The following is a 69,414-nucleotide window of genomic DNA, read 5'->3' as shown; positions in this document are numbered from 1 at the left end:
TTGTCCCTGTTTGCAGATGACATGATTGTATATTTAGAAAACCCCATTGTCTCAGCCCAAAATCTCCTTAAGCTGATAAGCAACTTCAGCAAAGTCTCAGGATTCCTTACTTATCTTTTTGAGAATACTAAACCACATGGTGAGTTACAAATTTTTAAGTATAGGGAGAGTCTTTGGGGGTTTTCTGAGCCTACCTATTCAAATATGAAGAATTGATAACAATTTCCTAAAGTTAATTTATGTTAGTTATTGTGAAAATTATTATAGTTCTTTTTTATATGAGGCACTAGGGAAAAATTTGAGACTTTAAAAGTGATCTTCTTTCTAATGATGGGCAAATAAGATGCTTGAACCTGTTTCTAAATGAATGTAAATTACAAGTTTCAGTAGACTGAAAGTCTACTGAAACTATTTGAGTGGGCTACCTTGGATGTCCAGCCCAACTGAAACTTTAGATCACTGCTTCCCTCAGGTGACCTCTAACCACCACTTCATGAGAGATCCCAAGGAAGAACCACCCAGCTGAGCCCAGTCAGTGCACACATCATGACAGAAATTACTATACTTTATTGAAATTATGGATAGGCATTATAGAAATAAATTATAGTTGGTATATTAAAACCATACTAGTCCATTTTAAAACATTTTATTTCAAAGTTGAGCACCGAAGGTTGAACATAATATAACTTTTTGCTAGACCACAAGTTCTTCCAGGTAAGAAAATGAGCCTATTTAGTGTGGAATTTCCAGTTTTTAACAGAGTGGCTTGTACTTAGCAGGTGTTCAATAAACATTTGTTAAATGAATGAGTCTTCCCTTTTATGCTATATTCAGTCCAATTTTTCTCCTCACTAAAATCTCTATTCTATTACAGAGAGTTATTTTATAAACTGAATTCATCATACTATCCTCTGATTGCCAAAGAATGTGGTTCTGATAAGTGGACAAGTTTCAGCACATTTTTATGAAGTGATTAGTAATGCTGAAGCTTACATAAGGTTTTATCAACATTATACATATGCATATGTGTTTATACAGATGTTTACACACAAAACAGGCTAAAGATTCTTTAGCCTGATCTATTGACCCCACTGATTTAAACAACAATAATACAATTCATTTTTGCATTTGCTATGGACTAGGGGAAAAATTCATTTTTATAATAATTAAACAAGTGTTTGATAAGTAAGATTACAGGAGAAACATTTACATTTTAATGACAGTATTCTCAAATATTTTAGATGCCCTGTTAGCAAACAATTAAAATGGCCATTTTTAGTGTTTATTTATTCATAAAAGGGGGTTAGCTTAATAGGGCTATTTGTTCAGACTTTGTTAGTATTTTATTTCAAGTAGGTACTATATAATTCAATGTAAACCTTATAGCAACAGTAAGACATTATTGGTCAGGATCATGGCTTCATATGGGGAGCATGAGTTTTAGATCCCAAGGAGTCTAAATTCTAATGTAAGCTCCACCCCTCACTGATTGGTGATCACAGTCTAATTACTCAACCACTTTGCTCAGTTTCCTCAAATCTCATAGAGTTTGCAAGGTGCCTGCATTGTGTCTGGACATAGGAGGTGATCAACAGATATTAGATCCCTTTGCTTCCCCTGCACTGGATACAGGATCAGTCTAGTTCTAGAACCAACTCCCTCCCTTCCATACAGCCTCCATTACTGATATTGCTAATAGGCAATTATCAGAAAAAGGGGTTACCATAAGCTTAAAGCCTTTCTGATTATAAAATCACATCTGTCAGCTCACTCTTGACTCCTTCATTTTTTGTTTCTTCTAGCTTCAGTTTTACTTCTTCTCTTGAAGCATTACCAAGTTGAATCCCTCCTTCCCTAACTGCCTCCCTCCCTCCCTTCCTATATTGATTCATAGGGGGCAAAACTGTCTTCTCTGGGCACAAAACAATAAATAGGAAAAATTATCTGCCTTATGGACTTTACATCCTAACGTGGGAGACAAACAGTGAACACATAAACAAGGACTGTAGTAAGATAGTGAAGGAAAACAAAGGAGGGTGCAGGAGTAGAGAGGGAGGGGGTATCATTAGATAGAATGGTCATGATGGGCCTCTCAGAGCCTGAATAAAAGAGAAGGGATTTATGCCTGCAAATATCTAAGGCAGAAAGAGAGCGGATGAGAAGCCCTGAGGCAGAAGCATACCTGTCCTAGAAGAAGCAAAGATGGATGTGGTTAAAGTGAGAAGAAGGGGGTGGGCTGAAAATTTAGACCATGTCAGCCAGCATGGGCTAAGGATTGTTTTTAACTTTTTGGAAAAAAAAATTGAACTTGCAGAAAACTTGTAAAAATAGTACAATTAACTTTTGTGTATGCGTCACCTAAGTTAACTAATTATTAAATTTCTGCCACATTCAGACTATTTATCTAGCTATGTATATTATATACACATACACATTACCATTATCTGCTGAATTATTTGAGAATAATTTGCAGAACTTTTACTTCAAAATATTTCAGTGTATGCCTCTAAGAACAAGGATATTCTCTTTCATAATTCATAAAAATTTAACATTGTATAACACTATAATCTAAGACAGAGTTCATATTCAAATTTTATCCGTTGTCCCAATATTGTCCTTTAAGAACCATTTTTCCCCTCATCAGGGCCCAGTCCAGAATCCTACACAGAATGCATCTAACCGCCATGTCTCTTTAGTCTCCTTTAGTCTGAAACAGATCCTCAGCTTTACTTTGTCTTTTATGACACTGCTCTTTTTGAAGAGTACAAGTCAGTAGTTTGTAGAAAGTCCATCTGTTTGTGTTTGTCTATGGGTTTTGAATTTTACTCTAAATGTGATGAAACCCAGGGCGGAGTTCTGAGCAGGGAGTGATTCTACTTATGTTTTGTAGATTCTATCTGGTTGCCGCTTGGCGAGTTGGAGCCCACAGAGGAGCAAGTGTGGAGGCAGGAAGGCTCGTGAAGAGTGTCTTGCTATCGTCCAGGTTAGAGTCTATGGAGGCATGGGCAGGAGAAAGAGTCAGCAGGGAGACCTTTCGAATGGTCAGATTTGGAATATGTGTAACAGTTTTCTGGTGAATTTAATGTATGGTGTGAGATGAAAAGAGACATGGCCGATTCTCTGAGCTACTATTTAAGCCTGAGCCCTGGTGAAGGGTGGTGCCATCGCTAGAGACAGGAGGAGGCTGTGGGTTGAGCAGCAAGTGTCTGTGTATAGGTGACAGGAATCAAGTGTTTGGCTTTAGATTTGTTTAAATTTGAGATCTTTATGAGACATTAATGTGGAAGTGATATGCAGTCAGTTGGAAATACAAGTCTGGAATTCAGGTGAGAGACTGGGATTAGAAAACCAAACTACCTAAATCTCAGTCCTGATAACAAGAATACCTACCTTTATTAAGCACCACTGATGTGCTAGGTAATTTGGCAGGAGCTTTGTATCTACGTAATACCCTCAAATGTCAAGAAGTACAGTGATATTAGCATTAATAGCACAACTTTCCAAGATTCTTGCCACATCTGCCTCCTATAGATTCCACTCAGATACCTAGGTGTGAGTGCTGCAGGGCTGAATTGCATGGGCTTTTGGATAAGTCTTGCTAACTGGGTGGTGCCTCTGCCCTGTACCTCTTCCTCTGAGTATGCCTGTGTTTCTCCTGCTGTGCCCAGCTGGGCTGCTGCTTTTCCTAAGGTATTTGTCCTGGATGTTGCTGCCCAGCACTGCTGGGCGCTGGTGCTTTGCTTTCTCCTGCTGGGCCACATCACCAATGCCTTAGAGCCCCAGAGTGCCAAAAATTCACAGAGGCCTGTGGTGAAATGAGGGAGATGCCCGCTGCTCTTTTTGTATAATGCTATCTTACCTGACCTAAGCTGAGCCAAAGGGATTCTCCGCTGAGGCTGTGAACTCTCTGTGGGTGGATAAAACTATAACTCTGTGAGGTGGCCATGTTACCATGAGTACCTGCGAGGTAGAGAAGTCAGCTTGCTGAGAGGGAGAGGAGAAAGTGACTTTAGAGTCAGAAGATGAGATCCTAACAGCTTCCCAGGCTCCATTCCTGCCCTTGGGTTCCACAAGGTACCTCTGTGACCATAAAATAAATCCCTCCTTTCTCCCTTCATGCTGGAGATAGTCCAAATTAGATTTTGTTGACAAAATCAGTCTTGGCCAGTTATGCTCTGTAATGCCTGAGGGATCTATAATAAATTTTAAGGTGGGCGTGGTGGTTCATGCCTGTAATCCCAGCACTTTGGGAGGCTGAGGGGGGCGGATTACGAGGTCAGGAGACTGAGACCATCCTGGCCAACATGATGAAACCCATTCTGTACTAAAAATACAAAATTAGCCAGGTGTGGTGGTGGGTGCCTGTAATCCCAGCTACTCAGGAGGCTGACGCAGAAGAGTCACTTGAATTCGGGAGGTGGAGAGTGCAGTGAACCGAGATGGAGCCACTGCACTCCAGCCTGGCAACAGAGTGAGACTCTGTCTCAAAATAAATAAATAAATTAATTAAATAAATTAAAAAATAAATTTTAAAAGTCATGATATGAAAGAATACATGGTTGCTCCCTGTCACTGCTCTTCTCCATAAACACCTCAGGCATTGCCTATAATCAGTGTTTCTATTAACTGTATACAACTTTCTTAATCATCTCTCTTCCACCCTTCTCTGTCACTTGCTCCACGTTCCCTTTCCCATTTCTGTCATTTTTATAGTTTTTTTTTTGACATCTTTTCATTATTTTTTCCCATGTTGCCTTTTTATTGAGCATCTGTGTAAAATTTCTCACAGCTCCTCTCACCTCTCACATTTGAAAACCATTTTAAGATCAGAGAGGAGAAGGGCATTGCTCAGTTGGGCCAATTTAAATCTGTCAGCCTTCATGGCAGGTGGCCTATTCTCTTTCTTTTCTTCATTGTCTATTTCAAGCACTTCTGAGAAGGTAAGAATGCCACCGTTGGCCTAGGCTGAACAACGAGAAGGAATCTGTGGATAAGAGTTATGGTGATGATGTGAGCCCTGGAAGCCCAGTTTCCACACCACTTATATACAACCCCATCTATCAAAACATTTCAGAGTGTCCTTTCCCAAAGTTAGGTGCTCTCTACACTGGGACTGTGATTTGCCAAGCTGTATAATACATGACCAGCAATCACTAGCAATAATTTCTCCATTAGCAGCTTTTCCTCAGAGTTCTTTCTGTCCCCAGTTTATCCCTAATTCCTGAAGTTATGTCCAGGGCAAATGGTTACTCACAAGTCAGGGTTATTTTTTTAGTAGGTGCTTTAAAGAATGTTTGCTGGATTTCCGGGGTAGTTGCAGTGAGGGGTCCAGTAGGAAGCACCTGATATGCACAGGTTTTGCATTTGGTCTCATGCACTCTTCCTAGGAACCATGTGCACAGCACATCTCCCTCATAGATGTGAATGAACTATGCAGAACTGTGGCCGCGTCCTAAATTCTTGGATGTTCACAGGGGCATACATGCAAAATTCATTCTAGGAATAGCTCATAGGTTTGCCAGTTCCCAACGGTGAAATCAATACAACTAACTATCCATCTTAGGTCCATTTCTGAGTAAGGTAGGTTGAGTACTAGGTTTCTATCAGGTCCTAAAAACTTTAAAATGCAACAAATTGAACCTCACAATGAATGTTGGAGGTATGAATTTCTTTTAGAATTCTTATTGTAAAGATGAGGAAACTGAAGCTTAAGTATAGCTTGGCACGTCTAAGGCCACATAACTAGTAAAGTAGGTGGATTTAAACTCAGAACTGTCTACTCTACAGCCCATAATATTGACCACTATGGTATGCTGCCTCAAGGCAGAATATATAAAATAAATGACCATGCACAAATGAACCCTTCATAATGGCCTGCGGCTCAAAATGTAACCAGAATGCATTCCATATTTGTAATTTTGCTTTGTGAACGCTTCCTGTCCTATTGCCACCCTTCCTCCCAGCTCCCCAGGTACACTTTCCTAACCTCCAGATGTCATCCAGATTTCCAGTGTGACAGGATGCTAAGGATCTTGTATTGCAGGCTGCCCCCAATTGTTTCACTCCTTTTTCCTTTTCCTTCCCAAGAAGGAAGATGGACATTCATGAGCTGACTCAGGCCGAGAATCTTTCCCTTGCACTTAGGGTGAACCAATCAATAGCTCTACTCACAGTCCTCACTGTGCTGATGACCAACACTGCATTAATGGCATCGCTATTTAGCAGCGCAAAAGAAGGGCTCACTAGAAAATAAATTTATTGTCCCTCTCCATCTCCCCCTTCATTGAATCCCACCTTACTGCTTCCTGTTAGAAGGCTTTGGAAACCCTCTGGGTTATCAAATAGCATCATTTCCCTTGGTAGTGTTACATTATTGATTGAGATAATGTTCTGAAAATGTCATCTATGGCAGGTGCAATTCCTACTTGGTTAATTCATCTGTGGCTAGGTCTTGTATACTCAATCTGGTAGCAGAATGCTTTTTTTTTTTTTTTTTTTCTTTCTGGAGTTGGAGTTTTCATTACTGAAATAAAAAATGGGTCAGAGAAATATTACCCATGAAGAACTCAGTTAGAAAACATTGCCCTGTTGCTTTCTTCCTGCTGAAGTTTGATAGACCTACTTTATTACATTGCAGTTGGCAGGACCAGTTTACTCAGTTGCTTTAACATCATTCCAAGGAGGCTAAGGGCAGCCATTCTGGCTTTGTAGAATGTTAGCGTATCCTGCTGGGTGCGGGACGCCCTAGTCTTCTTGTAAATCTGTAGCATGATCTTAAGGGAGGTGACACACAAACACATCACCACCCCAAGCACATATTTCACTGGCAGGGAGCCATGACATAACCTTTTGGGTACAAAGGACAGCATATTCTATTATTTAGTTGATAGTATCAAATGGCATGCTTATTAGAGGTACTTGGGGGAAGAAGAGCAGATTTTTTTTTTTTTTTTTTTTAAGTCTCGCTCTGTCACCCAGGCTAGAGTGCAGTAGCATGATCTCAGCTCACCGCAACTTTGCCTCCTAGGTTCAAGCGATTCTCCTACCTCAGCCTCCCGTGTAGCTGGGATTACATGTGTGCGCCGCCACACCTAATTTTTGTATTTTCAGTAGAGATGGTAGTTTCACCATGTTGGCCAGGTTGGTCTCAAACTCCTGACCTCAAGGGATCTGCCTGCCTCAACCTTCCACAGTGCTGGGTTTATAGGCGTGAGCCACTGTGCCCAGCCAAAGAGCAGTAAATTTAAAGGAAAATACCATCTAAATAATAACAATTGTTTGCATGTGACTTGTCCATTTGGAAGACATACAGAAAAGGGATAGAAGCAGAAAGAAACAATATGATGAGTTAGGTAGTGAAATAATAAAGAACTTTGAACTGCTCCTTGAACATCCCGATTACTTTCTCTGTGGGGGAGACATTGTTCACATACAAATAGAACAGGGAGAAAATCTGCAGCAAAGTATCTTTGCTCATAAAGGACAGCAGCAATCCAATACTGTGTGATTCGGGCTAACTCCAGACAATAGAATGCTGCCAATGCTACAAAATTAAGACAAAAAATAAATCAGATAACAGGACTCTTAGGGTTGTGTCACTGTTGGGATTTTGAAGTTTCATTCCCAAAGAGTTGGAGTTCTGGGAATGAAGAGAGAATGGTAAAGAATTATTTTTGACTTTTAAGCATAAAAGTCAAATAGTCTATAGCACATTTCATTGTGCTATAGATTATTTGCATTCATCCAGCACAGAAACATCACTGGGTACTCAGTGATTATGTCACTTCATTTCTATTTTATGTTGTTCAGCTGACATGATTGTCTTTTTTTTTTTTTTGCTCCGAACTACTGCATGTAAATAACCAACTGCAATGATTAAGCTTATTTCTTTAAGAAATGATTATGGCCAGGTGTGGTGGCTCATGCCTGTAATCCCAGCACTTTGGGAGGCTGAAGCAGGCAGATTGCTTGAGTCCAAGAGTTTCAGACCAGCCTGGGCAACATGGTGAAACCCTGTCTTCAGTCTCTACAAAAAATACACAAATTAGCTGGGCACCTGTAGTCCCAGCTACTTGGGGGCATCACTTGAACCCAGGAAGTGGAGGCTGCAGTGAGCTGAGATTGCACCACTGTACTCCGGCCTGGGTACCAGAGTGAGACCCCGTCTCCAAAAACAGAAAGAAAAAAAAAAAAAAAAAAAAGAAGAAGAAATGACGTATGTTTACCCCAATCAGAATTTGATCCATTTAGTATTCTACCTAATACAAGTAACACTGCTTTCCTGTGCCTTTCGTTTATTTTCCTAACTTTTCTACTCTTTGGTGTGTTTCTTGAACAAAGATCAACTTATGATCTCTTGATGTCTCCTTTTAAAGCCCAAGAAGTGAGGATTTACGTTTTCAAAGCCAGAAAATCCTGCCCTCCCAAATCCTCCCCACCAGGAGGAAGTTGCTACGGTTCATATTGCCTTAAAAAGAACTAGAGTGCAGGCTGCATGTCTTCAAGGGACCAAAACTGTTAGTAAAGACAGAACTTTGGGACAATACTAGTGGACAAGTCTTACAGATACTGATTTGTAACTGCTTAAAATTTAAAAAGAAAAAAATGACAGTAGTGCTATGGTTTTGAAAATCAGTGAATTTGTGGGCAGGTGGTATGACTTATCAGCAACCTTTAGGGATTTTATACAATCCCGCCCTCTCCCGACTCCCTTTCTTCTGCAGTTCTCAGTTCTTCCAGCAGGTGTCCCTATAATCACAGAACAGACATTCCACAGCATGGTATGTAACTTTATTTTTCTAGCGTAATAATTTAAAGTATTTACACACTGCACACTCACTGTTTTACACAGATACGTATTCATATATCTATGAACCACATCTAAAGGTTTCTTTGCAAAGACTCGACACACTGTGGGGAGGGGGGGGTTTCCAAGCATAACAAAGAGGACAACAAGTTTTGAGTCTTTTAAAGACAGCCATGTGGAGCATCTGTGAAAACCAGTGTTTCCCCCGGTTTAAGCTCCCCCAGGAGACCTCTGAACAGCTACAGCCTATCTACATGTTGGCATGACCTGAAACTCTTCTAGCTAAGGTTTCAAGAACCAACATGTGCAAGCAGCATTTTATTTCTAGAAATCTCAGGAGAAAATAAACCTGGCCCTTATTTAGAGAAGTACATCTATTTCTGAAAGTAATCTGTGGGGACTGTTTTACAGGGACACCGATTATAAGGGGAGAATAGCAAAATACACTATTACTAGTGATGCAGGGTGCTTTGAAGCGTCACTTCCAGCTACATAGGGCAAAATAACCCAATCTTCGTTTCCCAACTATCAGTAAGGGTGGTTTTGTAATTTTCCCTGTAAAGAGCAAAGGTATATTAATCATATACACTCTAAACCCAGATCCTATAGAAATTTATTCTATTGCTTTTACTTCACTTTCGTATTATTTGCACAAAAATAGTGGTTAAAGTATCCTCTGTATTTTTCCTCACTTGTACTACTCAATTATAAAACAAATTATCAACAATAGCTTCTGAATTTGGTACATGGCTCCACAGGTGAACAAAAAAAGCCACAGTTCAGAGCTGATGGTCAGTCAGTCCCTAGTCCAGCTTCTGTAAAAGGAAGGTGGGTTTAGGTTTCAACTCTCTACAGTTGAATCTCTATAAGAAGCAGATGCCCTCCTTATTTTCCCAAACTGCCCAAGATTATTCCTATAAACACAAGGTAGAGGTTTGCCACCTCTACATGAATTCACAACTCCACTCTGTGACTGGATGGCACATCAGTTCACTAAGAAATAAAACTTCACAAAACGACGTCCTCTTTTTCCTGCCAGTCTGGGCCTCTGGCAGTGTCACTGATCAATAGGACATGGCAAAAGTAACTACCTGGAGAACTAAAACTAAGCATAATCTTGGCATAAACTACTACAGTATTTAAAGTTCGTACCTTTCATTTCTGTTTATGTAAACTTATCAATAAATTATTAAAGCACAAACTGTATCACTTCTTGTTGGAACCAAAGATTTACATCTAGATATAACAATAGAAATCTACCTATCCTGGAGTTAACTTTCTCAGATTACTGTTCCTGCCTTTTGCTGTTCTTTTCCTTTTCCAAAGGGGTGCCAACAATGGAATGGAAAAGGCAAGGAGAGATCATACTTTATAGAAATTTCTCTAAGTTACAATGAGCAACTGACTAAATCATATTCAACTACAGGTGTGAAGAGGGAGAGTACCTGACTTCAGAGACCACCTGGGAAGCAGCACAATGCTTAGTTAACAAGAATATCTGGATTAAGCAGTGCGGAAGTGGCCACACACTGAGTCAGGCCAAGGAAGCTTTTCTGTCATTGCTGCCCCACTGTGTTCCACTTTGCATGCAGACATATCAAAGACTGAGATGAAGATCATGGTGGACAAGGAAGAATGAAAAACGTGGTGATGGGATCTGGGCCTCTACATTAGAGAAAGAACCTAACCCCAGTTCTTTGGATTCCTAAGGTGAGGTTGAGGAGGGCTTAGTGGAGGTGGAGACAGGGAGAACTGTGTGTTTCTGGGTTTGACAGCCAAGAAAAGGTTAAGATCAGGGGCTTGCACCAGTCATATAGATTAAAAAAAGAGCAAGGCATGATAATTAGTAAATGTATAGTTTCATGTTTTAACACAGAAGAGTCAGAGGAAAAACTGACAATTTAAAAAGGGGCATGGGATGAGAAAAAGTCTGGGAGTTTCTGAGGTCTAGTAAGATGCCTGGTACTTATCTACGAAAACTGCCATCACTACACCCTTTTGACCTACAAGAACAGTTGCTATGGTTCGACCTAATACACTGTATGGGCTCAAATATATAAAATATATAACAATTAGAATTGAGAGTAATCAGAATACCAATAATACCCTCCCTTCTGAAAAAGTAACAGCTGTTAGAGAGGAAGAGCGCTTCTGAAAATCAGTGTTTAAGAGTCAAAGCACCTGTAAGGGAGAGTTAACGATCCTTTCAAATCAAGTGAGGGCAGAAGGGTGAGGGCATAGTTCAAAGGAACAAGGCAGCTCCACCGGAAGGTGGTGAGTAAAAGCTGCACACCGTGGCAAATCAGTAGCAATGGGAAAGGGCAGGCGGGTACAGCCAAGAATAGCTACAAACAACTGGTCACTTCAAAGGAAACGCTGCGTATGGGTGTCTGTGTATATGTACTACACATATTAACCAAGCACACACATAAATATTTAATATATAAAAAATAAAGTGCTTTCTAACAGGTCCCTGGGCAGGGACATTATAAAACATTTCACAAAACTGCAAAACAAAATTGATACAATCAAAGAACACTACATCCAACATATGTGAAAACAGCCAAACACAATATGTACAATCTGGTGGGTGTCCCAGGACAAACGTCCTGTCATATACATGGTATATACATATATACTCTTTTACTCAATATATTATGACAATACATATTTTAAAATTTTGTTATAGACAAAAAATAAAAAAACCAAAACAAAAGACAACCCCTACAAAAACACGATAAGGATCAAGCATGTGAGTCCTAGACTGACAGACAATTCACTGCCTCCATGGGGAGTCCCATTGCCACTGCTGGGGAAAATGTGCCAGCGTTCCTTCCTTGGGTGCAGGGCCTCCACGTCCTCCAAGGCACTGTGGGCTGCGGCGGTAAAGTTGGCATCACCAGTGGTGAGCAGGTCGAAGACACAGGACTGGAAATAGATGTCCTTCACTGGCATCTTCTCATGGCATCGAGTGCTGGCAGTCTCCAGTGTGTAGCCAGGCCAGGCCTGCACCAAGGAGGTGCGAGGCAGGCTGTGTCCCAGGATGGCAGACACCTGGCCCTGCCCATCATCGATGCGTTCACTCACGGGGCAGCCATTCATGCACAGCTGCAGGTCCTGGCTCTCCTCGTAAGACATGGCCAGGTCTTCAGGCATACGGATGGCAAGGGTCAGGTAGCGACCCACTTGCCGTACAAACACTGTGGTCCCTATATAGAGGGCGTGCATCTCCACATAGTGGCCACTCTCCCTCTCCACGATACGCAGGCTCTTGGCATCGCCGTCCCCACCACTGGTGGTGCCATCCACAAAGGCGGCTGGCAGGTCATCTGTCACAGCTTGGTAGACTTTCTGATCTGTACACTCATGGTGGGCTTTGAAGATAATAGTGATCTGTGGGAAGGAGCATGTACAAGGTTTAACAGAATGGGAGGGAAGCAGAATGGGGTAACTCTCTGTAGCAAAAGCTCCCATCCATTTTGAAGTTGAATGGCTTAAGGCAGTATCTCCAAAATGGACCCAACTGCTTGTACCTCAAAAATGGGTATCACTTTCAGAAAACATTTTTTAAAGTCCCATATATTTAGAATTAAAATTTAACATAAATCCAGGCAATGTACATCAACACAAAACTTTTTTACTTTCCTAAGAGAAAGAGCGTGAGCGAGCAGTGTTGCTATCAGAATATAGGCTTTCTTTCTTTCTTTCTTTTTGTTATAAGTGACGGGGTCCACTCTCTTGCCCAGGCTACAGTGCGGTGGCATATTCATAGCTCACCGCAACATTCAACTCCTGGGCTCAAAGGGCATTCCCACCTCAGCCTCCAGAGTCCACAGGACTAAGGGCATATGCCACCATGCCTGGCTGATTTAAAGAACTTTGAAGTGATGGGGTTGGTGGGGGGCTGGACGGGGGGGAGGGAGGCGGCAGAGGTCGGGAGTTCCTCGCTATGTTGCCCAGGCTGGTCTTGAACTCCTGGCCTCAAGTAATCCCCCCACCATCATCTCCCAAAGTGCTGGGATTACAGGCATGAGCCACTGTGCCAGGCCAGATTATGGGCAATTTTTATTGATAATTTATATCTTGTCTCCTTCCACAGTGGATGAGTCATGGCATAGTTCTGAGAAAAGAACAAGGTTCGTTTCTAAGTTATGATGCAGAAACTTTAAGGGGCTTAATTAACAATATACCTAACAGAACTTTGCTTCCTACAAAGATTCTTCATAGAACTAAAAAACCATATCCCATGACTCACCACTACAAACTTACTCATTATAAATACAGAGAGAAAGAGTTGAGGAGGGGGCACCCCAGTAACAGCCACCACTCATGTACCCCAGGAAAGATTTCTATTAGTCCCTTAATCAAATGTTTCACATCACTGGCTAATCCCTGTGACAGGGAAATCACCTGGCAAATATAGCTCCTAAGCACTGGCAGAGACTGAATACCCTAAACCTAGTTACAACAAATGTTTTCCCCAACAGCACCAGAGTCCCTTAACTCCTCAGAAATCTTTTCCCAGCCAACTCTCAATTCTCCAAACTAAGCACATAAATTCATCAAATAAAAAAAATTACTAATAATACAAAAGCCTCTCTTTTGTAAACCCATGTTCTTTCCAGCAGAATCCTTTAATTAGAACAGTTATTTAAAAACCTTGCACACCTTCACCTCCAACATATCCAACATCTGTGGTACAGGTGGTGGAGGGAAGGTAACTATGAAGAGACAGGGGCTGCTGTGTCACACAACAAGGAGAACCTATTTCAAAGAAAAAAGACCACATTTTGAGATTTGTATCATTGCTAGTTACTGAGGCAACAGGGTTCTCTCTTCCTTCTTGAAAAAACAAGAACTATCAGGTGATTTCAGTCAGGAGGAAGGGTAGACAGGCCAAACACCCTATGAACTACCCTGGATGGAGGAAACCTACCCCCTGCAAGGAAACTAATCAAAACAATAGACCCTTGTGAAAAAGACCAATAAATGGCCCCCCTGAAGTCCTCACCACCACCCTCAAGTTTATGTCTGAAGTTTTTCTCTAACTCAGCCAGCATTTGCTCACACTGTTTAATTCCACATGTTCCCACTGGTGTTACTTGACTGGAATTTTCCAGCCATTTCATTTTACTTCAGCCAGTTATAAAGCCAGATCTGAACCAGCTGCACTGTAGCAACTGGTTAAATTCATATCTGTTGTTTGCAGCTGCAACTAAAAGCCAGACAATGTACTATGAAAATGCTGGGTTTTCTCCCTTCCTAATTACCCTGAGCCACAACTTGATTTCACTACCAGCCTTCTCACATTTCAACACCTTCTTAACAACCCAAAGGAGGTGCATCAGAGATGATTTCAGGAAATTTGTTGTGCATCCAACCATAGGACTTTTCAGAGTGAGTGGGGGTTTGCAGCTAGATATCTAACGGCGCCATAAAATAGCTTTATTTGGTGACTCTAAAATCAGTTGACAAGTGTTTTTTTTAAGGCATGCTGGGATCCCTTGGAGATGTAAAGATTGAGTCAAGAAAATCTTACACCTGAAAAAACTGAACGTTAACAATACAGACGGCTAAAATAATAGTAATAGACTTTTTATATAATCACTATGATCATTTTCACCTGTAACATCCACTCAACGATTAAATTCTTCAACAATGGCTAATTGGTCTCTCTAGTCTAACAAACCTAAAATGTAAACCAACTTGATATTATGTGCAAGAACTACTTTTTTGTTCACCTTAGGAAAAACAAAGAGGATTTACTTGTGTTGAGCCAACAAAGCAAAAGTAACTGATTCCAAACAAGTTTCCAAAAAGCAAGCAAGGGTCCATATTGAGATGAATGGAATGGTTCCATTCGTTTCACCATGACTGTGTTTTTCATTAAGCACAACAATTCCAACTCAGGAACTCAGGATTCATTTCAAACACCTCCCACATTATTGTCCTCTGCTGTGCCAGTGACATTAACCATAACTCCTACCTATCTAGAAGCTCAAAACTTGTCTTCTGCTCTAGTATCTACACCTACAAAATATTCTAGTTAACCTAACAGATTTGTCTTTCCAATTTGCTAGTAGTGATTTGCTCGGAGACAAGTGGATATTTCTCGTTTCCCTACCGAGCAAGGTAATTTGTACACAGAGCATATGTGTAGAATTATTCCTTGAATCAAAATGCTGAGGGTGATGAATTGATTGTAAAGCATGAGTGGGTTTCCTGAGTAGTCCCTTATAGTTTAAATATGCACTGAACAGGTACCTAGAGATACAATCAATGTAAATTTAGAAAACACGGGGTAATAGTTTCACATGACTTAAGTTTTATAGTGCAATTTCATTCCTCATAACAATTACAACATGAGCTTTTAAAAGGCAAGCACTCAGCCAATGAAGGGCAAGAAATTCCTTTTCAGACTGTCTTCCTCTTCAGAAAAGCAAAATTTATTCATTCTTAACTCTTACTTTAGAAATATGCACAAAAAATTTAATTGGAATTTTAAAAAACACCAAACTTTTAATATTTCCAGCTAGCAGCCACTAGAAAATAAAAATTGAATATTCAAAATTGTATTTCCAAAGCTCACACAACGATAATTTAAAAACACTAGCGATGCTACTTACTTTTCCCCTCTATGAACTAATCTATATGCCGTCATAACTCAATTTGGCACATCTGTTCTATGCCACACCATTTATTATTGATAGATGGCATTTCTGTGCATTTAAAACATCAATGCCTTTTGTTAAACCTCCTCCACCCAGCCCCTCTCAACCCCCACCTTAGACCAACTACTCCAGTTCTCTTCATTCATTTTTAATGTTTCACTCTCCTAGATCTTCACCACCCACAAGGTTTATTAGGAAAAGAAAGACAGCAGCTACAAATCAACCTTTCTACATGAAACAGGCAACAAGAACTTACGAAGGTTTGCTGTGAAATAATTCTAAGAGGCACCTGCCTCTCCTTTCCACCAGGAGAAAAAAAAAAAAAAAAAAAAAAAAAAAAAAATATATATATATATATATATATATATATATATATTAAATGAAAATGAGGTAGGCAACAAGGAGGGAAGTACACAGGTACTGCCTCGCCAAGAGATACAGAGATATCTATCCAAGGCACAGCAGCCTTGCAAAATGCCACAAACAGGTTTTACAATAGCAGACTTCTCAAATGGCTGTGCACCTTGACTATTTGTGCATAACGTATTTTGGAAGAAACATTTATCTGTGTTTAATCAGGCCATTTGGCACTGTGAGTGTAGGACTTTTCTGGAATCCTCAAATATGAGAACCAGACTTTAGGAGCTCTCATCTCTGGACTCTAGCTTGGTCAGTAAACTAAACTGAAGTAGTCACAGAAACTAGCTTGAAACACATGGAAATATAATTTTGATATGCACCTGGTTAAAATTCTGCTGTGTCAAAGAAGTCAATGAATTGTATTTCATATAATTAGCTGATGTGTCTACTCTGCCATATCCTCTGGGTGCAATGATAGGTTGAAAAATAGAAGACGCTAAGGGAGAATAAGAACATGGTGCTCACAGCCCCTTTTACTCTTAACACATGGTAACAGCATGCAGCCTCTACAATCTGTCTTCCCCAGTGAATAAAAAAGAAACCATTCCAACAAGAGCACATACTTCAAAGGAAAAAAAATACACATGCTCTCTCTCCATTCCTAAGAAACCCAAATTTTACTTCCAAGGGTCGATTTTTCTAAATGTTAAGAAGTTAGAGACTAGGATGCTCTGAAGCACCTAAAGGAAGCAGAGGCCTTTGAAAGCACCTTCAATTGTCTTCCCTGGTCCCATTACTCCCTAGCTGCCAGGGTAATTTTGAAGTGTGGATCTTGGCCAGAGCAGAGGAACTCTGTCCAGGAAGGGTGGCAACTGTCCCCTGGTTACATAAAAACTGGGGAGAGCTCTGTCTCTCCCTTGAGCGGGGGAAAGAGGTATATTGATTTAGAATAACTCTTTCTGAACAATTTCTTGCAAAATTCAGGTGAGTTTTTATATATGCCATGTTTAATAAAAAAAATACCGGACTAGAAAATATTTGATGTCATTGATAATTTTTCTGTAAAAATTATGAAAAAAACTGTTAGGAAGCAATGAACTCAATGAACTGGGATGTAATTTTACTATCACCACTCAGCCAATGTATCAAATATCTTATAAAACAAATATCTACCGGAAGCTGAACTTAAGATCCACAAAAATACATTTTGTTAAACAATTTTATTGGACTAGGACAAGATACTAACAGTAAGACAGTACCTGTTGTTTACGAGGTGAATAGCAGATTAAAATTCATACTGTGGACTCCTTTTAGGGCTTGAATGAGACTAAGAAATGGGCTACCTTCAAAAGAGGTATCAGTTTCTCTATCCTCACGTCTCTTTCCACAGAGCTTGGCGCACTTACAGGATCCAGAGAAATGGAATGGACCAAACTTATTCTTCAGTGTTGCCCCAGGTAATAAATACATGCAGAAACAGGGGCTGCCTTGGCTTCAGAAGGGGTACTTGGCAGCAGATAGAGAACGAAGAAACCAAACCAGAGGGGAAAGACACCCAGAGCTGAAGGCAGCTAGGGTGGTCTAGAGAAGCAGCATCAAGCTCAGTGGCTAAAAAGAGAATGAAAGGGAAGCTGGTCCCGGAAAACACATAAAAGGAACAGGCACAAAAATGCTGGCTTCCCAAGAGTAACTTCTGTACAATGCAGACAATGAAGGCTGGAAGCATAAACAGGTGCAGAGATAGGCAAACTGGCCAACTTCCTTGTACAGACCAGAGCAATGCTAGGGTGAGCATGAGGAAAGGCCTTTGTCCTGGAAATCTTGGTCATTCCAAAAACTCCAAATGGAACCTCTCCCTTAGCTTGTCTGTTGTGTTCGGACTCTGCATGGTGCGGAGGCCAGCAAGTGTAGGAACGCACTATGCGCCCAGATATGAAGTCAGGCCTGTGTGGAGAGTATTACAGGCCCAGGATGCCACCTTGCTTAAGACTAGAGGCTAAAAATATTTTGAACGGTGAGAGTCAGGGTTGGTGGCGAATCTGTAACTCTCAGCCGAATCTGTCCTAGCAGGTTTTGCCTTCAGGCATTCCCCCCCACACTGGTGGAGAGAAGCTGCAGAACTACAGACCCGAGGCTCTACTCTGGGCCTAGGTTCAGCACAGCTGTTCTCCAAACCGATGGGATTAGAAAACCACAGCCTCTTGGATCATTTTTCAGCTTTGGGAGGTGAGCAAAAAAAGTAAAAGGGCTTGAAGGTCTTCACAATACACTCACTCTGTCACTTCTAGGTTCAATTTTAAGTTGTGAGGGCTTAAAGAAAAAAAAAAGAAAAGGCCCATGAGAACTCAGGAATGAGGTGGTTAGAAGTGGTCACCATGCATTTCAGGAAGTCAGTTAACTGAAATCCTACAAAACAATATCTTTATGTCTGCATTTTCCTTGGGTAGGGAGAGGGGAAGACCTCAATACCATGTAAAAGCACGTGCACCTACATCTATGCATGCACACACACGTCTTAAATGGAAACTGACCCCCATTTCAGGAGCACACGCAGAGCAGATGAGAAGTGAGTTTTAGACAGTGTCATATCATTCTAACCACAGTATACATGCTATGTCCCAACTGGAAAGAACCCATGTTCTTTTGGCTCCAACTCTTAAAATAACCAGTTAACTGGGGCATAAAAAACTCCTTTCCATAGAACCAGTTTCACCTAAACTTCTTTCTAGACCCAGTAGCACTGTGATTTCACTGCAAGGCTGTCCAGTTCAAGTCTGTAACTTAGATGTATGTTAGCTTTTCTTTTAAGTGATCACTTACTGACAAGTTGGCCAGCTTCCTTGTCAGTATGAAAAAGTCCTTAAGTTACCCCACCCACAAGAACACAAAATTCAAAACAGTGGAAGAGCAAGTTCTACTGCAGTCAAAACAAAAACAAAATGGGTAAGGTAGCAGTTTTCATTGTTCAACACTGTAGGTAACTTTTCACATGCCACATTCCACACGAGCAGAAACTGGTTAGCATTAATTGAAGCCAACAAAAAAAGGACCAACCACTCAATGTTTCCTTCTCGCCCCCTCCCCTCAAAATGTTGACTCAAAGAAAATTTAACCAGGCAGAGAGACATTTGGAAATGTGACAAAAAAACAAGTTCTAACTCTCAGCTGTGTATCAGACTTGGCCTCATGCCTCCGGTTTAAACTATGGAAGAGTGTGGATTTGTTTTAAAGCAGTAGAGCCCCATAGCGCCCTCATGGAATCTTGACTGGCTCACACAGGGCTAGGTGCTGGGTTAATTTCACTTACAAACAGGGGGGTTCTGAAAGTTTCTTTTTCCTTCTAAACCACATCTGGGACAGAGGGAGTGGCACAGTCAGGGAGATTAGAAAGATGGTAAAAGACTCATTACCCAGAATTTTTAATGTGTATGAATGAAATAAAGGCATAGCTTGTTCGAAAAGTATAGCATAAAGAATAAACAGGTAGCTCATTTATCTTACAAAATGATTTTTCAGACTTATAGGTTCATTACACAACTAGTAATTTCCCCATTTTTCCCTGCTTCCTTTCCTCACATCCACTTGGAAACCTTTTCACCTCCAGGCAACTTACTGAAATGATATAAAGCAAAGTTGAGTACTTCCTGGGCCTAAGACCTTATAATCCAGTATGCACAAGAGCTGTGTGGTAAACAGAAAAGGACAAATAAGAAGACTGCCACCTGGAACTACAGCTGATTTCTGCTCTTCTGAAAACCTGCCTTTTCACGTTTCAATATTGTTTCTACAATAAAAAAAATTCACGGAGAGTAAAAATAGCGAATATATGCTTTTATGAGAATTTTAAAGATGAGATGAGGCTCTGGAAAATGAATTTAATTAAGAACTGGCGACTGTGATGGTCAAATTCTAGAAAGCTTTTTGGCATAATATCAAAGACCAGCAGCCTTTCAAAAGTGGGAGCCAGGGTTCTAGGCCGTGCTAGGTTGCATGCAGATGAGGAAATACAGATGCAGGTGGGCATTCTTACCGTGGGAGGTGGAAAGAGACTGTGCCAAATCCCAGGAGTAAAGACAATGATTTGGCAAGGAGAGGTGTTAGCGTGGGACGGGCCTTTGTAGCAGCCCACTCTTCTGGCCCTTCTTGACACCCCTGCCAACTTGCTAAATGAATAACATCAACTGGAACCAGCTTGTCAATGTGGTTCACCAGTGTTCCACAAAGAAACCCTGAAAATGCTGGGTTTACACACAAACCCCACGCTTTCCCACCGACTGCTGCAAATTTTAGTTATGTGCTTAGATTGAGGCAAAGGCTGCATTCACCTCTACATCGCCCACAGTGGGCCCTTTAGTACCTTCTCTTTCAAATGCAGCATCAAATTAACCATACATTTATCAGAGAATGATTATCAGGGAAAGAATTACATTAAGCAGGGAGCTGTAACTGCAAAATCCTTTCCCATCTGTTCCCAATATGTCTCAACAAGTCAGAACTTCTTAGCATCTTCATAAAGCAAGGCGGGTTACAATAAGGAGCAAATCTCCAAGAGATGGCAAGAATGACCAACTCAGCAACATAATCATAACCAAAATAAAGAGCAATCTCAGATTATAAGGATTAGTTACAATGTATCCCCAAGAGAGTTGTAGTTTTCTTGTGGAGGGAAAATGGTCTATTTTTCCCCCCAAAATTCTATGTGTCCCCCTCTTTATAACACTGCATGCAAGAATAGTGCCTTGCATTCAAACACAGACCTATCAATGGAAGAACCATATCCCTTAGTCCAGAAAAATAATGATAAACACTATGTAGCTCACATGGTTTCCATGGGCTGCAAAAACTTAGCTACAATAAATGTACTAGGTCTGGGGTCAACAGAGGACAGATTTCCAAACCTTATGCAGAGATATACTTAAAATGACAGCTGAAAGCTGTTGCAATGCAGGCATGTCTGGTTCTGATTTTGTAACCAACCAAGAATGACCCAGAACACTGGTTTACGTGCCCACATGCTGTTGCCGAACAATAACTACATGCTAAGGGGCACCAGAAAAAGCAGCAGACCTACCTCATGCTCTAGGAGCCTACAAGGCAATGGTGTTTCTTACAATGGAAAACTGTAGGTTATAGTTTGAAGAAGACACTAACCAAGAGCAAAGCAAACTAAGTCTTTCTACATCTCTAGTATCTTCAACCAGCGGAAATTTTCAAGAACTCCCAAGAAAGTAGCTGCAGAATTTGAAATTCAGGGTAAGTATGGAATTTAGACTATATCCATAATACATGATGGGCAGGGTATGCTACTATGCTTTGGACAGGTGGTGAGTGCTGCCCATAAGATCACCAGGAGCTGGTGGCCCTTGGCAGCTCCAAAAACATACAAGACAGGCACCTCAGAGCATCTGCCCATCTGGCCAATGGTCATCTGGCTTGGTCAAGTACAACGAGCACAGTCCTTTCCCAAATTCAAATGCCTTAAGGTAAACCACCTTCTCTCACTCAAGGGTGAGGCACAGTAAAATGTGTAGCAGAAGATGTGCAATAGGACCTGTTGTCATCCCCAGTCTCACTCCTACTTTTCATTTTGTGTTACTGAGGTAGAAGGATAGAGTAAGAAAGCAACAGTGGTGAAAAAGGATACAATCACATTAAAACAAAAAGAAAAATAAAGTGAAGGAATTCAAACTACTTGCACAAAAATAATCACTAAAAACATTTCCATTATTTGTTTAGGTATGCAACTTAATAATAAATGATTTCTGAATTGTTTTTGAAAAAGGAATGATTTTGAATTCCCTGGAGACTGCCAATTTTAAGATATGCTATTGGGAATACATTTGCAAAAGCAGAATCTTTCATAAAAAAATTTATTCCCAGGCCGGGCGTGGTGGCTCAAGCCTGTAATCCCAGCACTTTGGGAGGCCAAGACGGGCGGATCACGAGGTCAGGAGATCGAGACCATCCTGGCTAACACGGTGAAACCCCGTCTCTACTAAAAACTACAAAAAAAAACTAGCCGGGCGAGGTGGCGGCGCCTGTAGTCCCAGCTACCCGGGAGGCTGAGGCAGGAGAATGGCGTGAACCCGGGAGGCGGAGCTTGCAGTGAGCTGAGATCCGGCCACAGTACTCCAGCCTGGGTGACAGAGCGAGACTCCGTCTCAAAAAAAAAAAAAAAAAAAAAAAAAAAATTTATTCCCCAATCACCTTCTGTGATCATGGCATATACAGATTCTTATTGAACCCACTTAAATAGAGATACAAAGATCCATAGAACGAATGAAACAAGAGTTGAGACTGAGAGGCTGGAAAAAATAACATGGAAAAAGTCAAGCATCCACACAGATGATCGGGTTTCTCTTGAGTGTGTGAGGTACAGGACAACTACTGACATGTGCCCTCTCTGGAGCCTGTGAAGGGTGGGCTACTTCCTCCTACAAAACAAAACCTGCCTTTCTTCTCAGTGTAGCTAATTCTGCCAGTTCAGAGCCTGTCCCTCTCACCTCTTTCTGAGTGCCTGCATGCCTGTAGCCGCCTCTCACAGCCAAAGGTGGGGAAGATGGCCCAGAGCTGATGTGGATGTCAGCCGAGGTATGTGTGTGTGCCAGACACCCCTGCAGCCCCTGGGGTGGAGAGATGAAAAACCAGCCCTGGCTTCCCCTTCAGAAACACATCTACCTGGCAAGGTAGCCAACTGGCACAGGTTCCTCCAAAGAGAGGGAGGCAGGCAGAGGGCAAAACTAAAAACACAGAGGCCTTGAGAAGGCATACCTGTGCACACCACGACCGACGGGAAAACAAGCCTACCTTTCCCAAGGAAGGCGAGGAGAGGGCCACGGTGAAGAAGAAAACAGTAGACCAGGGGAGAGGAGGCAACATCATTAAGCACCGCAAGCCTGTCTGCCTTGAACTCATGGCTTGCCATGTAGAAAAAAAGAAAAAGGCTTAGCTAACATATGACCCCGGGTGACTTCATTTTATTTTATGGTGTTTAGATTTTCCCCCCACTTTGTCTTTTTGTGATAAGGAAAAGGGGGGTACTTAGGAACAGGCAGAGCTCACAAAGTTGGGCTTGAAGATGGCTTGCTTAAGAGGCCAGGTACCCAGGACTGAGGAGCTGTCTTAGTAGCCTCAATGAGCAAAATACCCTAGGGTCTAGTGCTTCAGTGCAGTGCTAAAGGGAGCGAAATGAATGGATGTTTACAAAAATTTCAGTATCACAGCTGGCTAGCTAGTCAATGACATCATCAGTCTTTCAATCTAGTGGCACTGAGCGTGTGAGCTATTAAAAATGCTTGACCACACAAGGATGATCTGGTATCTATAAGGCACAGTACTAGGTTACCCAACAACTGCTCTATGCACTTGCTTAAATTCTCAGTAAAGCTGAGATTCCCATGAAAAATTTTTCAAAAGATTTTTCAAAGAAAGTATTGTGGCAGACATTAAGGGAAAATTTCAGAATTTGTTTAGAACTTATTTTATAAGCACTTTGGGCCTCCTATTGTTTTTACTTTTATTACTATCACTTTTTTGTGCTTAAGGTTTTATTTTGGTCCTATGTGGGTAAAAGGAAATCGTACTGCAAGATTCTAGGACTTTCTTTGGTTTCACCAGCACACGTCATACTAGCATTGAGACAGGTCTTTAAGAGCAACCTTCCAGATGCTTATGGTGCTTTGCAGAGTTACAAAGAGAAGGGGGGTGGGGAACCAAACCCAACAACTCCTAGAGGTCGTGAAATGAAGCTACAGAATAGCTTGTTGCTGAACAGCATGGTCACCAGATGTGGGAAAATACTTTCCAATAGTGCAATTAAAGACCAAGTATTCTCATCATCTACTTGAATTTATGTCAGAGGACCACTTTCTCCAACTTTTTTTGAATGAGTAAAACCTTTGATCCTTATTCCAAACTGAGGGAGAAAACAAGATTGTCCTTTTTATTTATTTGCTAAAAATTACAACTAATTTAACTGAAATAAAATGATCTTAAATACTTCAGTGCAAACTGTTCCATTTATATAACAGCAATTTTCATAAGGTTATCCCCCACATATTTTCACCATAATCAGTAACAACAGAATTCTGAAAGACTGAATAACAAACAGAAGTGACATGAGTGGATGGAAGACATGGAGAATAAAATTTGAATACTGGTTCTTGTGACGAGAACCAGTATTTCCCCATGTACAAGCTCTGATTAATCTCTATAGTTTTGTTTGAAGGTTACTCTGCCAAGTCCTCAATTATTTGCACAATTGATGACTTTTTCCATTCTCAATGGACTGCCTTCTTTCAGTTACCCAAAAACTATTCCTAGCTTTTATGTGCCATATGACTCTGCAGTAATGATGGATTTGGGGCCACGGTTTCTCTTATAACTTCGTAATTCTATAACTCTATATATAACATAGCAAATACATATTCTGAGATATTTATAGAAAAAAATGATTTGCATACATACAAAAGCAGAGGGAGGAAACTTTATTTTGAGATATGGAATTTGGTAACGCAAAAGACAAGCTTGAGCTTTTACTGAGAGTTGAAGTATAAACAGTTTGGAGCTCCCCTAAGATGTCTAGACCAGTGTAACAGTCGTCTTTGTTTAGGGCAATGACTTTTAGTCTTAAATTTGTGACACCCCAGGGTGTCTCCAGATATCTCCCGAGGTGTTGTAAAATTCCCTCCACAAAATGCCAAGTAAAATAGCTTTAATTCATTTAAAAAGTATGCCACACATGTTTAGACGTTGGGGAGGGTGTCCTGGAATCAAGAGAACAGTCTTAAGTATTTCAAAAGCTTGAGTCTTGTGAATTACATTAAAAAAATCTAAATCAATGTTTTTGAATAGATACAATAAATGCAGGAAATAAAGCAAGATGAGATGATCTATGCGTGTAGTTTTGTGGTTGGAAAAGACAGGGTAGGAGGTGGTTAGTTGGGACACTATTTTAGCGGAAAACCCTTTTGACTTTACTTACTAATGGTTGGATTAACACTAACTGTCAATTAGAAACCCAGTTCATAGGTCCTCTCTACCTGGTTGCACTAAACACTGGTGCCTTGAAGTTGGTTTCAAAGATCTCTGTACAGTAGTAGTTTCTTTAAAACAAATGAACACAGACCACAGAAACTGGCAGCTAGTCATGGTAAGCTAAATTTTGTCAGTGTTTCTCTTAGCTTCTGACTGAAACTGTTAACCTGAGGCCCTGAGATTACACAGAGGTTACACATTGCTGCTCTGCAATATCCACTTATTAACCTTCTTGGTCATCAAGAAGTTAGTAACTAAAACACCACACTGGGTTTACCACTGAGAAGTTGGCTTATTGCCATTATGTTTTATTATACCTTCCAAATCTCCAATAAAATATGTTTTCTGATAGGTCACTGCCTCAGGCCTCACAGATTTCTTTATTCAGAACACCCATGTCAATCATCTGATAAATCTGAACTTGGATTTCTTCAAGAGTCATACACATATACACTCAAAAAAAGACATCACTGAAAAAAGCATCCTTTTTTTTATTAAACAGGCCTGTCTTTTCCCTGGAGAACTCCATTTCACTGTTTACTTTTTATTCTTCATATCACTGTCTATTTAAAATTAGAACCACATTTACATTCCAATGAGAAATTCCTTACTAAATAATTTTTATTTAACCCTTTATCAACTGTTAATTGCTTTCCAAAAAGAAGTTCCTTTCAAACTAGGCCCTTTTTGGCACATTTCAAAAGTTATTTGAAGAATCAAACATCTGAAAGTTGAGTAGGGAGAGGGAAAAAAGAAAGTATACTTGCCTTATTTGTAGCAGTAGCACTGGATCCAGGGACCACAGGCACGTTTGTCACTTGAACTGAAAGATAATTATTATCTATGAGTGGCCAGGCCCCTTCCACTTTGCATGTTTGGAAGTGATCCTTGAAAGTTCTGAGGTGAGGATCTCCAAACAAGCCACAAAAAAGGTAATTGGGAGGGTTCTGGTCCCCTCTCCTGTGTTCCCTGGCTCCAGCGTGGCTGTGATAGTTGCAAGGATCATGGGTCACTTCGGGGTTGGTAGAGGATGTGGGTCCATCCTTGGAACAATTCCTCTGGCTCATGAGGTCACTGATACCCAACACAGCAGAATGGTATACCAGGTTGCCACGGCAGGCTTTTGAAGTTCGCTGGGTGCAGCCAGCATAGGCACGCAAGGCCTTGCAAAACTCAGAGTCAAAGCCGTCAATGGCAGAGTTCAGGTGAGAAGTAAGGGACACAAAGTCCGTGGTACATTTCTGGATTCGACATTGGGCTGGCTGTTGGCAGTCACCTATGGGAAAAAAGATAAGACCAAACATTTGTAAACTCTTCTTAACTTCCTGGGCTACATGAGAAAATGGCATTGTTCTTTGGGAACTGTTTGTTCTATTTTACATACTGTACTCCTATTTTAAGAAACCTTCAGAAATAGGGTTTCATTGTGTTCCTGTGTCTTCCTCAAATTAAGCCACTGGAAGAAAAACTGCATGCAATTAGTTAACTTAAAATTTTAATGCATGAGCCACCGTGAGTGAACATGAGTCTAGTCCAGTGATCACAGGTTGAGATTACAAGGGAATAGTAAATAAAATATTTTATCAATGTTGCTATTTGTTATAGGTTTTGAAAAAGATTCCTCTACTCTAAGGTTATGCCAAAAACATGAACATTGTTTTGATTTTCCAAAATTGCATAACATCCTTCAGAAAGCATTGGAAAAGCAGCACTAGGCACAAAACCATGGTTAAAACCTTCCCACCTCAGGAAGGTGTAAAATCCTAAATTATAGTATAATTAGTTAAAACACCTTTACTTGATTTACCTGTATGGCTACAGAATAAGAAAACAAAAGAAAACAAACAAAAATCCAGGTACTGTCATTCTACTTCTCCTGAGGCACATTTACCAAGAAACTTAAATAAACTGACACAATTTTCTAATTTCTACAAAATGTAAATGCTCTAAGAAGAAAAAAAAAAAAACAAAACACAAGATTAACTTGACCAAGCTATATATTTGCTTTTTCCTTACCATCTATCTCCACTATCCTAGGATTCTAGCTCCCAAGCAGATCACAAGTAAAAGCACACTAAATAAAAACAATTCATATAAACATTATGAAAAACCAAAGTATTACTGCCCTATTAGTTTAAAAAAAAATCAATTTATAAACATTATGAAAAACCAAAGTATTACTGCCCTATTAGTTTAAAAAAAAAATCAATTTCCAAATGATGCTTTTTACTAGTTTCTCAAACAAAAATTTATAAAATCTCCTAAAGCACAAAAAGCACAAGAACTACCAATACTAGGTCAGTTTTGTGCCCCCAAATAATTTAATATTCTGTTCCATAAAATGGAAACAACAGACTTAATGAAAAGAGACACTATTCTTTGTCATCAACTGCAAATTATATATAAATGAACTGTAACACACATTTGTGTTACATAAAATCTTTATAGGTCTTTAAACTATGGAGATGTCTCTTAATCTCTTTAAGTATGAGGGCCTCCATCTGAGAAATGAGGAAGCTATTCTAAGACGAAATTTGTCATCTTTTCCAGACAGTAAATATCTTCTAATTTATACTCTGGATGTGGGAAAAAATTCAGGGCCAGTAGATTATTATTAAATATATAATTATTTCAAGATGTGGATGCAATAAACTTTAGGATGATATCAAGATTTAGGGAACTCCATCTGATAAAGACTTAAAATTAAGTCTAATATTGTCTTAGAAAGCTATTTTAACATTTTCACTAGTAAACTGCTCTTAAATCTGAATTTAGTAGCTTGTAATCTGTTTCTGGCTTTAGCTGGGAGAAATAGGTGGGAGGAGACAACTTCTGAAGACAACTCTGTCACCATTTTTAAATTTGAAAAATTCTAAATTTTAAATTTTAAATTTCAAGTCTTCTTGGGTTCTTTTGCTTTGGCTAAGGCTTCCACCAGCCTTTTGCTACAGAGATGATGGGAGGGAAAAGGGCTAAATAGAGAGTGCATTTGGGTCAAAAGGGGAAAACACTATGTAGTCAAGGCTTGGTATTCACTTTAACCTGAGTCAAAGATTAAAACATTTTAATATGTTGGAGCTATGGATTTACAGCAATCATCAAATCATACTTTAAAAAAAATTTACAAAAACATCTTTGTGTGGCATCTATGTTTGCTCATTCCAAAGCTGACAAAAGTAGCTCCCAGTATTTACAGAATTTCTCTTTCCAAAGCAGATCAAATAATTTTCGGCTATTTTTCACTAGAAACCAAATCAAAACTGAAACAGAAATTAACTAATTAAACAATCACAAAAGGGTTAAAGCCATTTTGCATATGGAAAAACCAAGGCAAAGCGATATTAAAAGGCTTGTTCTAGCAGATTCATAAAACAGCTAGCATTATTAAGCCAGGAGGTGGTGCTTTCCCTCAAAACTTGTTCTTCCATCACAGGTCATATCTCCTCTTATTTCCTAACTCTAATGACAGTACTTGATGACTACAAAAAAAAAGACTTAAGTAGCCACTGTATTTTTTTTTTCTTTTAAAATCAGATACACAGAAAGCAAGAAAATAAACACGGGGCCAATATCTCAGTGATGAGGAGCTCTTAAGACTACAGATAAATGACAGCACAATAACTTACCGCTAAACCTGAAGTGCCTATTTGTTCTTTTTATGGTCTATAAAATCTATCCGAGCATGCGTTTCTTTATAATTATTTCAAACAGTCATAAAATATCAAAAGTAAAACAGTATGGAAATGCAGATGGAATCATTCAGAAAGAAAGAAAAGTACAATTTAGTTTCCCAGCTCCCTTTTCATACCTTCCTTGCAACCCCCCAATCTTTCCCTTTTTCTTTTCTTTTTTTTTTTTTTTTTTTTTGAGACGGAGTCTTGCTCTTGTTGCCCAGGCTGGAGGGCAGTGGCGCGATCTCGGCTCACTGCAATCTCCACCTCCCAGTTTCAAGTGATTCTCCTGCCTCAGGCTCCCGAGTAGCTGGGATTACAGGCATGCACCCCCACGCCCGGCTAATTTTGTATTTTTAGTACAGACAGGGTTTCTCCACATTGGTCAGGCCGATCTTGAACTCCCGACCACAGGTGATCCGCTCGCCTTAGCCTCCCAAAGTGCTGGGATTACAGGCGTGAGCCACCGCGCCGGCCTAAACCTCTCCCTTTTTCATAGCAGGTAGGTGTTGACTGCTTAAACAAATCTCAAATCAAACAGATCTCCCGAGGTTCTTTTGCTCTGGCTAAGGCTTCCAACAGCCTTTTACTACAGAGATGACGGGAGGGAAGAGGGCTAGAGAGAAAGTGCATTTGGGTCAGCATTTTCAGCTTCGCTGTGGGCTCCTATATAACGACTAACTTGCAGCATACACCCAGAAATATCCAGGCTTCATGAATTTATAACGACAATGCACACTTTGCCTGTTACAGGTGGTAAAGTAAGCCTCCTGCCAAAATGCCAAGACAATGCGGAACAGAAACAATTTCAAGGATGTAGCCAAGAAGGCCATGAAGTGTATGAGTAAGCAAGTAACTCCCATATTGGATCTCCATTCACGAATTGCAGAGGTTTGCTTTAAAAAAAAAATGAAACTAAAGGTACTCCTTTCATACTCTTTTCATTCCCCAAGGGCAGAATTAAAACTCTGCAGTTACACATTTCTCTATTTGGGTCAGATCATCTGTGATCAGTGTGACAGTATTTTCATATCAGTTACTGAATATGCTAAAGCCTTTGTGGGTCTAGAGCTTTCATCATTTTTTAATGAGTCAGACATAAAGATCTCACCATTCAAGACAGTTTCCTTAACACCAGGACTACACGTGTGAATCTGCAGCACAATCACCAGTTTATACTAAAAGAAATGAGGTATTCTGAAGCTGAACTAAGTGAAATGTGGAGCCATATGGGGTGCTGAGGCAGATGATAAGGATTCAGGCATAAAATACATAGTATAGTCCATCTGCAAAGAGCACTGGCACTCTTGCTAGGCTCCCTTCTCTGAGAAACAACCCGGGCATTTAAACAGCACCATTCTTCAAAGAAATCTCTCAAAAGCAGCGTTCTTTTCTTTAACAGGATTAATCGCTTCACTCCAATAAGTTGTCCACAGAAATCACTCACCACATTATGTTGGGTTGAATGTAATGGTGACTTAAATGAGGACACATGAAGCTACTGGGAGCTTCACATTCCAAATTCTTGAACTAAGACACCCTACTTTTCTAAACCTTTAAGCCAACTTACTATGCCTTTCAAAGGCCAGCAAAGAAATCTTCAGGGACCACATTCCAATTCTGTCACAGGATCCTATGGCAACTATGGGAAACAATATCCAAGCAGCTAAGGGGCACAGAATCCCACCTAGCACAATTTCCATTTCATGAAAAGTATCTTTTTGTATTATGCACACATATTTTTCGCACAAAACACTCCTGAATATATCTTTTAACATGTCAAGAAAAATGTTCCACATAACTACATGCAGATTGACACTATTTTCTAAGGTTCTTAAGTTACTAACTGAAAGCCGTAATCATTCTAAAGCTTTCTATTACACTTTTTTATTAAGTCGTCAGTCTTTTCCCTGATTGTCGGTGTTGAAAAGCAGCTATTACATCACAACGCAAAGCTACGTAAAGTAAATTAAGTCTTCTCAGATGCCACACTTTTCCCCCCAATACTTAAAAGACCTCCCTGATTTTTAGCATGGCGGGTATGGTTTAATAAATAAGTAAAATTTACTCCGCACAGTTGCGTAGCATCGAAGTTCAGGATTTTCCAGACCAGAACGTTGTGAAGTGTCTCATATATACAGGACAAAAAGGTCTCGAAGGAAAAGAAACTTATCCAATGCTCTGTTTGTTCTCAAGACTAAAAGATAATGCCTCTTTCAACCTTAGCATTAAAAAAAGTTCTTTGTCTAGGCAAATTCCTAAAATAAAATAGTGTGAAGAGCGTCCTGGATTTTCATAAAACGATTTTTTTAAAAAAGAAAAATAGGTATCACATGGTAGAAGGCTCAATCTGCAGGCTTACTTCCCTAGGAACACATTCCTCAAGGCTGGGGAAGCGCCGACCTCCTGAAGGCAGCATGGTTATCTGTCAACCCCTCACGGAGCCCAAAGACACCCGGCTAGCCACTGAGTACGAGCTTTTCCCGGGAGGCTGATAGCTGAATTAAAAGCAGCTTTTGCCAAAACGAAAGAAATCCCTAGTCAAAAAAGTTGACGTTACTTCGAGATTAACTCCCAGGTTTGCAAAATCTGGTGAAAATCTTTCCATCTGGTGCGCTTCCTTCGCCTCGCCACCACCCCCAACTCAAGAAAAACAGCACAAGGCTCCTGGTCTCCCTCCGAGGAGGCTGCGGCAGCAGAAACCTGATCCGAGCCTGACTTTCAGTAAACACCAGCGCAGAGCAATAAAGCATCCGGAACGTTTGTCTCTGGCGCGCGGCCCCCGCCCGCTAAATGTTTGATAAGCGGTTGTCGGAGGGGAGATTTGTCAGCGGTCCGAGCCGAGGGTGGGGAAAGGACTCGTCTCTGCGCCCGGCGGCCGCCCGGTGGGTGGCTGCGTTTCTGTCGCCGGGAGCCCGGCAGAGGTGCGTGTCAGGGGCTCTGGAGGCCTATCTCGTTGCGCCGCGCCACGCCACCCTTCCGCCCCGGCGAACGCCTTCCAGACCTGGGGCTGTTTGGAAACAAAGCCCTCGGCCCCGGGGCTGGCTCCCCTCACGCGCTCCCGTCCTACCTGCGTGGAGCAGCTCGAGGCTGAGCAGCAGCAGCAGTAGCAGCTCCAGCGGCGGCGGGCAGAGCCCGGGACGGCGGCGCTGCTCAACCTCGGCGGCAGCAGGGGCGGCGCTGGAAGGTGCTGCTCTCAAGCCCATGCCCGTCCATGCAGGTCTCGTGGGCTCCGGCGAGGGCGGCGGGGCGGGCGCCGTGGCGGGTCTGGGCCCGTGGCTGCGGCATGGGCCGGGGGGCGCGCCTCGCTTCCTCTTCTTCCTTCTTCAGGCCCAAGCAGATGGGGCGCCACCACCGCCGCAGCAAGCAGCGCGCCGCGGGCGCAGCCAGTCGGCGGCGGCAGCAACGGGGCGCAAGGGCATCGTGGCGGCCGGAGGCGGCGGGCAGGGAAAGAGGGGCGGAAGAGAAGACACAAAGACCGTAAGCGACTGCTGAGACGCGTCCCGAGCGCGCCAGCACCCCGGCCCCAGCCAGCGTGGGCTCGGCGGGCGTGGACCTCCAAGCGGCTCGCCCAGCCCTAGCTAGCGGCAGCCGCCGGCGGCCCGGATATCTCTGCGCGGCAGCCCCCGCGGTCAATCAATCTCAGTCCCGCACTACCGTCCCGCCCCGGCCTGTGCCCGCCAATCCGCGACGCTATCATCCCCCGCCACGTCCCTCCCTTCCTCCCCATTGGTTGTGACCGCACGTCCGCCCGACACAGCCTGCCAATCGCAGGACCCAGAGGGCCCGCTCCTCCCCCCCCCGGTGTAATTCGAGTTCCGTGTCCATCGAGACTGCAAGTCCTCTCCTGCGCCGCAACCTTCCTCGCACTGCCTTTCCTCTCTTCTCTACCACCTTCCGCGATTTACTGTTTCCTTGCGCCCAATAGAAATGGGCGACCGCAATTCTCACTCCCGCCGGCGTTACAAAGGTACCGGCCTTTGACCTCTGCTTGAATTAATGTGATCCGATTCTTCTTCCCTCCAAGTTTTTTTTTTTTTTTTTTTTTTAAATTTAATTACCCTACCCCGCCCTGGCCCGGCCAACTTCAGCTCCACCTCCTTGGAGGAAGCTGGCGCTTTTACAGAGCGCCGCGCGGCAGGTCCCCTTTTAGCCAATCACATCTGCGGAACAGCGTTCCGAACCGTTTGCGGGTGTCTGGTAAAGCAAGCTCGGGGCAGTGTTGGAAATCTGAATGTCACCCGCGGTCCGGAGCAGATAAGATGGGCTGGGAAGGTACCCGTGAACTCCGGGCGGAATTCGCTGGCAGCTGTGCGAGGCTCAGGTGTTCTAGTTTCTTTGACATTTCCCTTCCTGAAAGCGGCAAGGAGAGGTCTAAGAGTGGGCAAACTTCAACGTTCAGTTACAGTGTAATTAATGAGAGTGGTGGGTTTTTATGCAGTGTAATTATGCCACGATTTGTTGTTGCTCAGTGACTTTCACATATTTCTACAGATTATTTCAATTTTCCGCAAATTTCTACAGATTAATTCAATGGCAGGTCACTTTCTCCTTTTATGATCGGATGGGTCCGAAAGTGAGGAAAAAGACAATTGTCTGCAAAGAAAGAGGCTGCCAAGTGGAGACAGAAAAGCAGTTATGAGACTGGTGATAGATTCCAATTTGTTATCAGTAGGTGTGAAGTGGTATCTAATCTCAAGAATGACCTCAAGGCTGAGAGACACTTGATACTGCCCTTACCTTTGCCTTTCCCCAAACAGCACGGGACTGCCATTTAAAATCCACTAACATCCAAATCGTAGTTGGCAACTCTACACACTACATTACTCAGAATCTCTAATTAGGAATTTCGTATCAACCACGGACATGCTGATATTCCACATATGTTTAAATGTGCTAATCAATGGTCTAAGATAATTGAGGGGCAAACCTTGGGTCTCACCAGCTCACTCATTAGACACATTGTGAATTGCCCAAACCACTAGGTCCCTAATGAAGGATGCCTATCTGTTTTTACTGTAACTTTTCATTAGTTACTTATTACATACTATGATGACTTACGGGGTAAACACACCTTTCACTACCCACGATATAATCCAAGCCTGTGTATATCCATAATATGCTTAATAATAGCTTCACAGTTGCCTGGAGAAATGACTTTTGGGGAGGAAGGTATATGACATTTTTAGATAATACTGTGGATTAAATATTATTAGAGCAAAAATTTACAATCTTGCAATTACTTCATATAACTAATGAGGTACAGTTCATGACATACTAAGAAGCATCTTAAAAAAGTAATCGAATACTGATTTTCAAAGTATTTGGCTGACAAAGACTAAAGTTTTTTTTCTCTTAATCCAAGATTTAATTCGACCCCTATACAAGAAACATCTCACTTTATTGATCATACTTCAAAACATATACTCAATAGTTAAGAATCAATAATTTCTGTTTGGTTTGGGTCTTTCCACTCGTGACTATGGTGTTTTTACTCCCCTCCCCCCATATCCTGTTCCTTAAGTACACGGGTGCTCTAGATTTTCCTATCAATAGAGGGCGTCCTCGAGTCATTGCATACCCTGGTGTCGTTAAACGGAACTATTCTTCAGAGGAAAAACTTCATCTCTTAGGCGCTTTATTGCTCCTCTGTTGTAAAATTTGACAAGCTCGAGATTTATAAGCCTAACAATTCACTTTCTATTGCTGCATAAGTGTTCAGCCGCTAAAGGAAAATGCTAATTTTCACAATTAAACCGCAAGGTGGTTCCTATTTTCAAGACATAGGTCAGTTGACACACTCGCGGGTAAATTCGTACTGTTCGCAAAAGCAGGAATAGGCTTGGAAAGCAAGAGTGTAGTGAATAGTCGCTTGTAGCGCAGCCACTCCTCAATCCCGTGAGCTGCAAGTTACAAAGGATTTTAGATTCTACAAAGAAAAATCGGGGAGGGAGGTAGAACACAAACATAAAATCGGTGACTTATAGAAGTTTTATGTTTTAATCAGAAAAAAAATCATGAAGTGACTGATGAGTTGTGCAACTCACACATCCACCCTGTTTCTTGCCACTGGTACTCTTTCTCCCTTCCTCTTTGTTTTCAGGAAGGAAGGAGGAGACCTGAACAGTACATCCAGAGAATCCAGCAAAGCACACCACGGTATGAACGTGCAAGTGCACAGAATTAAAACACATGTCAGAAACACTAATGGATTCTAAACAAGATGCGGTTTCATTTCCTGAACCTATACGTGATGTTTTTAACTGTTCTCCAATTAATATGTCTCCATTTCCAGAAATCTAACAGGAGAATCTCTGACTGCTTAACAGATCACCTAGGTTTGCGATTTGTGCAATCCATTCTAGAGTAAGGGCTCCCTGGCTGCTCCCCGGCCACTATGTACCCAAAGCAGCGGCTGAAATAGCTCAGAGTCCGACAGCTCAGCGTCAAGCAGCCTGTGGTTTGTACTTACATCATTTTGTTTTTTCATAGCAGGAGTAAAAGTTTATTAAAAAGCGTTAGAACAGTAAGGAAAGGAAAGGAGAGAAAATAAGGAAAGTACAACTTGGAAGAGGGCCAAGCGGGCGACTTGAGAAACCAAGTGCCTGTACTTACATCATTCTTAACCCTTCCGCTCCTGGAGGGCGCTCAGGGGGATCAGGGGGCCCCCGAACTTCGGAACACGCAGGACCTGGGTGTGAGAGAAGAGTCCCAGAGCTTGGTGTGAGCAATGCACTCCCGGAGGGAGACAGCCCGGGGCTTGCGAAGGGCTCATCACCCGCTCGTAGACAACGGGCCCCCGCAATCCCTGCGGGCTCCGCCGCTGCTCTCACCGCTCAAAACGGCAGGTGCAAAAAGCATTTGGGAGCCGCTTGCCAGCGCGCGGAGGTAATGCGCTTCCTGTCCATTTATCTCAGGAAACCAGTGCAGCCTTCCCTTCGAAACAAAATTAACCTCTCATTAGCCAGCCACTCGTTCCCAAGAAGGCCTTAAAAGCTTTACCGGCTCGCTAATGTATTTAGGCTTTTCTTCCAGGCAAACGCAGCCGCCGGTCTTGACTGCCATCAGCTCAAGGGGTTCCTCTGGGCTCTCCCGCGAGCCAACAGCCGACCTCTTTCCAGCCTAGTCTGGGAAACTCCAGCCAACCCAGGATCCCATTTTGTAGTCCCGGGCAGACCCGACACCCCTGAAAGAACTCCACTCCAGAAGACGCCAGAACAAGTTCCCACGAATTTCATGGGCGCCCTTCACATCAAAACCTCAGCTCCCCTGTCCTCAAGGAAAGGGGAAGAGAGTCGGGGAGGGACTTCGGTGGCCAGCTGTCCCTGGGTCGTGGGCGCTGTTTGCTCTGCGGAGCGCCAGCCCTGCACACAGCGGGTGCGGGAAGCGTTGATGGGAGGCTGGAGGGCGGGGTGAGCGTAAACTAGGATCTAGCCGGTTCCAGGCGTAGAGAATCAAATGTGGTCCCATAATCTGTAAGTGGCGAAAAGGGGCTTTTGGGAGAGCTTTCTCACTCCGGTCCCCCGCCGCCTTGAGGCTGGCAGATTTATACCACACAGGTGGATGGAGACCTAAACAAAACAGTCCCGGCCGCTGCCTGCCGCTCGCCCCCACGTCCCCCGGGCCCACCGCAAACTTCAACAAAATAACTCACCACAGGCATTCCCTTGTCTGCAGCGCGACGCTTGCCAGCTGGGAAAATAAGCAGCAAGCCACGCGGCCGAGGCGCGGAGGGAAGGCAGCGCGGCACCCGCCCCTCTCCCCCAGGTTGGGGGCAGCGGGACTCGGGGCGGGAGGGAGGCTCCGCCTCGGGGGCCGCTCTCCCAGCTCTCCGATTCCGGAATGAGCTCTCGGAGAGGAGCTGCGCCCTTCCAGCTAGCCGGATTTCTCCGCCACCTAGGGGAGAGGGCGGGGAGCCAAATCCCTCAGTCCCCCGCACCCCAGCAGCTTCCTCCAGGCAGCTTTTTCCGCAGTCCAGCCTCAAATAGAGGTGAACAGAGAACCCCCTCCTCCCGGCAACTCCTCTGTCGCCACACTGCCCCCTGCCGGCGCTACCCGGCTAATTCCGGCAGAGCGGACGGCTAGGGGCATAGGGGCGCCCCAGACCCCAGCGTCCAGGTCCGGACTCAGTTCTCTCTTCGCCTTCCCCCCACCACACTCAGTCTTGCACAAAGACGCCTTTCACACCGCCAGCGCCACCCTCTGCGCTGCCCTCCGGGCCGGCGGCCGTGCCTTCGCCCACCCGCGGCACCAGCCGATTCCTGGTGGGCGATTGTGCCACTCGTCGCCAGGCAGGGCGGCAGCGGACGCGTGCGGGCTGTTCCCACTCTGCGCCTCGGCCAAGGCGCCAGATGCGCTGCCCCCCGCCACGTTCTCTAGCTGCCCGCCGGCAGCAGCAGAATGCTCCCCTTTCTCTCCGTAAATGATTGTTAAGGGTCTTCCAAGTGTGTCTAAAATGGGGACAGTGGCGGGAATGGTCCTCTGGACTTTCGCCGAAATAAGGAATCCGGCGATCTTCCCTGACCACCTAAGGTGCCAGTGTGTCTTTACAGCTTAAGAAAGTCAAAGATAAAGATTTGGAAATAAAGAGGGGAGAGAGGGTTTAAAGAGACACCTAAGGCCCAGAGCAAGTGTGTTACAAAGAATGAGCCCACGAAACGTTCGAGGTAGGACGGTCGCTTCGATCAGCGTGGAAGGCGTGGAGGGCGAGAAGAAAGCGATTAATTTTCTACCTTACATTGATCTTCCAAAGTAGAAAAACAAACAAGCAAACAAAAAAATTATAGATACTCAGCGGCAGCTAATCGGCGCGTTCAACTCCTGGAACTAGCGAGCTGCTTCTCTTAGTCAAGTCAAACGCTCAAGTATCTTGACTCAGGGAGGTCACTTCTTGCCTCCTTAGGCGAGAATCTACGACCCTCTCCAGCTTTTCTTTGCCTTCTCCTCCCCCAACCCCTCCTTATAGTTTCTCCGGCTAACGCTAGAGGCAGCATAGGGCAGTGGAAAGAGGGCAAGTGGGAAATCCACAGAGGAAGGTCTAGTTCTGACTTTCTGGGTCTGAGTCTTAGGCAACAGATTTAACGTCTTTGGACCTTGAGGTCACTATCAAGAAAGGATGTGTAAGAGGCAATAATTAGTCAAATTTACATATTTTTCTCTTTCTTAAATGCGATGACAATGAACGCCCTTCCTCCAAACCTCTGTAGGTTCCTTCTTAGTATTTTTTCACCTTGCTTTATCTTTTCTAAGTGCCAGTCAAATTGAAAAAAAAAATACTGAGATCGTTTAAAGGTAAATGTAAGACACATTGAAACATACTCTTTTGCATCTGATAATTTAAAAAGAAGAAGAAGAAAAAAAACCCCAACTCAGCTCCTGGTTCACAAAAGCAAGGAATTTTAATGTCCCCACTTGTTTTGCTTTTGAAAAGCCACTCCAGCAGTCAGCAAAGCACAGCTTTGATTTAGAAACTAAAGGCTAGTCTCTTGTGTTTTTCTTTTCCCTTCCACCAACACAAAGACAAGCTGCAGCATAAAATAATGATGAACAAGAGTTCAAAGCAAGCCCAGTGAGCCAGCCCAGAGGATGTTTTTTAATGCAGCCCCAGTCCTTCCTCCCGCTCCTGCTAAGCTGGACGGTACATAAATACCAGGCAAAAGCTGCCAGAATTCCCTGTCTCCTCCAGTCTTTCCCCATAAATATTGGTCAGTAGAACCTGGATGCTAACTTGTCAATCATCACATAAATACAGTCATCAAATCATACATTTAATTTTTCTTTAGTTTCATAACATTTTTCATGATTTTCAATTCACTATCCACTTTGGAAGCTTGAACATTAGTTCTCCCTCTGGGCAAGCTTGTCTGATTTCTGGGAATTTTCTATGCAACCAAGGCAAAAAAGGGTAAAATCTCATAAAGAGGCATTAACTTTTAAATTACAAATATCTTGCTTCAATTTCAACAACAGAATTTTAGAATGGCTTAGCTTTCATACAATGCACACTTTTAAAAGTTATCTATTAAACAGGATTCTTAAGTATCTTTTTGGGATACTTTTTTTTTTGGAAAAAAAGTTTCCTTAAACAACATTGGTAGGAAAATATTGTGAGCTTGTCTAATTCTGTTGCTTTCATTTTTTTTTTTAAAAAAATGTATTTTAGGCTCATCTGTAATCCCAGTGCCTTGGGAGGCCAAGGCTGGAGGATCACTTGAGTCCAGGAGTTAGAGATGAACCTGGGGAACATAGCAAGACCTCATTACTACAAAATTTTAAAAACTTAGGAGACATGGTGGCACATGCCTGTAGTCCTAGCTACTTGGGAGGCTGAAGTAGGAGGATAACTTGGGCCCAGAAATTTCAGGTTACAGAGAGCTGTAGTCTGGTCACTGCACTCCAGCCTGGGCAACAAAGTGAGACCCTTTCTCTAAAAACAGAAGTTGTATTTTAATTGACAAATAAAACTATACATAGTTATGGTATACAACATAGTGTTTTGAAATATGTGTACATTGTAGAATGGCTGGATCAAGCTAATTAACATATGCATTACTTCACATATCTTTTTTTGTGGTGAGTGCAATTAACATCTACTCTCAGTGAATTTCAAGAATAGAATACTTTGTTAGTAACTATAGTCAAAATGTTACACAGTATTCTGTCGCTTTCAGTTGTATCAATCTCAACACTCCCACTGCCTCATTCAAATATGCTAAAACATTTACATTTCTAAATAGATCTTGGATGTTTCATTGGTAAAAGGACATGACTTGTTTCTTCTCCCCATTTTAAAAAAATCTTGCTCAATCCTTCACAACATTCCCACCTGATTTCATTTTGATTTTTCTTTTCTTTTATCTTTTTGAGACAGAGTTTCTCTCTTGTTGCCTAGGCTAGAGTACAATGGTGCAATCTCGGCTCACTCCAATCCCTGCCTCCCAGGTTCAAGCGATTCTCCTGCCTTAGCCTCCCAAGTAGCTGGGACTACAGGCATGCACCACCACACCCGGCTAATTTTTTGTATTTAGTAGAGATGGGGCTTCACCATGTTGGTCAGGCTGGTCTCGAACTCCTGACCTCAGGTGATCCACCGGCCTAGGTCTCCCAACTAGCTGGGATTCAGGCGTGAGCCACCACGCCTGGCCTTGATCTTTCTTTTTTTGTCACATCAAGCAAAATAGAACAAAGATGGGAATAGAGAAGGGACAAAAAGTCCCCTTTCAGTAAAGTTAACATTTTTCTACTGATTATAAAGAAACTTTTCGGTGATACAACGTGTATATGCACCATCTTCTGAATATTCACTAAAAGGTGATAGCACTTGAGCTTTTAGAACATTCAACTAATGTGTACATCTAACCCTTCAGTTGTCAAGATCATAGCTTGCTTACTCCTGATGTTCCTAAGTTTTTTTCATTTGCAATTGTGGAAGTCATCTTAATTATCAGGAAGCATATGAATCCATTTTCTTGTTTCTTGTTTTACTTTTCTTGCATGTTTTTAAAAAAATATTCTCTAAATTAGTTTCAGATTGATGCCTAACTTAATAATTCCTTTGTTTACTCATAATGTTTGAGAATTATTATTGTTAATAAATTACACTATTTTAAATATTAGTAACACTAATAGTGTTATTGGCAAGGAACAGAATATCAAATGAGCTACATTTGGCTACCCGAGCCTGCAGTTCCAGCTACTTGGGAGGCTGAGGCAGGAGGATCCCTTGAGGCCAGGAGTTTGAGGCCAGCCTGGTCAATACAGTGAGACTCTATCTCAAAAAACAAAAAAAGGATATTTATAAAATAATATTAGGAGAAAATGTTGCTTTCTAGATATGATTTAATAAATATTTGTTTAATTAAACATTGAAGTTCATAAAATTCTGTTTTGTTTTATAGGATCAGTGTTTAAATAGAGTGAAAACACAAGATCTAAGACCTACTTGTACTTTTAAAAGGGTGAGGATTTGCTTTGCTACCTCCCCACCCTCAAACAAAGATACAGGACAGTTGTCTTGAACCATCAGCTCATGTGATAAAGAAAGGAATTCTGGTAAATCGCAAATTTAAAAAATAAAACCTCTAACTACATGCCCAATGAACAAAGAAAAGTAAAAGAAAAGAAGCGATATCCTGTAGAAGATGAACACTATTATATTCTGTCAGTAATTCAAGCCTGATTTTCAAGAGAAATCCTGCAGTTCTGAAGTATTCCTACATATGTGTACAAAAAAAGGCACATGAATACACATTAAATTAGTAAAGTCTATATTTATAAAGAAGTACTAGAAAAAAAGCTTTTTTTTTTTTTTTTGTCCACTTAGTATTAGAAAAGCTCCTCTCATGAAGAACTTTCTCTCTTCATCCTTCCATCATTGGGTGGCATATAGAAGCTCTCCCTCCCTCTTCTCCTCTCCCTGTCTTCATTCCTTCATTCTTCAACAAATGTTTCCTGGCTGTTAATCACCGTAATTAGGTACTGATTATACAACAGTGAATAAAACAGACCTGACCACTATCCTCAATATACCTTCAGTTTAGTGGTTCCTTTTCTGCCAGCCTGGCCAGGAAGAAATGGCTTCAGCATCTTTCCTTCTTTGTATTCATGGAATAAGGGCTGGAAGGGGCTCCTTCACCATGCTTTCCTTTTATACACACACACACCTCTTTCCTTGGCCTTTCTCCCTTTCCAGTGCTTATTTATTTATTTGTTTTTTCTAATAAGTCTCATTTTTTAGGGGGAAAAAAAAAACCCAAAGTGAAAACATTCTAGCCATTCAACACAGTTTAAAATAGTAGAACACAAAACAGCAAGGACTGGACTTTTTTTCATTGTATCTGCCAATTATTCCAGTTGCAATTATGATAGACACACACAGATATACGAACACACACATATACAGTCTTTTCTAGCTCTTAAGTCTAAGGAGGCAATTTATACATCCCAAAGATATCCATACTTCTCCATTACATTTGCTTTATAAAAATGAACTCCATGAAGTTGGAAAAGAACCATTTCAGTGAAGCAAATACCTGAAGGTGCCCATATGAGAACCAATTTGGACCTATTGCTATAATTCAAAGTTTCTTTCATAGGCAAAATCTCTGTACCCACATTCACCTGTATATACGATGGCAAGAATATTATAAAAACATGACAGAATGGAATATGCAGCAATCCTTAAAGTACCATGAAATCTAAGACATATGGGAAATTGAATAGTCTTGATTGTTATAGCCAATACTCCTAATTAAGAGTTTACAGCCGGGCCCTGTGGCTCATGCCTGTAATCCCAGCACTTTGGGAGGCCAAGGTGGGTGGATCACCTGAGGTCGGGAGTTCGAGGCCAGCCTGACCAACATGGAGAAACCCCATCTCTACTAAAAATACAAAATTAGCTGGGCCTGGTGGCACATGCCTGTAATCCCAGCTACTAGGGAGGCTGAGGCGGGAGAATTGCTTGAACCTGGGAGGCAGAGGTTGCAGTGAGCCGAGATCGTGCCATTGCACTCCAGCCTGGGCAACAAGAGTGAAACTCCGCCTCAAAAAAAAAAAAAAAAAAAAGAGTTTACATTAAAAAAAAACCCTGCATATTTTAATATACAGATAATAGGTATTTATACCTTACCAATAGTAGCAAAATTTCCAAGGAGATATATTTTAATACAACTTAACAAAATTGAAAAAATAATAGGACCAAGAAATCAGTGTTCAAATAATTACAAATACAAACATATTAAATATTCTTTTTTTTTCCTTATCTTCTTGTATTTCATTGTCCTATCATTTCAAATTGTCTGAGCCACATGAGGAGGCTCAGGTAGGGTTTGCTCCAGAAGCAAGATTAAACTCAAGGATGAGAATGAACTCAGGAATAAAAATAGCGCATATTTGTCAGAAATTTATGTGAAAGAAATCTGGCTGAATTCAGGAGTGGAACTGGTTTCAAAAGAAGAGGATAACTTGGGAGGAGGAAGGGATTCTCTGAGGTTTGGACTCTTGCTATTGAGTTGTTAATGTGCCCTTCAGCTGTCCCAGCTGGGACTGTCCATCAATGAAGAATGTGAGGAATGCATGACTGGTGCAGACTTCTATGTGAAATAGATGAAGTTTCCTTTTCCCCTGGCCCCTGGGGGTGGGGGCTAGAAGAGAGGATGGGGATTCTTGCCCCTACATCCCCCAGTAAGCAGTCAGCATCTAGCATACTTTCTCCCTGTCAAAAAAGAATCTGATGCTCACTCATCTTCAAATAGAACTTTTTAAATTTCTTTCATTAAGTAATGTTGTTTGAGCACCTACTAATGGTCCTGGCAATCTAAGCCCTGGGGATACTGCTGTAAACAATTCAACAAGGCTCCCATGAATGTACATACTGGTGGTGGAAATAAAAGCAGGCAGCCCAGCACGGTGGCTCACACCTGTAATCCCAGCACTTTGGGAGGCCGAGGTGGGTGGATCACTTGAGGTCAGGAGTTCAAAACCACTCTGTCCAACATGGTGAAACCCCGTCTCTATTAAAAATACAAAAATTAGCCGGGCGTTGTGGTGCATGCTTGTAATCCCAGCTACTCGGGAGGCTGAGGCAGGAGAATTTCTTGAACCCCGGAGGTGGAGGTTGCAGTGAGCCAAGATGGTGTTATTGCACTCCAGCCTGGGCAACAGTGAGACTCTGTCAAAAAAAAAAAAAAAAAAAAAAAAAAAGGAAATATAAGTAGGCAAACAAGTCAATATTCAATAATGCTACAGGGCTTAAGGAACAGGGTGTTATGATAGAGAGTAAAAGGGGGAGAAAGAGCCACCATTAATGGAAATAAATTTCTGAGATCCCATGCTCAGGCCTGAGTACAAGATAGTTATGTAGTAAAATGGGGAAAAGCATTCAAGGCAGAGGTCGATGTCTCAAGGTGAAAACAATTTTGGAGTGTTCAAGGAACAGGGAAAAACTATGGCAGAAAGTGCCATACCCAGAAGACTTTTTAGCAATCTAAGGCAGAGTCCTTTAATTCCAATTGGCATTTGAATGAGGGAGTTTTTTTTTTTATTGTTTCCAAATCACAGGGAAATAAGGAACAGAAGAGGCATTTATTGAATTTAAATCTATTTAATTTAATTCCACTTGATGTCTGGTTCCTGGAGATCTAAATGTATCCTCATAACCTCTCTCTGAAGCACAGATTATTGTTCTTATAGATGAAAAAATTTAGGTTGAAAGATTTAAAAACCTGCCCAATATATTACAGTATATAAATATTAGTATTTATAATATATCATATAATACATAAATATAAAATATATTACAAAGAAATAATAATTAAAACAATATGGTACTGACATGAAAATAGACATATATACTAATGGAGTAGAATGGAGAGCCTAGGAATAAATCACCAAATATTCAGTCAACTTATCTTTCAAGGGCGCCAATAATACACAATGGATAAAGAATAGTATCTTCAACAAATGGAATTGGGAAAAATGGATACCTACATGGGAAGAAAGAAATTGAACTGTTATCTCACAACATACACAAAAATCATCTCAAAGCGAATTAAAGATGTAAACATAAGAAGTGAAACTGTAAAACTACTAGAAGAAAAAATGGGGAAAAGCTCTATACTACGGATTGGTCTTGGCAATGATTTCACAGATCTGATGCCAAAAACATAGACAATGAAAGCAAAAACAGACAAGTGGAACTACATTGAACTAAAAAGCTTCTACACAGCAAAGAAAACAGTCAACAAAGTGAAAAGGAAAACTGTGCTATTGAAGAAAATATTTGCAAGCTATATATCTGATAAGGAGTTAATCTTCAAAATATATAAAGAACTACACTTGGAAAGCAAAATTAGTCCTAATAACTTTATCAAAAAAATGGGCTGAAGACTTGAATAGAAATTTTTTTAAAGAAGACATATAAATGATCAATAAGTATATGAAAAATACTCAACATTACTAATCATCAGAGAAATGAGATATCACCTCACACTTGTTAAAATCTCTGTTATAAAAAAAAAGGCAACAGATATTGGCTGGGATTTGCAGCAATTGAAACCCTTGCACACTGTTGGTGGGAATGCAAAATGATGCAGCTGCTATCAAAAATGGTATGAAGATTGCTCAAAACATAAAAATAGGACTGCATATGATTCAGCAATCTCACTACTGGGTTTCCACCTAAAAGAACTGAAATCAGGATCTTGAAGAGATATTATCACCTCCATGTTCATTGCTGTGCTATTCACAATAGCCAAGATGTGAAAACAGCTAAATGTTTATTGATGGATTAATGGATAAAGAAAATGTACTGTTAAGTAAAGTGAAATGTTACTGAGAATTAAAAAATTAGGAAATTCTACAATATGTGAGAGCATGGATGAACCTCTAGAAAATTATACTAAGTGAAATAAACTTGTCACGGAAGGACATACACTGCATGATTCCACTTACATGAAATGTCTAAAATAGTCAAATACATAGAATCAAAGTGGAAAGTTGGATGCCAGGGGCAAGGGGAGGGAGAAATGGAGAGTTGCTAGTCAAACGGGCACAACGTTTCAGTTGAGCAAGACAAATAAGTTCTAGAAATCTGCTGTACAACATTGTACCTATAATTAACAAACTGTACACTTACACATTTGTCAAGAGAGTAGATCTTATGTTAAATATTCCTACCACAATTAAAAATAACCTGCTAAAGATACACAATAAATGGTTAGTACTGGGTTTGAACTTTGTCTTTTTGATTCTAAAGTACAGTTGTTTTCATTAGACTTCTTTGCTCTATATTATTTACTGGAGAGTTCTGATGTCAAAATGCACAGAGATTCATCATAAAAGTTTTGAGGCAATGATAAATCAAGTCAGTGTAATTAATAGGGAAATTGAAAATGAACTAGTTAAAAGAAAGGCCTTAGGAATTATTATTAGAAATTTTAAATTAATCCTGTGGTCCCCTCCTAGACCAATCAAGAATCTCTTTTCAATAAAAGAGAGGGCTAAAGAGTCTCTTATTTCCTCAATTTACATTCTGCCAGTTTATATAGTACTTGTCAAGAATGAATATTCTTGGCTTGATTAAATGCCTAGTGCCTATGGCTTGATCTTGAGAATATAATTTTGATATACACTCCAACTGATTTGATCGGAGTCCTCTAGTTTTTAATGAATTCACAATCAGAATTATCTGATGGACATACTCTTGTCTGCCTCACAACTTAGCTTATGCCATTTCCTCACTGTTTTCCTGTGTAGGGCTGTGTGATTAGGGTAATGCATGTGTGGTGTCCATGATGCTAGAAACATAGCAATAGTAATGGTTTCTTACCACATTCAGAGCCTGGAAAGAGAACTAGGGGTATTGATAAAAAGTTGAATAGAATCAGAATGGAAAATAATTCAGATTATCAGTGCATAGCTGCAGCACTTGTTATTACTTTAAACAGATAATATTATTATATTCATTTATCCATTCATTCAACCAATTAATTAGTTTTTGGCTAATCAATCTTTCAACAGATATTTATTGAACTACCTACTATGTGTCAGACACTCTTTTAGGCACTAGGAATATAGCAATGAAAGACAAAAGAGGAACTAAGATATGCATTAATGATTAAAACATAAAAATCCTTCTCCCTCTTAGAGGAGAAGACAGGCATAAGTCATAGACATGAGGATATTCTATAATATATTAAAAGGTTAAAGTGTTTTGGGAAAAATAGGACATGATAATGGGGTGCAGAATGCCAATTTGAATGTGCAAGTTTTAAAAGGGTGGTTAGAATGGCCTTCACTGAGAAAGTGACCTCTGAGCAAACACTTGAAAGAGGTGATAGAGTGATCCATATAACTATCTGAAAACAGGGAATTTAAGTCAGAGGAAACAGCCAGTGCAAAGATTCTGTGGTGGAAGCATGCCTGGCATATTCAAGACAGAGAAAAGAGGCTCGTTTTGTCAGATTCAAGTGAGACTGGTAGGTGACGAGTTCAGACAGGTCATGGAGAAGCCATACCATAGAGAACTTCTAAGCCATTGTAAAAACTCTGACTGAAGTTGGTAACCTTTGGAGAATTTTGAGCAGATAAATCACATGATCTGAATTTTAGTTCATTCATGTAATTTTGTTGAGAGTGTACTATAGCCAGGCAATAGTGGAAGCTGAGAGGCCTGTGGGGTGGTTTTTAAAATAATCTATGCAACAGATGGTAATGGCTCAAACCATAGGGGTACCAATGGAACTGGTTAGAAGTGATAGGATTCTGGATGTATTTTGAGGTGAAAACCAAAAGGATTCCTTGGTAGATTGGATGGCGATGCTTGAGAAAAAGAGGAGTCAAGAATGACTTCCAAGGTTTTGGCTTGAGCTGCCATCAAGATGGAATTGCCACTGGGCTCATATCTGTAATCCTAGCACTTTGGGAAGCCAAGGTGGAGCCAGAAGTTCAAGACCAGCCTGTGCAACATGGCAAAACCCCATCTCTACAAAAACAAAACCACACACACACACACACACACACACACACAAAAGAAAACCCACAAAAAACAAAAATTAGGTGGGCATGGTGGTGTGCACCTGCGGTCCTAACTACTTGGGCGGCTGAGGTGGGAGGATCACCTGAGCCGCCCGGGGAGGTTAATCCTGAAGTGAGCTGTGATTGTGCCACTGCACTCCAGCCTGGGAGACAGAATAAGACCCTCTCTCAAAAAAAAAAAAAAAAAAAAAAAAGGAATTGTCATCAACTAAGGTAACAGTTGAAATAGTTTTTACTAGACAAAATGCACCAGACAATTAAGGGGATGGTTTCATAAAGTCTGTTGCCATACAGAGATAGTTCATTAACTAGGATGATCTCAAAGATAAGAAAAGAGGCCTTGCATGAAAGGCAGATAAGCAAGAATGTCATCAGGTTATCTTCTGAGAGTGGTGAGAAGGAGTTGAGAGGCCTCTTAATCTAGTCATTGAGGAAGGTAGAGATGGGTTATCTTGGAATATTAAAGGGCAGGATGGTTCTGTGTGGTTCCCCATTTATTTGAACACAAAAGAGTGAGAGCAGAGTGCTCAGATAAAGTTGAACATTGTCAGGGGAAAAGCATGAGTATAATTTTGGACTTAATAAATTTAAGATTTGTTGGCCGGGCGCGGTGGCTCACGCCTGTAATCCCAGCACTTTGGGAGGCTGAGGCGGGCGGATCATGAGGTCAGGAGATCGAGACCACAGTGAAACCCCGTCCCTACTAAAAATACAAAAAAATTAGCCGGGCGCGACATTGGGCACCTGTAGTCCCAGCTGCTCGGGAGGCTGAGGCAGGAGAATGGCATGAACCCGGGAGGCGGAGCTTGCAGTGAGCCGAGATCGAGCCACTGCACTCCAGCCTGGGCGACAGAGCGAGACTCCGTCTCAAAAAAAAAAAAAAAAAAAAAAAAAAGATTTGTTCGAATTCCTAGTGAGAATTTCTTCAATATTTCTTTGTGTTTGCTGCATCTATCCCTGAATTCTCACATTACATGTAATAATATGTCATTTGAATAACCAATTTTTATTTCATTTCAGCAGACAGATGTAGGCGATGAATTATTTTCTTTTTATTATATAAATAGTTTCATTTTTAACAGCCTTCACATTACTAAATGATCTATTTCAACAAAATTGGAGACTTCACCTGCCACCAGATATCCTGCATCTCAGTGATAGGCTTCATGAATCATGAAAGACTGCAAGGTGTTTACCATGATTGACTTCGTATTCACACCTATCTACATATATGTGTTCTCTCCCTTTTAGGCACTTAGATGTACAGTAAATTAGGGAAATTATACCTTTCTTTAGTAAATTCTCTTAAAGTTACATGAAAATAGTTTTGATAACTACATACAATTAAATACATGGATTGGTGTGTTTAGTTATAACATTATGGGTTCTTGGTCTGGATTTCTCCCAAAGTCCTCTCAACAACCCTCGTAGAATATCTCATATTTCATATGATATCCAGGACAGCCAAAGTTTGATCAAAGTGGTCAGAGAAGTGGTAAGAAATGTGGACCTTAAGTGAAGAGGCTGGAAAAAAAGTAGACTGCAGATTATATGTATCTTGGAAAGAGAAAAGATGATAATATACAGGGTTTAGGTAGGAAAGAACATGTTAGGAAGTTTAATTTAAGAAGATAGAAAGAGTAAGAGTAATCCAGATTCCAAGGACAAAAGGCACTCCTGAAAGGCAAAATATCATAAACAAGCTTTGTTTGCAAATTTGGGAATCTGAGTTAAACCATTCCCTTTATTTTGAGGGAAAGGATAACTTGGTCTTAAAATAATCTATATTTGTTGATCTCCTTCCTTTGTTTTTTCTGGAAAGAAAATTAAAAACAAAAATAAACAACAAACAAAACATTCATATCTGGAATATACTCTAGCATTGTCTCTCTTTGACTTTAGAAAAGCATCATTTTAACTAAATTTGATTAATTAATGAGGGAAATGAGACCCAGAAACCAATGCAAACTCTGCACTAAATGTATTATCACACTTAATTCTCACAACAATTGTCCAATCCTAGATATTTATTTTCTATATTCTACAGATGAGGAAATTTAGAGAATTGAGGAAACTTACTAAATCATGACTTTATTTTTCTCTGCACAGTAAGAAGTTGAAGAGGTAGGATTTATATTAGTCAGTTTTCACACTGCTGATTAAAAACATACCCAAGACTGGGCAATTTACAAAAGAAAGAGGTTTATTGGACTTACAGTTCCACATGGTTGGGGAGGCCTCACAATCATGGCAGAAGGCAAGGAGGAGCAAGTCACATTTTATGTGGATAGTAGCACGCAAAGAGAGGGAGCTTGTGCAGAGAAACTCCTGTTTTTAAAACCATCAGATCTTGCGAGACCCATTCACTATCACGAGAACAGCACAGGAAAGACCCACCCCCATGACTGATTTAATCATCTCCCACCAGGTCCCTCCCACAACATGTGGGAATTACAGGAGCTACAAAATGAGATTTGGGTGGGGTCACAGAGCCAAACCATATTAGATTCAAATTCATATGTATAGCTCTAAAAAGTCTTTTAACCTTTACACTTACTACTTCTTTCTATTTATACATTACTCAAGAGTTCTATCATTTCCCCTTTGCTGCCTTTTCTTTTTCCGGACTATTAACTTTCTATAACTTTTGCCATGAAGGTATTTCTTTCTTAACCTTTTATTAATTCTTCTATTCTCTTCTGAATGATGTAATTTGACTGTCTCTTATTACATAATTCTGCCAGAGTGAACTTCAAATTTCACTTGTACTAAAGCAATGCAAATGAAATTCACTCAATGTATTAAATACTCTTTTAAATGAATAATAAAATACAGCATTTTTGTGTTAGTGACACATTATTGACATTTTTCATTTTTCTCATACTTTTTGGTGTTTTGTTCTTGTTAGTGTTTTGTAGTACTCAGCATTTTCTGTGTAAACCACTTCACATATTTCCTTTATTGAACATAGCATTTTATTGTTTTTCGCCCATTTCTCAAACTTTTCATGCTCATATTCGACTTTAATCTTAATTTTCTAAGACACTGTAATTCTAACCATTTATAAGTTTGATTAGTGTTAACATCTCCACTCAAAGCTTTTGATAAAACTGTTCAATGATACTGGGTTTTAAAGGACTTCTGTGGAACTCTAAGTAGCATTTTCTCCCAATCAGGATAACTTACATTTATAATTACTTTTGTGGTTTGATTTTTTGGGGGTGCCAAATGTCATGTTCTTTTATAGCAATGTCATTCTAACCAATAATTTAATTTTAGTTTCTCCCATCTCTAGGATCTTAGTCATGGATGAAATTGTGTATACTTAGTATTGGCTTTAATAAGAATTTCTATGTAAAGCTATTTTGGCTGCAGGGCCTGTTAGTCATTTTGCCTTCTCAGCTGCCAAAATTCTAATTGTCCCCAAGGGCTGCCTGCAAATACAAACTCACTTAAAAACAAACAAACAGATCACATGCACTTGCAATATTCATAACCTAGTGACTTTGGGAATGCATTTTCAGCTATGGCTCCTGCCACTGGTCAATACTGGGTAATCCCAGTGAGTCAATAAAGAAATAATGAAGCCATGTATCATTGAACTCATTGCCCAAAATTTACCTTTCTAACATTTATCACATGGAATCTGAGTCTTGGAATGTTCCTTGGTTTTTCTGTACTTTTTTGCAAGGCACTCTCTGTTAACTCAATGATTTTCTTAAACTATCAAGACAGATATCAAGCAAGATGTCAATCAAATCCCATTTTCTAGTATCTGTTTGAGTTTCTGCCAGAATAGATTTACTGTAGGTAAGTCTTCAAGCCAAAACTTTGTTTTCTATTTTCTTAAAAATAACAATAAAATACAGCTCAAAGGGACTGTTTTTGGTTATCCTTCAGAGTACATTTCTAATTGAGAGGGTTTTAAAAAGTAATTTGACATTTTAAATTAAAGCAGAGAAAAAAATCCTGTTATGTTGTCTCAGTGTACCTTCTATTATTGTCCCTTCTTTTCTGGGAATAATAAGTGATTGATAGAACACTTAGTTTTCTAATATGCACTCTCTTATCTGATTTGACAAGTTTGCTGCTACCATTGTCATACTACAATTTAGAGCTGTAAGATTCTATGCTATTTTGAGGTGAATTGTGTCATAATTGTTTTAGGGTTTTTAAAAAAGGTTTTGATTATATCATAACCATATGAAATCTTAACTGATTCACAGAAGATTGCCAAGTGTGGTAGTTTTTAAAATATCTACTTTATAGACAGTTAAGTACATATTATTTTCAACTCCTAGACATGAACAAAAACTTATTTATTGAATAAATAAACATTTATATAGGGAAAATAGAGATGCCCTGGTTCATTAAAACACATTTCATTAATAGAACAATTTAAATAATTGTCCTACAATAATACTAAGAAAAAAATAAGTGATGTCACCTTGGAAATATGTATAACAGATGAAGTATAACATATATATCACTTTCCTGGTATGCAAATCACCCTGAGGGAAAAATATTCTTCAGGAAAAAAAATGCTTCCTGAGAAACACTTGGTGTTGGAAGAATAATTCACTTTATTTTCTATTTATGACACTCAACTCTCCACACTTTGGAGGCATATAGTCTTATTAGTTTGCATTATGCAGCATGTTCATAGATGCATTGGAACTAAGCAAACAAGAAATCAGAGAGGCAGACACGCAATGAAAACAATGGAGAACATTAAAGTTTTCGTTAAATGGGAGAACTGATTGCACACTATAGCTAAAATCTATGAGAAAGAGACAATTCGAAATTTAGTCTAAGCTGCTTTTAGTGATAAGACATGTCCGGGGAAGCTTCAGCGTTTCAGATACATTTCCCTTTCCTCATCCAAAGCTCGTTTGCTGGCCTATTATTGTCATATTTCTCCTTCCCCAAATAAAACTCCTTTTAGCTAGCATTTTCCTGAGGAGAATGTACTGTAACAGTGTGCCCAAATGGAATTCAGGGAAGAATGAAAATAGGTGAAAAGCATTCTGGGTAATGAAAGTTAAAATTATAAAATCTGTGCTCCAAACTTGAGAGCCTACAGTTCACGTGGTTTTTGCTAATCGACTAATCCAGTGGCTTTCAGTGTGGTCCCTGGTCCCGTAGCATCGGCATCACCTGAGAATTTGTTAGAGGTGCAAATTCTCAGGCCTCATCCTAGATCTATGGGATCAGAATCTCTGAGGATGGGGCCCAGCAACCTGTGTTTTAACGACTGCCCCTCCCCACCTCTCTGCCACCAGGTGATTCTGGTGCGTGTTGATGAGGACCTTTGGGCTAAGCCCTTTGCTACTCGAAGTTTAGTTCTTAAACCAGTAGCAAAGGTATCACCTGGAAGCTATTTTAAAAATTCAGATTCTTAGGTCCTACCCCAGACCTACTGAATCAGGATATGTTTTTAGTAAGATCCTCGGATGATTTGTCTATACATTAAAGTTGGGGAGCACAGTGCTAGCCATTCTTTCATGGTGTTTGTCCTCTGAGTGCATAATAACATCATCTTGGGATCTGAAAAAAATACCCTCAGAGGTTCTGATTTAATTGGTCTGGGATGTTGTCTGCACACTAGGGGTTTTTTAAAAGGTCCCCAGATATTTCCAATGGGCAGGCAAGACTGAGAATTGCTGCTTTTAAGCCCTCAAACAGAGTTTACTTACTTTGGTTTCTGATAAGCTTCTTTATTTGGTTTCTATCCCTGGAATACCCCAAAGGAAATCTTAACCTTGAGTTGCATTAAGTAAACGAGGAGAGCATTAAAGGAATTAAGGTGATTATTTTCACCTAACTTTGAATGATCAGATCACATGGAAAGCTGTGCCTTCATTTACGGACTCCCTTCTGGAGGAGAATGTGGAAAACCTAGAGCAGGATTAGAGAAGCAATCATTCCTGTGAGAAATGGTTACAGGAATTTGTAAGGTTCAGGAAGCCAGAGTGATTTTCAGAAATGTACCACAGATTTACTACTCTCATGTTTGTCACTTGCCACTGCATTTGGAAGGTAATGGAAGGCTTCTACCAAGTCCCTACATGATCAGGTACTGCTCCCCTCTCCCCCTTATCTCAGGCCCTTTACCTCTCCCACTCGTACCTCTCCAGCCACAGCTGCCTCCTTCATATTCCTTGATGATTTCGAGAGTTTTCTTCTCTTACAGTGAATTAATTTACTGTTCTTTCTGTCTAAAGGACTTTTCTCTTGACTTTTCTTCTGAATGGAGCTTTAACTTTCAGGTCTCTGCTCAGATAGGGAGTCTTCCCTATGCACTCAGTGTCTCCCAGTACCTTTCCAGAACAGAAGCCTATTCAGTGTCTTCTTGATACTTACTGTGATCTGTAATGATCTTGTTTGCTTATTTATTTTCTTGTCTATTATCTTCTCCACCGGTAAGATTGATGAGGGCAGAAACTTATTGGTCTTATTTAATACTATATACCCAACATCTAGACTGGGTCCAGCACAAAGTAGACACTTGATAATGATTCATGAAGCGAATGAAAAATGAAGAAAAAGAGAAGACTTTGTGTACCATGATAATTATTTTCAGATATTTGAAGAACTGTAATTGGAAAAGGGTTTAAATTTGAATGGCCCTGAATGTTAGCACTAAAACCAAAAGGTAAACTGATTTTGATTTAATATGCATAAAAAATTCACAAAACTGAAAAAATCAATAGGCAGTCAAAGAAATGAGCTGTCATAAGCGAATGGGTACAAGGTTCAGGGAGATGGCATCTTGGCAGGTTGTCAATCAGGTGACTTAAGCATTTAGAAGGTGATTGGTTTCAGTGGTCACTGACATACTATTAAATCTCATGATTATGAAAATTAAGGCTTTAATAATCATTATAATGATAAACTCGAGTTATTAATATTCTTCATTGAAAGAGTCAGGCAAGTAAGTGATTTATTTTGGAAATGATTCCAATAAAATTAAGATAAAAGAGTTTGGCTATGTACAAGTATGAAGTTAATTTTCAAGAAATGTTAGCCATCCATAAATATCCATTCGTCAAGAGTTCCATAGCCAAGACCTTTCACTCTGTCTAAATCTGTGTATATGTATTTATGTTGATTGAATAGAGATGTGGTTAATACGATAGCTAATCTATAAATGATCTTATTGGCCTTTATTGGCACTGCTCACATCCTTGGTGGAAATGCATTGTCATAGTTAAATTTAACTTTTTTTCTAGTAATAAAAAAGAAATTAATGGGCTAAGATAGTTCACACATTGATCCAGTGTCTATGCATTGAACAGATGTTTCACCCTACACTTCACTTTGATATTTAGACTTATTTTTGATGTTTCCAGTCGGCAAACCTCATCATAAGGGTTCATTGGAAATTTCATAGGAAGACCTGAGACCTCAAGTAGTTAGTGAGAGAATGGTATCAACTAAGTAGTACTAAGGTAATTTCTACTGGGTAGCTCGATCTTAGTTATATGGTTTCACTTGGTGTCCCCACCTGAATCTCATTTGTAATTCCCATATGTCAAGGGAGCGAGGTGTCTGGATGAATGGGGGTGGTTCCCCCCATGCTGTTGTGATAGTGAGTGAGTTCTCACTAGATCTGATGGTTTTATAAGCATCTGGCACTTCTCTGCTTGCACTTCTCTCTCCTGCCATAATATGGAGCAGGTCCTTGCTTCCCCTTCACTTTCCACCACGATTTTAAGTTTCCTGAGACCAACCTGGCCATGTGGAACTGTGAGTCAGTTAAACCTCTTAATTTATTTATTTATTTTGGGGCACTGAGTCTTGCTGTGTCGCCCAGGCTGGAGTGCAGTAGTGTGATCTCAGCTGGCTGCAACCTCTGCCTCCCGAATTTGAGTGAATATCCTTCCTCAGCCTCCTGGGGACTACAGTTGTGCACCATGCCCAGCTAATTTTTCAATTTTTAGTAGAGATGAAGTTTCACCATGTTAGCCAGGCTTGTCTTGAAATCCTGACCTCAAGTGATCTGCCTGCCTTGGCCTCCCAAAGTTCTGGGATTACAAATGTGAGCTACCATGCCTGGCCAAACCTCTTTCCTTTATAAATTACCCAGTCTCAGTTATCTGTTTATAGCAGTGTGAAAATGGACTAATACACTTAATTTGGATATTCAGCAGTTTCTTTTTTATTGTTGTTGCCCTATGCTCTGTGTTAACATGAAAATTTTTATCAACGAGCTCAATAATTACAACTAATTCAGACAATTAATTACTGGAATGGCTGATGGAGGCCCTAACAGAGAATTAGACTCTGACTAATTAACAAGTTCACAGCAGTTAAATTATAGTTTACCATTACTACTGCTAGTTACATTGTTACAACCTTAGAGAAGAATTTCTTAACAAGCTGATAATATGGTCTGTGCTTATTTTCCACATCATGATGAAATTGTCACTGGCATCTCTGAGTCCTCAAACCTTTTCTAGGTTACATTTAATTATCCACATTTTTCATTCTATTTAGTCCTTTGCCCAAAATTGTTTTTCCATTCACATTATCTCCTAAATTTGGTCTTTTTGCTTATAACAGTCTTTTGTCATATTCTCATTATCTCTTCCTTGAATTATCAACTTATACAATGATTTTGGGAATGGGGTTGAAAAAACTAATAATTATCGGGGACTTTCTGTGAGCTAGGCATCATATAGACATATTTCAAATATTATTTAATTTTCAGAGCAATGATGGACGATACATTATTATGCCCATTTTTTGTATGAGGATTCTGCAGTGCTAAGATGTTTTGTAATTTAGATAAGTAGCTAGTTTGAGCCTAGGTGTGCTTGCTTCAAATTTCTCTCCACAATACCCCAACTGTCCCCAAAATTAATGTGAGCACTTACTGTGTTCTGTAAATTAAACTATGTAGGCTGGTGGTTATGAAATTAATGAGGCATAACCCCTTTCCTGGGGGAACTTGTGTTTCAGAAGGGAGACAGGCCTGTAACCAAGACAATTCTGCATCATAAGTGCATTTGAAAAGGGGTAGAATGAATAGACTCACAGAAAATAAAGATGATTGTGATTCACAGATGAGTAAAGAAAAGGGGAAGAGATATAGTAATAGGTTCTGGTGACAGTAGAGAAAATACAAGATTATATAATATAGAGAAAAATTCCTGCGCTTCTATTTTATTTTCTGTAAGCTGTGTTTCAAAATAACACTGACCAATGGATACATAGGCCAGCTACATCCGGAGGCCCAATCCATGAAAACTGGAACTGGGGACTTTCTTTCTCTCTCTCATGTCTACATTGTCTTGGTTGACTTTGACCCCAGGAGGGCTCTCTCCTCATGACCAACAGGAATATTACCTTTTTTGTTTTTAAATTTATAATTTTTCTGGTTTCTGTGGTCTGGTTTTCAAATCCCATGCAAAAAGGCAAGAACCTTTGTCTCTGTTTTCTACAAGTGTTTCTTTGTCTCTAATTGAATCATGTGTCCATCACTGAACCAATCAATACATCCCAGGGTAATGTGACATGCTGATTCTCACCCCTAAGCTGAATGTGGAGGCTCACCTGGAGCCCATGTGCTGAGAGGGAGGGAGAGGTAGCATCAGGGCACTGTTACCCAGAGGAACATGAATAGATGCTGGATGGTGAAATAACCAACTATGGGTATTCACTATTCTTCACAACATGTGGCTTGCTTGCATTTCTTCCTTCCTTTCCTTCCTTTCTTTCTTTCTCTCTTTCTCTCTCTCTTTCTTTCTTTTTTTCTTTTCTTTTCTTTTCTTTCTCAGTTCTGGGATACATGTGCAGGATTGCAAGTCTGTTACATAGGTAAACCTGTGCCATAGGGGTTTGCTGCACCTATCAACCTATCACCTAAGTATTAAGCCCTGGATGCATTAGTTATTTATCCTGAAGCTCTCCCTCCCCCGATCCCCATGCCTGACAGGCCCTAGTGTATGTTGTTCTCCTTGTTGTGTCCATGTGTTCTCATTGTTGAGTTCCCACTTATAAGTTGATGTTTGGTTTTCTGTTCCTGTATTAGTTTGCTGAGAATAATGTCTTCCAGCTCCATCCATGTCCCTGCAAAAGACATGATCTTGTTCTTTTTCATGGTTGCATAGTATTCCATGGTGTATTTGCACATTTCTTTATCCACGTCCCTGCAAAGGACATGATCTTGTTCTTTTTCATGGTTGCATAGTATTCCATGCTGTATTCGCACATTTCTTTATCCAGTCTATCATTGATAGGCATTTGAGTTGATTCATTTTTTTTCTATTGCAAATAGTGTTGCAATGAACATATATTTGCATGTATTTTTATAGTCGAATGATTTATTTTCCTTTGGGTATATACCCAGTAACAGGATTTCTGGGTAAAATGGCATTTCTGGTTCTAGGTCTTTGAAGAATCGCCACACTGTTTTCCACAATGGTTGAACTAATTTATATTCCCACCAACAGTGTAAAAGCGTTCCTATTTCTCCACAGCCTCACCAGCATTTATTGTTTGTTGACTTTTTAATAATTGCCATTCTGATTGGCATGAGATGGTATCTCATTGTGGTTTTGATTTGCATTTCTCTAGTTATCAGTAATGCTGGGCTTTTTTTCATGTTTGTTGGCTGCATAAATGTCTTATTTTGAGAAGTGTCTGTGCATGGCCTCTGCCCACTTTTTAATAGGGTTGTTTGCTATTTTCTTGTAAATTTGTTGAAGTTTCTTGTAGATTCTGAATGTTAGAACTTCGTCAGATGTATAGATTGCAAAACTTTTCTCCCTCTCTGTAGGTTGTCTTTTCACTCTGATGATAGTTTCTTTTGGTGTCCAGAAGCTCTTTAGTTTAATTAGATCACATTAGTCAATTTTTGCTTCTGTTGCAGTTGCTTTTGACATGTTTTTTCTTTTTTTGAGACGGAGTCTCGCTTTGCTGCCTAGGCTGGAGTGCAACAACGTGATCTCAGCTCACTGCAACCTTTGCCTTCTGGGTTCAAATGATTCTCCTGCCTCAGCCTTCTGAGTAGCTGGAATTACAGGCACCTGCTACCACATCCAGCTAATTTTTGTATTTTTAGTAGAGACGGGGTTTCACCAGGTTGGTCGGCTGGTCTTGAACTCCTGATCTCAGGTGATTCACCCGCCTTGGCCTCCCAAAGTGCTGGGATTACAGGCATGAGCCACCATGCCTGGCCACTTTTGACGTTTTTGTCATGAAATCATTGCCCATTCCTATGTCCTAAATGGTATTGCCTAGATTTTCTTCTAGAGTTTTGATAGTTTTGGGTTTTATATTTAATTCTTTAATCCATCTTGAGTTAATTTTTATATAAGGTGTAAGGAAGGGGTCTAGTTTCAATTTTCCATATATGGCTAGCCAGTTCTTCCAGCACCATTTATTACATAGGGAATCCTTTTCCCATTGCTTGTTTTCATCAGGTTTGTCAGAGAAAAAAATGATTGTAGATGTATGGTCTTATTTATAAGTTCTCTATTCTGTTTCTTTGGTCTATGTATCTGTTTTGTACCAGTACCATGCTGTTTTGATTACTGTAGCCTTGTAGCATAGTTTGAAGTGGGGTAGAGTGATGCTTCCAGCTTTTGTTCTTTTTGCTTGGGATTGTCTTTGCTATACAGGCTGTCTTTTGGTTCCATATAAATTTTAAGCTATTTTTTTCTTTCTAATTTTGTGAAGAATGTTGTTGATAGTTTAATAGGAATAGCATTACATTTATAAATTACTTTGTGTAGTATGGCCATTTTTATGATATTGATTCTTTCTGTCCATGAGCATGGAATGTTTTTCCATTTGTTTGTGTCTTCTCTTATTTCCCTGAGCAGTGGCTTGTAGTTCTCCTTGAAGAGGTCCTTTACATCCCTTGTTAGCTGTATCCTAGTATTTTATTCTCTTTGTAGCAAATATGAATTGAAGTTCACTCATGATTTTGTTCTCTGCTTGTCTGATGTTCATGTATAGGAGTGCTTGTGATTTTTGCACATTGGTTTAATATCCTAAGACTTTGCTGAAGTTGCTTATTAGCTTAAGGAGGTTTTGGGCTGAGACAGCATTTTGTAGATATAGAATCATGTAGTCTGCAAACAGAGAGAGCTTGACTTCTTTATTCCTATTTTACTGCTCTTTATTTATTTGTCTTGTCTGATTGCTCTGGCCAGAACTTCCAATACTATGTTGAATATGAGTGGGGAGAGAGGGCATCCTTGCCTTGTGCCAGTTTTCCAGGGGAATGCTTCCAGCTTTTGCCCATTCAGTATGATATTGGCTGTGGGTTTGTTATAAATAGCCATTATTTTGGGATATGTTCCATCAAAACCTAGTTCATTGAGAGATTTTAACATGAAGAGATGTTGATTTTTATTGAATGCCTTTTCTTCATCTATTGAGATAATCATGTGGTTTTTGTCTTTAGTTCTGTTTATGTGATGAATTATGTTTTTTGATTTGGATATGTTGAACCAGCCTTGTATTCCAGGGATAAAGCTGACTTCATAATGTTGGATAAGATTTTTGATGTGCCGCCAGATTTTTATTGAGGATTTTATTGAGGAGTTTTGCATCGATATTCATCAGGGATATTGGCCTGAATTATTATTATTATTATTATTATTTTCTCTGCCAGATTTAGGTATCAGGATGATGCTGGCCTCATAAAATGAGTTAGGGAGAAGTTCCTCCTTTTCAATTGTTTGGAATAGTTTTAGAAGAAATGGCACCAGTTCCTCTTTGTACTTCTGGTAGAACTCAGCTCTAAATCTGTCTTGTTCTGGCCTTTTTTGGTTGATGGTCTATTTCTTACTGCCTCAATTTCAGAACTTCTTATTTGTCTGTTCAGGGATTCAACTTCTTACTCTTTTAGTCCTGGGAGGGTGTATGTGTCCAGAAATTTATCCATTTCTTCTAGATTTTCTAGTTTATTTGCCTGGAGTTGTTTATAGTGTTCTCTGATGGTTGTGCATATTTCTGTGGGGTCAGTGGTGATATTTCCTTTTTCATTTTTTATTGTGTCTAATTGATTTTTCTCTCTTTTCTTTTCTATTAGTTTAGCTAGTGGTCTATATATTTTATTACATTTTTCAAATAGCCAGCTGCTGAATTCATTGATTTCTTTCAAGGGCTTTTTGTGTCTCTGTCTCCTTCAGTTCTGCTCTGATCTTGGTTATTTCTTGTCTTCTGCTAGCTTTTGGGTTTGTTTGCTCTTGGTTTTTTCATTCTTTTAGTTGTGATGTTAGGGTGTCAATTTGAAATCTTTCTAGCTTTTTCACATTAGCATTTAGTGCTATAAACTTCCCTCTTAACACTGCTTTAGCTATATCCCAGAGATTCTGGTACATTATCTCTTTGTTCTCATTTGTTTCAAAGAATTTCTTAATTCTACCTTAATTTCATTACTTACCCAGGAGTCATTCAGGAGCATGTTGTCAATTTCCATGTAGTTATGTGGTTTTGAGTGGGTTTCTTAATCTTGAATTCTAATTTGATTTTGCTGTGGTCTGACAGACTGTTTGTTATGATTTCAGTTGTTTTGCATTTGCTGAGGAGTGTTTTACTTCCTTATGTGGTCAATTTTAGAGTAAGTGTCATGTGGCACCAAGAAGAATTTATATTCTGTTATTATTGGGTAGAGAGTTGGTCCACTTGATTCAGAGCTGAGTGCAAGTCTTGAATAGTCTTGTCAATTTTCTGTCTCAGTGATCTAATATTGACAGTGGGGTGTTAAATTCTCCCACTATTATTGTGTGGGAGTCTAAGTCCCTTTGTATGTCTCTAAGAACTAATTTTATGAATCTGGGTGCTCCTGTATTGGGTGCATATATGTTTAGGATAGTTAGCTCTTCTTGTTGAATTGATCCCTTTACCATTATGTAATGGCCTTCTTTGTCTCTTTTGATCTTTGTTGGTTTAAAGTCTGTTTTATCAGAGACTAGGATTGCAACCCCTGCTTTTTTTTTTTTTTTTCCATTTGCTTGGTAGATCTTCCTGCATCCCTTTATTTTGAACCTATGTGTGCCTCTGCATATGAGATGGGTCTCCTGAATACAGCACAGTGATGGGTCTTGACTCTTTATCCAATTTGTCAGTCTGTGTCTTTTAATTGGAGCATTTAGCCCATTCACATTTAAGTTTAATATTGTTATGTGTGAATTTGATTTTGTCATTATGATATTAGCTGGTTATTTTGCTCGTTAGTTGGTGAAGTTTCTTCCTAGCATCGATGGTCTTTACAATTTGGCATGTTTTTGTGGTGGCTGATACCAGTTGTTCCTTTCCATGTTTAGTGCTTCCTTCAGGAGCTCTTGTAAGGCAGGCCTGGTGGTGATGAAATCTCTAAGCATTTGCTTGTCTGTAAAGAATTTTATTTCTCCTTCTACTTTGCTTATGAAGCTTAGTTTGGCTGGATATGAAATTCTGGGTTGAAAATTCTTTTCTTTAAGAATGTTGAGTATTGGGCCCCACTCTTTTCTGGCTTGTAGAGTTTCTGCCGAGAGATCTGCTGTTAGTCTGATTGGCTTCCCTTTGTGGGTAATCCGACCTTTCTCTCTGGCTGCCCATAACAGTTTTTCCTTCATTTGATCTGTGGTGAATCTGACAATTATGTGTCTTGGAGTTGCTTTTCTCGAGGGATATCTTTGTAGCATTCCCTGTATTTCCTGAATTTGAATGCTGACCTGCCTTGCTCTTGTTCTCCTGGACAATATCCTGAAGAGCATTTTCCAACTTGGTTCCATTCTTTCTGTCACCTTCAGGTACACCAATCACACAAAGATGTGGTCTTTTCACATAATCCCTTATTTCTTGGAGGCTTTGTTCATTTCTTTTTACTCTTTTTTCTCTAAACTTCCCTTCTTGCTTCATTTCATTCATTTGATCTTCAATCACTGATACCCTTTTTTCCACTTGATTGAATCGGGTACTGAAGCTTGTGCATATGTCACATAGTTCTCGTGCCATGGTTTTCAGCTCCATCAGGTCATATAAGGTCTTCTCTATGCTGTTTATTCTTGTTAGCCATTCATCTAATCTTTTATCAAGGTTTTTAGCTTCTTTGCAATGGGCTCAAACATCTTCCTTTAGCTCGGAGAAATTTGTTATTACTGATCTTCTGAGGCCTATTACTGTCAACTTGTCAAAGTCATTCTCTGTCCAGCTTTGTTCCATTGCTGGTGAGGAGCTGTATTCCTTTGGAGGAGAAAAGGCACTCTATTTTTTGGAATTTTCAACTTTTCTGGTCTGGTTTTTCTCCATCTTTGCAGTTTTATCTACCTTTGGTCTTTGCCGATGGTGACCTAGAGATGGGTTTTGGTGTGGATGTCTTTTCTGTTTGTTATTTTTCCTTCTAACAGTCAGGACCCTCAGCTGAAGGTCTGTTGGAGTTTGCTGGGGTCCACTCCAGACCCTGTTTGCCCGGGTTCACCAGTGGAGGCTGCAGAACAGTAAATATTGCAGAAGAGCAACTGTTGCTGCCTGATCCTTCCTCTGGAAGCTTCATCCCAGAGGGGCACCTGGCTGTATGAGATGTCAGTGGGTCCCTACTGGGAGGTGTCTCCCAGTTATGCTACTTGGGGGGTCAGCAACCCACTTGACAGGCAGTCTGTCTGTTCTCAGATCTCCAACTCCATGCTGGGAGAACCACTACTGTCTTCAAAGTTGTCAGACAGGGACGTTTAAGTCTGCAGAAGTTTCTGCTGCCTTTTGTTCAGCTATGCCATGCCTCCAGAGGTGGAGTCTACAGAGGCAGGCAGGCCTTCTTGAGCTGCGGTGGGCTCCACCCAGTTTGAGCTTCCCAGTCATTTTGTTTACCTACTCAAACCTCAGCAATGGTGGACATCCGTCCCCCAGCCTTGCTGCCACCTTGCAGTTCGATCTCAGACTGCTGTGCTAGCAGTGAGTGAGGCTCTGTGGGCATGGGACGCTCTGAGCCAGGCGCAGGATATAACTCCTGATGTGCCATTTGCTAAGACCATTGGAAAAGCGTAGTATTAGGGTGAGAGTGTGCTGATTTTCCAGGTACTGTCTGTCACAGTTTCCCTTGGCTAGGAAAGGGAATTCCCTGACCCCTTGCACTTCCTGGGTGAGGCGATGTCCTGGCCTGCTTCAACTCACACTCCATGGGCTGCATCCACTGCCCAACAAGCCCCAGTGAGATGAACCCAGTACCTCAGTTGGAAATGCAGAAATCACCCATCTTCTGTGTCACTCATGCTGGGAGCTGTAGACTGGAGCTGTTCCTATTCAGACATCTTGGAACCCTAATAATTCTATGTGTTTTAAAGAAATAAAAAGAAAACAATACTGTTATATTTACCCAGATATTTACCATTTCTTATGTTCTTCATTCTTACTGAAGATTTCTTTCAATCTGATATTTACCTTCTGCCTAAAGAACTTCCTTTAGTATTTCTTGTACTGCAATCCTGCTGGCAATATATTTTTTTTTTTCATTTTCTTTTGTCTAAAATTGTTCTTATTTTGCCTTTAGACTTGAAGAATATTTTCACTGGGTATAGAATGCTGAGTTGACAGTTACATTGTTTCAGCACTTTAAAGATGTTGTTTCATTGTCTTCAGCCTTTGGAATTTTCCATGAGGAGTTAATGGATCTCTGAGATTACTGAATCTGTTTTAACTTTTAATAAACTTGAAAAATTTTCACCACTTTTTCTTCAAAAACTTTTTTTTCATTATTTCCTCTGCTGGTATAACTCTGCTTATGTATATGTTAGACATTTTCATATTGTTCAACAGGTCTCTGAAGGTCTATTCATTTTTTCAGTGTTCTCTTTTTCTTCTGTTCTTCAGACTGAGTTATTTCTGTTGACCTCACTACAAATTCACTGACTTTCTGCCATCACCTCCATTCTGCTACTAGACCCATCCAAATATTTTTTAGACTTCAGATTTGTGTTTTTCAGTTCTAGAATTTCCATTTTAAATATATTCTACTTCTCTGCTGAAATTTATTTATTGTGCACATATTTTCCTTTGTGTACCTGAGCTAGTTATAATAGGTTCTTTAAAATCCTTGTCTACCACTTGTAACAAATAGATCTCTCAGATTGGTCTCTGTTTATTGTATTTTCCTCTTGAAAATGAATCATAGTTTACTGGTTGAGTAATTTTGGATTTTGTCCTAGATGTTGTGAAATGCTATATTATGGAAACTCTGTTATATTCCTCCAAAGAGTATTAATTTTTGTATTTTAGAAGGCAGTTAACTTGGTTGGACTTGAATTGTAAACTCTGTCTCTACAAGCAGCTCGAATCTTAATTCATTTTTTTTATTTTTGGCTGGAGTCTGTCCACTGCATGCATGGTTCAGGGACTAGCCAGAGATTTGAGGAGAGTCTATATACAGAATTTGGGACTGTCTTTATTCTGGTTGCTTTGAACTCTCTTCTCTGGTTCTTCAGACCAGAAAGACTGTGGTTTTTCTCCTGGAGTTTTGGACACCTTGTGTAGCAGCAACTTTTATCTGCCCTAAGGCTACCAACTATAAAATGTGGGAACATCAACCCTTGTTTTGGTTTACTCTCTGGTGCCTTTAGGTTGCTGCTTTTTATATTTTGAGTTTATAGTTGTTATCTGCAGGAGAGTCAGATCTGGTAGGATCTGACAATAAGTGAAATCCTGATTGGTTCTTTTTAATATCCACTTGATTCTTTTTAATATCAATATCCTTTCTGCCTATCTTGGTTTCATGATATCTTATTATATGGATATTACACCTTCATTACTCTTTGAAATCTTCCATATACTATTTCAAACTCATTTTCATAAAATAAATTCTACCTCAGATATAATCTATTCTTCTTATTTTTATTTGGTTTATTTTTTTCATATTTATTTTAGAATTTTGCAAACCTATTTTGAATGCTTTTGTTTTTGTTTTCTGTCTCCCTCTGTGCTCATGGCTTTCTATTGAACTGTTTTATGTTGTCTCTACTTAGTTCTCTGTGCCCCAGTAAAAAGCTAGGATTTATAACATGTTCCACAAATGCATGGGAATATGGAAGACCTAATTATGTAACCAATAAGTATCTTAGATTAGCTTATAGTACCAAGATTGTGTTTTTGTGTTTACTTCCTTAGGTTCACAGCTGCTGAAAAAGCCAAAGCCTTCATCAGTAAGTCTGCTATTTTTTTTTTTTTTTTTTTGTTAGCCTCCTTTTACATATGAGGGAACTCATATCAGGCCCTGATTTCAATCAGTGAGACTCACTTCTGCCCCCTATTTGCAAGAAACACTTTCAGCTCCCCTTCCTCCACAGAAGTCACATCATTCCTCTCTGACCTGAATGGAAGCAAGTTTGACACTCCGCCCTTCATCTACCTTTTGGATATTTTACTTTGTTTCTGATGCATGGTGGTGTTTATTTTTACATGAATTTGACTATGTCTTTTTTGGTTTATGTTAGTATGTAACTCATCATTACTATGTATTTGAAGTATACAGTATTTTCAAAGCATAAACTCATTGTAGTAATTTGACCCTGAAATCTAGGCAAGTTCTTCTCTCTTCCCTATTACATACAGTATTATTTTGCTTATACATTTTATGTCTAGAAGTATAATACACCTTTTTTTCTATTTTACTTAACGGTAGATATGGTCTTACTTGTGTGAAGCTAGGTCTCTTAGAATAAAGCCGAGGAAGATTGTTAGTGAGTATTTATGTTTTAGCAGGGGTTTCAAGGGAGAAGAAAGGATAGTATTTGTGTATAGAAAACATTGTAATTTTAGGGTTGGAATCTGGTGTACAAATGTGTGTGTTACGATCTTGGCTGTACCATGTAGTAGCTCTGTAATGCTAAAAAGATACTAGATCTCTCTAACTCTTATATTTCTTACCAACAGCTGGCAATGAAATTTATATTAGAGAGAAAACTTAATTTTTCTTCAGAAAAAGACCTTAATAGGCCTCTTGGTATAGATGATGGAACATTTGGGGTGTGGGTAAATCATATTGCAAAATAATAGGATAGCTAAACTGCTCTGTAGGCAAAAATAAGATACTTTTTTTTTTTACATTTTTTGGTATGGAGGATAGGCTATCAGGCCAAGGCATAATGGGAGATGAATAAGCACTGGAAATTCTCCAGTGATATTGTGGCTGAAGGATATCTTTAGAATAAAAATATTATATTCAATTTAAAGTTGCTTATTTTTCTGAACTATGACTCTGTCCTCTGTTTCCATAGCCCCAAAATGTCAGATTTTCCCAAACTTGTCAATGCCTTATATGAAATGTTTTTATGTGTATTTATAATTTTAATGGAAATGGAATCATTAGGTGGTTCATAAACTAAATGAAATCAGAAGAAACAGTAGAATAAGCCAGAGAAGTATAGGAAAACATATAATCATTGGGAATTTGCAGAAATCTCAAGGACTTTAGTTTTCTATACAGTTTTGAGACTATCATATCAACTGAGAGACTGCAGTAACAAGTGGTTACAAAAATGAAGTGGGGGTGGAAGGTAAATTGAGCTAAGTTCTTGGTTGGATGTGGGGGGTGTTAAAAAATCAGCTTAAGGCAGTTGTGGGATCATAGTGAAATGCAACCTGAAGGTAGGTATGCCCACTGTCTGATCATCTGTAGACTAATTCTGACCACAAGTATTTGCAGTTGATAACAATTATTCATGGTAGATATGTTCTATAAAGTTGCCAAAAGCACTGAATTAGTGAATATTGAATTAAGGGAAATACAGTGTTTGGTCCTTATGAACCTCCGGTCTCAACATTTTTATCAACTTATCAATACATTACCTTGTCATATGTGTGTTTCTGGTAAAAGACACCTTATTTGATGTATACTATTGATTTGATAGCATTGAACTCCTGGCCTCCAGCAGTATAATTCAGTTCTGAACAAAGCTTATCTAACACATGTATTTTCTTCCTAAAGCACATCATGACCTTCTTGTGCTTAGGAACACCAAATACCACTTCATACTTCACTTGGGGGCCATTTTATACAGTGAAATCACTGACAAAAAGCACAAAAATGTGAAAAGTGACATTAAATAGTCCATGAAAAGGACATTTGTTACATGTATGAGAACTGAAACAAAGAAACCCAAAATGTTACCTGTCACCTTCTTCAACCTCAGCTAGGATTGTACACACTGGGGGGCTCAATTTTTTTCCTGCTCTGTGCCATGAAAACATAGTGAATATTGATTTTGGAATTACAAATAAATTTTAGCAAGTAGGCAATCTCACAAATACAGAATCCACAAATAATGAGGATCCACTGTATTTTAATCTTGACAAGCATCATTATGTGCTTAGGACTTGGTAACTGCAGCAGAATCTTCAACTCTGTTTCCAATATTACAAACAAAAAGAAAAAGTAAAATTGTTCTTTAGATATTCCTATTTAAAACATGGTTAGAATAAGACTAGCTTAATACCTTTGTTTAGAGGTTTTGTTTTCATAGCTGTAAATATGCATCTACATCAGAAAATTGAAGAAGAAAGTTTCTAAAAATTTAAAGCTCAGAAATTTAGCCTTAGTACTTTCTAACTGAAGAAAAATTATAGAAACATTTTTAGTAGTTTGATACAGTAAAATCAATTTTACTCTACATTCCCAGAAGTCTAATTGGTTTTAAAGTGTGAACGCTTGAAAACATTTATGAAAACACAGTAATTACTAATAAAGTATATACAAATTAGGAATAATCAAAGATTTCCCCTTCCTACCCTCAACTTCAAAATAAGTCAAACAGTTATCTAACCCAACAAATCAGGCCAAAATGACTGAATAAAAACTATAGCATTCAAACAAAAAATTTTAAAGTCATCAATGACAAAAATGTAGTCTCAGGTATCTCACTGCAGAGAAAGAATCATATTTTTAAAATCTGGGCAACCAGAGTCTATCAACTATTTAGGTATCTCTGTCTCTTCTTCTCATTTATTATCCTTGGGCAGCTAAGTTTCATCCAATATAAAAATATTTATAGCAACAGGAGACACTTTTATTTCTTAAAGAGTAACTATATGTGATTTTTGTTAGGGAAAACTCCAAGGAAGGATGCAAGATTTATGAAGTATCAGCATAAGAATAAGTAAGATGGCTCAGCACAAGACAATAGAATAACAACTGCTTTTTAAATGTTAGAAATGAAGTGCCTAGTTTCTGCCACATGGGCCACTGTCAGAACATAATAATTAGAAGCATTTTTTCATCTCCTAAGCTTTGAAAAGCTCAGCATTATAGGCAGCTAATTAGCAAGCTGAATTTCTCTATCAGGTGTGATAAGGGAGATAACTTAATGGCATTATTTGATGGAGCCATAATCCCTTGCTTGGCCTTCCTTTTCTCTAAGGAATGACTGCCTTTAATTTTCAGCTCCAGGATTAGATAAGAACTCTGTGATCAGATAATAGACATATATTAGCTCTACCATTAGCGAGCTTGATTTTACAAACTTGGTCTCACTAGCACAACGGTTGATTTGAATAAATGAAATGTAGCACCTAATACTATTGTCTGGTACATGATGAGAAAGCAGTACATATTTATTGATATTAATGGAATTGAAAAGAACAGAGTCTCATAGATAAAAAAAAAAAAACTTACCTACTTTTCTTTATATGCCACCATTTGGATTATTAGATACTAGAGTGGGTGGACAATGAAAGGCATTAGCTACATGAGCAGGTTAGATACTAATTGATTTAGAACTTCTACTGTAGATTTTGAGGGTATTTTCAGTAATATAACTGTATGATTCCATTTTATAGATATCTCTGTAAGTAAACTTAGAAATAAAGATTGGTATAAAATATACAAAGAAATAAGTGATTAACTAGTTTACCTTATTTCTTACCTAACTCTTTTTTTACCATACAGTAACATAAAACTACAGACTCCCAAATACGTTGTTTCTAGGTCAGGCCATGGGATTTTGCTTAGTTTTAAGGATTTTGGCTGAAATGTGTCAAAACTAACTGGACCAAGGGCCTAGGGGGTGGTAACAAATAGTAAAATACATGCTTTGACTTGGTTAGACATTGCTTAGAACATTAATCATGCTCAGATCAGTTGACTAAATTGTCTACCTCCCTGTTTTGTTTCAATTTCCGTTCAGTTATCAATACAGAGAAAGCATCTTGCAGGATGGTTTATTTTCTACTTGTCTGGCATTTCTTAATATATTCTGCTTTGTCTTTCAAAGATAAATGCAAAAATTTTCAATAATTTAAAAGAATAGAAAAACTTTTTTTCTATTCTTGCAGCAATCTCAAGGACTTTAGTTTTCTATACCATTTTGAGACTATCATATCAACTGAGAGACTGCATTCTGATGGCCTGATT

General features: G+C 39.9%; 1 protein-coding gene and 1 long non-coding RNA gene across 3 annotated transcripts; one reads left to right on the top strand and one right to left on the bottom strand.

The window, feature by feature from the left end:
- Positions 1-8,768: 8,768 nt before the first annotated feature.
- RGMB (repulsive guidance molecule BMP co-receptor b) lies at positions 8,769-36,530 on the bottom strand. 2 transcript variants are annotated; one of them, XM_023212210.1, is made up of 5 exons: positions 36,199-36,530; positions 35,160-35,235; positions 31,615-31,868; positions 25,641-26,149; positions 8,769-12,199 (listed from the first exon to the last, which is right to left on the bottom strand). In XM_023212210.1, exons 2-5 carry the CDS (start codon positions 35,162-35,164, stop codon positions 11,531-11,533), a joined length of 1,437 nt encoding a protein of 478 aa, XP_023067978.1. In that variant the 5' UTR covers positions 35,165-35,235; positions 36,199-36,530; the 3' UTR covers positions 8,769-11,530. The 2 variants fall into 2 exon arrangements, with proteins under 2 accessions (XP_023067978.1, XP_023067979.1); XM_023212211.1 differs by having other exon boundaries at positions 35,160-35,480; positions 36,199-36,529.
- On the top strand, positions 32,749-36,206 carry LOC116418767. The gene is made up of 2 exons (XR_004228910.1): positions 32,749-33,215; positions 34,648-36,206. It is a non-coding gene; the product is annotated as an uncharacterized LOC116418767 (long non-coding RNA).
- Positions 36,531-69,414: the final 32,884 nt, after the last annotated feature.

The sequence above is a fragment of the Piliocolobus tephrosceles genome, chromosome 4 (assembly GCF_002776525.5).
Source record: "Piliocolobus tephrosceles isolate RC106 chromosome 4, ASM277652v3, whole genome shotgun sequence".
In the NCBI taxonomy this organism is placed as follows: Eukaryota; Metazoa; Chordata; class Mammalia; order Primates; family Cercopithecidae; genus Piliocolobus; species Piliocolobus tephrosceles.
This window is presented reverse-complemented; position numbering and strand designations above follow the sequence as displayed.

Coding starts and splice junctions, on each gene's coding strand:
- RGMB (XM_023212210.1), bottom strand. Junction 26,150..31,614: donor CCTCGAGCTGCTCCACGCAG/GTAGGACGGGAG, acceptor TTTTTCCCATAG/GTGACTGCCAACAGCCAGCC. Junction 12,200..25,640: donor GTGCTACTGCTACAAATAAG/GCAAGTATACTT, acceptor TCCTTCCCACAG/ATCACTATTATCTTCAAAGC.